Raw genomic sequence first — 72089 nt, forward strand, 5'->3', positions numbered from 1 at the left:
TGATGCCAGCCCCCTTACTCCTCTCCTCCGAGGCCCACCCTCACACATTCCTCCCCCTATTCCTTCTCTCTTTATTCTCACGGGAGGCATCCCATGGGTATCAACCCATCCTGGGACCTCAAGTCACAGCAGGATAAGTGCATCCCGTCCATTTGGGGCCTGACAATACAGTACAGATAGGGGAAAGGGATCCAGACGCTGAGACCAGAGTTGGAAACAGCTCCTACTATATTTTAGGGCGCCCATATGTTGACCAAACAACACATCCGTTACATATGTATAGGGAGCTTAGGTCCAGCCTACTCGTGCTCTTTGGCTGGTGGTTCAGTCTCTGTGAGCCCTCACCGCTTTAGGTTACTTTACACTGTAGATCTTCTTGTGGTGTCCGTGACGCCACAGACTCACTCTTTCTATTTTTTTTCCCCACTCTTCCACAAAACTTTCAAAACTCAGTCTACTGTTTGGATAGGGGTCTATACACCTGCTTCTCAAAAGACAGTTATGCTAGGCTCCTGTCAGCAATTGTAGCAGAGTATCACTAATAGTGCCAAGGGTTGGTTCTCCAGGGGGAGTCTCAAGTTGAGCCAGTCATTGGTTTGCCATTTATTCAATTTTTGCTCCAACTTTATCGTTAAACTTCTTGTAGGCAAGAAAAATTTTAGGTGGAAGATTTTATGGGTGGGTTGGCGTCCCTCTACTTCCAGTTGATGTCCCACCTGGCTGCAGGGGGAGGCAACTTTAGAGTCCTTAACTGCCCGCTGCTAGGAGTCTCTGCTAGGGTACCCCACATAGACTCCTGGGAGCCTCCGAGGGTCAAAGATGCCCCCCAACTGATTTTTGTTCTCTCTCCTGTCCCTCACCCCACACTTCCCTCTCCCCACACCTGGTCTCCAACCTAGTTACTCTCTCCCCACCCAGGTCCCTCCCTCCATCCTCTTCAGATATCTATTTAATTTTCACTTCTGGGTGAGATTCAAACATCCTTGAATAGGAGTAACCTATTTTTATTTCAAGCATTTGAAAGTATATTTCTTCAAATCCTAAGAAAGTATATTTCTTCAACTCCTAATTTCTCAAAAACAAAACCAATGAAAGTGACAAAAGTACTCTTTAATTTAAGTCTAAGTTAAGTCTAAGGTTTGTCATTCTGTTGTTGTCAGTGTTAACCTGTTGCTTAGAAAGCACCTGAGAACATTGCAAAATAGGAGGCAAAGATATGAAAGAAGCAGAAGACAGGGGAAGGGCTGTAAAATAATGTCTACTGGGCATTACATTGTCAAAGCAAAGAACATCTCACAATAGCTGTGGTTACCTGTCAACAGTGGACATGTAAATCATTACTGAGAATAAGTCCAAGGGCCGCCCTATCCTCTACTGATGAGCCAGTGATTACTAATACTTATTCTGGGGAAGGTTCTGACATTATGTTTAGTTATGTACCCACTAACGGGCCAACTCAATGACAGATGGCATTGTTTGAAACAAAGCATTTAGGCGACAATTAACTAGAGCAGAAAAAAAAAAAAGATGATTAGGAAAGAATCCGTCAGGGATCTTAAGGAGTACACTCAGAGCAGCCTGAGAATTTCCCAACAGGTCCAAGCCATTGGAGGTCCATGGCATTTTCCAATACTGCAACTCTAGAAACAAAGATTTGTTATACAGACTATGGGCACAAACAGACCACCTACAAAATAAAATACAATGTACTAGAGATCAAAATAACACCTATAACCAAAGTTAAAATGATGTAAATGTGTTAGGGATCAGGCCACAAAGTTAAGAACCCATACGCATTCCACTTCAAGAATAACACCAACAATATATTTCAGGATGTCATAGATAACATAAGCCAATAAGATGTTGATGACATTAATATTAATACAAAAGTAGCTAGGCACACAATGGAAGAGGCAGCAATCAGGAAACTGTCAAAGTAGCCACTAAATGGTTCTGCTTAAGCATCATTGCACTGGGACTTATTTTTGTGAGTGAGCTAACTTCATTTCCTAGTGAATAATGAGAACCTTGAAGTACAAACAATGTGTTATACACCGTGCCCCCGAGTCTCCAGCTTAGGCCACAGCAGTGGGATACGCATGAAAATATAATCAAATTTCTAATTTTCTTAATAGAGTCAGCACATCAGAATGCCTAATGAGCAATTTATTTTTCCCCTTAATTTTGTAGATACTTTAATTGAGAAAGTATAAATTGTAGGGACAAGCATATGCTTCATTCCGCCTCACACATCTTACATTGAGCCACAAGCACTTCAGCCACTTATAAACCCTTTTTATTTCATGGCCCAGATGCTGAATTTAAATAGACAAGCCAAATAGTTGGCTAGCTGTTGAGAAATTAAATATTCATGGACGCGTGTGCACACAAGTTCACGGGTGTATGTTCTATGCATTTTTCATCTATGCAGGTCCTTAATGAATTATGGAATTTCTCTCTAGCTTACATTTAAAGAGAGGATGGAATCACAAGCACAGGATATTTATTTTTAGTTTTCATTTGCCAAGGCAAATTGCTTTGATTATAACAGTAATACATTTAAATGATTTTCTGTTTTATAATTCTGGTATTTCCTTCCAAGGCTTTAGCTCAGCAATACACTATCTAAAGAAATGGAATGTAAGCCACCAAACTGGAGTTTACTTACCACAAAAAAGTTTCATCATATATATTTTATTTTATAACAGTTCTATCCTTTTCATAGTAACGACTAATTTTTCCTAATATCTGCATTATATACAATTTTAATTGCTTGAATTCATCAGTATAGTCTTTGCCCATCGAAAGCACTTTACAGGATGAACTTATTCACAATTTTGTAATAAAAAATTGTGGAGATACGGTAAACAGTGGCATGTCTTCTCTAAAAGGTCCTGGAAGCTCTTAAAAACACTAAGATGCAATTTTATCATCCCCTAAGAAATTATTATGTTAATTCAGTCCTCAGACTATGAACTAGTCTACTTTTATCACAAGAATATACATTTAAGGTACAGCAGATAGATATGATTCTACAGACAGATAAGGCAGGATAGTTAGATAAGGTCTTCAAAAACCTCAAAGACATGCAGAATATGGCATTTAAAAATGTTTTTATAATTTTAAAGATTCACTGACAGTGAGACATCTTAGCTCCTGACAACACCCAGCCTACCTCAAAGAGGATGATGAGCATCAAAAAGCCGCCTTATGGAGATGGCTTCAAATGTGGCAAAGAAGACAGTGAGCAAAATGTCCTCGTTTCTACCACAGACAGAATTCTGCCTAAGAAAGGGCAAGCTTGGATGCAGGCAGAGTTGATGGCCAAAATCTGCCAAGACAGGGTAAGCAAGTCCTCAACAGTTCTTGCCTCACAAATATGTCTGTCAGATATATTGGGCCAGAAAGCTAAAGAAGATACTCCAACATAATAGAGTTTTGGGTGGCTGTTCAGGAAGAAAATTTTCTCTTTCATCTTCTTATTTGGAAAGCTACTAACCTGCACCCCAGTATACTCAGGTAATCAATTTTATTCCTTCTCAAGTCTCTGATGAAGCTGAAGACTAGGTAGCTTAGTATTACAATGAAGCTTAGTTGTTTAGGGGGTATGATGTTTTTAGGTCTAGATAGATGTTTTAAGTTGAAAATTACAAGATGTGATGGAGATTGATTTACATTCAGAATTTTACATGCACCAAGATAGGAAAGATGTTTTCTTCAAGGCTGTCAAATACAAATAGGCAAAACACTACGAATATAACATTTGTATAATTCCTGATTGTGTCATGGTTCTTCTTGCTATAGGTAGTCACTTGTATATATATATATTAATATAAATGTATATGTAAAAGACAAAAAGTGCTTAATTAATAAAAAAAAGAAAGTAGAGAAGTGTTTCTTATAATGACCAAGTAGTGAGAAGTGCTTAAATCATAAACTGAAGAACATTAATACTTAAACCTTCTTATTTCTCACAATAAATGTTGCAACTTGTTTTGTATTTTTCTACTACCTGTTGATGAGTGTTTCCAAATCAAATATCTCTTGCATGTACCAAAGCATTTCTTAGTGCAAAATTAATTCCTTTTTTTTTTACCTCTCTCTCTCTCTCTATATATATATATATAGAGAGGGGGGGAGGTAATCCCCCTCAGGAACAGTCATAGGGGAGGGGAATAAGGGGAAAATGAGAGGGAGGGAAGAATGGGATACAAGGGATGGGATAACCATGGAGATGTAACAAGAATAAATTAATAAAAAATTTTAAAAAATGAGCCATGAAAAACATGTCTTTCAAAATAAAGAAAATGATATAATATATATATCTGACTTCATCAAATATTTGGACATTAAGTGACAAAAGATTATTAATTAAAAGAATATTTTTAGTAACCATAAAAGTAGTCTTTCTTAACAGTTTACTTCCTAAAATATCTAACAGCCAAAGTGATATAATTACTGTATCTACCAAAAAGATTTAATCTTTGTAGGTAAGAAATATCAATTTCATCTCAATATTTCAATATATAACTGTATTAATACTCTAAATACATTAACTAATTTGTGTTCATGGCTCATATAGTCAAAAAATTAAGATTCTTCCCGTTGTTGGCATATTTAGAATGATTTTTTTTTGAGACAGGGTTTCTCTGTGTAGCCTCGGTTGTCCTGGACTTGTAGACCAGGCTAGCCTTGAACTCACAGCAATCCCACTGCCTCTCCCGGGTGCTGGGATTAAAGGCATGAGCCACACTTTAACTTACACAAGGTTGCATTTAGAGGAGAAATCATGGTCGGCATTCAGAACATTGTACAGACATAGTAATTGCCACAATGGCACCCTTTGTTTCAAGAATGCTAAAATTCACAGGAATAAGATAAGTAGTAGAGAGCAACAGCTTATTCTAAAATTCTAAACCTCTGGAGGCTCTCAGCCCAGAGCCAGCAAAGAACACATTTTGAACTCCAGACCAGGTTGGTTTACATAATAATATATTGCCTCAATTAATTAGTTAATTAATTGAGATTATGTAATAATCATTATTATTAAATGGTTATATTACATTAAGATTATAATAAATTAAGTTATATTAAAATCATTAATATTTTAAATATATTCAACATTATTTTATTATTGCCACAATATTTCTAATTTTCCATTCTTTGGGAACTAGGTATAGTTCTAAATAGCACCAAGTACTTGAAATCTATTTTTAATGGTGCAGGCTGGAGATGAATCATCACTTTAATGTCATGTTTATCTTTAGTGCTCCTCACATTATAGCCCAATCCCAGCCCCCACCACGTCTCCTCCCAGTCCTGCCCTCACTCCTCCACCCCCCTTTTCCTGCATGTGCCACCCCAAGTCCTGGGATCAAAACTGTGCTTTCAGAAGACCTGTTTCACTTCCTTTTTCAATGGTAAGATTTAACATCAATTATGATAAATAGTATAAAGTCCTAAAAAAAATTATCCAGAATCTGGTCCATTTCTTGATCTAGGAAAGTGTATTTCAAAAGGCAGAGAACATGGAAAAAAAATATAAATTCAATGTCATAATCTACTAGTGCCAAAACCTTGACATTTAAAGAATGCATTTATCAAACAAAACAGAATTACCTAATGTTTGGTAGCAAAGTGATTAAACTCTGGAGTCTCTGCATTCTGTAAGGTAAGACCTTTCTTCCTGACCTAAATGTAGGGCAATCAATAAACATGATGCCTAGAGACAGAGATCACTATACTTAAGAACCCTTTCCCATTTATGCTGTCATTTATTCGAGGGAACTTACTCTCATTTGCTAGATGAGCCCAGTTAACTCTATCTTTAAGTAGAGACGAAGAGCCAATTTTCGTAACCATGGGGAAAATCAATTTATATTCATAGAACAAGATCTGCTAATAAAGTATTTTCTGCCTGGTCGATGTCATGAGTTAAGTACTGTGTGGCATGTCCCTCATTAAGTGCCACCACCTCAAATGGCACTGAGGTAAGTAGTGATATTGGAAATTCTCCAGAATGCAAATGAAGGTGTATGCTAGTCATAACCTGAATTCTGTATATGCATACATCATTGCTGAATGTACAAAAAGCTGATCCATATTATCTGATTCTTAAAAACAATGTTGCTCGATGTCTATGGTTCCTAAACACAGTTTTTAAAACAAGGAGTTAATTAAGTTAAGATGAAAATTCAGATATAAGTTTCTCTCAGTTTCAAAATGCTATCCATTGTTATAAATGCACATATATATTATCCTCAGAACGTTATCCTTGCTGGATGATTAATCCTCTATTTCTGAATTATTGTGGTGTATTTATTACATATGTAGTTTGTATTATATGAATATGCATATATATGGCAAGGTCATTGAAGAGAGAGAAAACCTGATATTATTTGTTTCTTAGTGTTTATTTTTTCACATTATTTAGAGCATAGTCTCCTTGTTATCTTCTGGAGGGCCAGGCAAAAAAGAAGAGGCTGTTTGGCATAATAGAAACATTATGCACTTTTTTAATATTATGCACTTTTAAACCTTATAGTCAAAACAAAGTTATTCAAAAATGTTCTACTAAATATGGAAAATGTGCCATTCATGGTGGGACTAAAACAGAACGTATCACACTTCAGCAATTTGACTTGAAAAACAAAACAAGATCCTGAGAACAGAAGAAAAGAACGGAAGGAAGAAAGCATGCCATTTATTAGAACAGAAGAGTTGCATAATTACATTATAAAGGAAGTCTGTCTCTCATACAAAGAAGTTAATGGAATGGCTACTTCAATCAGGTCACAGGGAAAGGCTAACTTTGGAGGTTGACACACACATATGAAAAGACATGTAGAAATGTAAAACAAAACAAAAACAGCAACAACAAAAAATGCAACCAGATTGTTTAGCTAAAAACCATAGTGACATTTAGTCAGTAGTGCCCATGTTAACAGTAGGCTGTCTCTTTGTATCTGCTTTCTATGTATTATTCTAAAGTTTCTATCAGAATAGTATATGACAATGTTCCAGAAACTTAAAAAAATCATCTCAACTACCATAAGTAGACTGATATATCTAATAATACACTCTTGCAGGTCATTAATGCATTCTGCATTAGTTGACTTGTGACTTGATGGATAAGCTAGTACAGATGTTCTAGAAGGAAAGGAACAGATGAGTGGAAGACATGACCTAAGCTTCAGAAGACTGTTTAATTAAATATATAGCATTTACCTTTTCTTTTTTTGAGCCTTTGTTCTACTGAACATATTATTTTTGGTATTAAAATAAATGACAAACCATTTCAATAATAAAAATGTAGAAATTTAAATTTCATTATATTATTTTACTCTTCCTTTCATCCTTCCTATGTTCTCTCCTTCCTTTCTCCCTTTCAAATCTGTGGCCTATTATATTTAATTATTATAATTCTCAACAAAGGAATCCCTAATGAATGAGAAACACTTAATGAAATGCTCAACATTCTTAGCCATCAGGGAAATGCAAATCAAAACACATCTGAGATTCCAACTTATACATGTCAGAATGGCTGATATCAAACACTCAAATAGCAGCACATTCTGTTGAGGATGTAGAGAAAACACCTTCAGTGTTGGGGGTAGAGGGTGGGAATACAAACTTGAACAACCACTTTGGACAACCAATCAGGTGATTTCTCAGAAATTGAGAATAGTTCTACCTCAAGACCCAGCTATACCACTCCTGGGCGTACACCCAAAAGAGAATACCTGCTCAACTATGTTCACAGCAGCTTTATTCATAATATCTAGACACCAGAATAATTCCAGGTGTCCCTCAACCAAAGAATGGATAAAGAAAATGTGGTACATTTACACAATGAACTACTACTTGGCTATTAAAAGCAAGGACATCTTGAAATTTTCAGGCAAATACGAACAACTAGAAAATGCTATCCTGGGGGCTGGAGAGATGGCTCAGTGGTTAAGAGCACCACATACTCTTCCAGAGGTCCTGAGTTCAATTCCTAGCAACCACATGGTGGCTCATAACCATCTATAATGAGATGTGATGCCCTCTTCTGTAAAGTACTCATATGCAATAAATAAATTAAATAAATCTTTTTAAAAAAAGCGCTATCCTGAATGACTTAACCCAGACCCAGAGAGACACACATTATATGTATTCACTTATAAGTGGATATGAGCCATACAGTACAGGATAACCACTCTACAATCCACAGACCCAAAGAAGGTACGTAACAAGGAGGGCCCATGGTTGGATGCCTGAATTTCCTTCAGAAGGGGAAATAAAATAGATGTCAGAAGTGAATGAAGAGACAGAACTGGGTGGGAGAGGAAGTAGGAAGGGGAGTAATGGTGAGGGGGATCAGGTGGGGAGAAAGCAGGGGTGGGAGGAAAAATATCTGGGAGAGAAAAAGGGAACTAAAGTAACGGGCATCTCTGGGACAAGCTGATGACCCTAGCTGAGTCTCCCAGAAACAGGGGGTATGAGACAGAAGTAGCCACCTCATCTAGGCAGGCAGGAATTCCAGTGGAGGTAGTAGGACACCAACCCACCCACAAGACCTTTGACCCAAACGCACCCTGCCAACAAGGTCTGCAGGGATAAATATGGAGCAGAGATTGAGGGAAGAGCCAAACAATGACGCAACTTGAGACTCACCCAATGAGAGCCAACCTGTGGCACTATTAATGGTACTCTACTATGCTTGCAGACAGGAGATTAACATAACTGTCCTCTGAGTGGCTCCACCCATCAGTAGATTGAAACAACTGCAAAGACTCACAGCCAAACATTAGGCAGAGCTCTGAGTGTCTTGTGTAATAGCTGAAGGAAGGATAGAGGGTGTGGAGGGGACAAGAACTCTATAGGAAAACCATGCATTGACTAGACCAAGGTATGCTGCACATATGGAGCAGATGTGCAGCTTGGTCTTCATGAGGGTTCCCTAGAAATTAGAGTGAGGGCTGTTTCTGACATGGACTCTTGAGGGATTTTTCTGGGCAGAAGTATGAATCAGCTCCTCTCTGGAGAAGCAAGTTATACCTCCTCTCGGGAGAAGCCAGTTCTATGTGAACATGGATAAGGGGAAGCAACTACCTCCTATTTCCAGAAAGAAACCATAACATCCCCTTGCGCGGGGAGGGGGGTGGAGAGGGGGGACTGTGGTTATTCTGGTTTCATTTGGACAATTCAAAGCAGCCCTGAATTTACAAGAGACCCCAGAGACAGGTGCCAGGGAGATACCCTGGGGCTGTCCCTTTTACAATCCAGGGACTTAAAAAACACAGAGTCCATTTGAAAATCAAGCTTTAAAGGCCACACTTTTATTTTTGGTGGAAATGAGGTAGTGGACATTGTATATTATGGCATTCATTGTTACTTATGTAAAAGCCCCCGGGTGAAGTGGAGACAAACAAGACAATAAGCAAACAAACAAAAAATTAAATAAACACTTCTAGGAAAAACTTATTCATTTCAAAGGAATACAGTGCCCTTAATCCATGAGCAAGGTAAATACTATTGTTGCTTTCCTCAACCTTTATGCCTTCAGTGAGTTAATTGCAATGTCACTTGTAGATAAGTTTTTCAAGAATAAAGAACCAGAGATGACAGGGATTAAATTTCGGTGAAAACATAGGTGGGAAGAGGATATTCAAGAACAAAATAGGTGGTCCTATACCCATAAATATTATGTGGAACCAATTTATGTACGTATAAACCTCTAGAGGACCCCTGAAGTCCAAAAGGTTGAAGATGAGGTGTGGTGGTAATAATCTCTCTCTCTCTCTCTCTCTCTCTCTCTCTCTCTCTCTCTCTCTCTCTCTCTCTCTGTCCCTGGCAATCTATGAGCATAAATTAGAAAGTTTTAGGATTTAAAGAGTTTTTTATACCTACAGGTTCTTTCTGTTATGTGCATGGTCTGTTTCCTATATAACATAATATAGTTTTTGAACAAGCTCAATGTAGACCCATGGACACTGCCATTCTTTGGGAATGATTTTTCTTCATAAGTTAGCAAGGATCCCTCTCCCACAGTATGTTAGATATGCCTTTAAATATTTTCATTCATGAAAATTCTTCATTATCAGTCCAGTCTCTAAATCTTAACTAACATGTTCCCACTAACTTGTAAATTAGATAATTTTAGATCTTTCATCTGTGAACTCTCCTTGTAATTTGTTTCTTCTTGCTGACTGATTAGTAGCACCCTTGAAGGGCAAAGGTTCCTTAATGAAGGAGATAAATGTATGTATATATATATATATATATATATATATATATATATATGTATATATGTGTGTGTGTATATATATATATATAGTCCATACTTACATATAAGAGACCTACATTTTATGTGAATATATTCATCAAATATCACTCTTTCTTACAAGTATAAATATCTAACATTAATTGTTTTTCCTAGTCAGCATATCTAAGTGAATTTAATTTAAAACTTTCAGTTTCATGTAATAAAGTTTTTTCTGTTTCTTTTCACCATTATTAATATATATATATTCTCATAATATTCAAAGGACACAAATCCCTTCATGGCATAGCATATAGCATATTGTTTTATAGTTATTTCTGACCTTTCCTCATGTCATTTAGTAGATTATAAATTCCATGATAACAATGCCAAGTATTAAATTTGGTTATAATTCTTGGTGCTTCTAAGACAAATGGTTGTGCTATAATGAATCTAAAATGTTCGAGCAAAAGTTAGAAATAACGTAAGTATTTAATTCACAGTAATATTTTTAAACACATCTAAAATATATTAAACTGATATTTCAGTTTCATGCTAAGGATCTTTAAAGTTGGCCACTGGACAATTTGTTAAAACGCATTAAATTACATTGAATCAGCCCCAGATAATGCAGACAAGTAATACATACAGATGTTCCTAAGTCCATGGACAATGTGACAGAATATCACTGCCTTTGATACTTAAAGAGCCCAGGGATGGTCCAAAAACTTATTACTATGTTATGTTATGGTAGAAAACAAACTATACCAGACCTTAAAATAAGGAAATTGTCATTGGTTTGTAGAGGAAGACTAACTACTAACTACAGAAACATGGAATTATGAATCAGAAAAAAAGGTCAGAAAGATTAAAACTATGAAAAAAAACCCTAAAGGTCTGTTGCTTACACTGAGGGTGAGGGATATGGAGCCATGACACTGGAAATATTTCTGGAAGTAGAAACACACCATCAGCTAAAGAACTCTAAAGGAAAGTAGCATAAGTGCTCTAATGAAGAAGATTTTATGAATTTCAAGAAGCCAAGACAATTTTCATACATAGTCTCTTACTCTGAGTTTGACTGTAGCTGAATCATATGAGGAAATCAGGTTAAGATTTTTCCTCTCATCCATAAGATCCCAGAAAAATGACCCATGAAACTCAAAATATATCTACAAATACCTAGGTCATATAGTTGGGCTTTTTTCTAACTAGCTCATAACTTAATATAACCTATTTTGACCAACCTACATTCTGCCATGTGGCTGGTTACCTGTACTCAGGTATCAGGCTACAGTCTTCTTCATATCTTGCTGGCTGAATCTCCTGTGCCTGTCTCAATCCTAGAATCTCTTCTGACTGCTGGATGTTCCACATTCTATACCTGTCTTATAGACCATATCTTTGTTTGTTTGTTTGTTTGTTTGTCTTTGGACAGGTGATGCTTCCATACAGAAGCAAGAGATTCTTTCTATAAGGGTTTTCTATTATAAAGTACTCATGTGGATACTATAATAAGACTAAATCCAAGAGAAAAGAAAAAAAGGCAGCATTCATAAGTAGGCAATTATGTAAAGAATGGTAAATATAGCATTAAGTTGTTGCAGGCAGGAGGTAGTTGGTGAGTGATAAATGGTGAGAGTCTGTCAAGTCTACATCACACTTAAAGGAAGAGAGCATTTGGAGTAGGAGAGAAAGAATTCCACAATGACTGTGAGAAAATGAAAACAAAACAAAATTTTGATAAATGGAAGAAGAGAAGAAACAACCTATTTGATAAGGATCTAGATTTTTGTATGTTGTCTGACTTGACATAGTAGTAAGGTGATATCAATTAGGCTGTGAGATATCTGAGTGACATACCATGGATATGCTTAAGCTTTGGAGATTAATAGTGAATATACAGTGTAGAAATCCACTAGATGTAGTAAAATATCATCAGATCAGGAAAGTATTGAGAATTGGTAGAGGTACTAGTAGACTCTTCCCTAGAGGACTGAGGTTCTAAGGTTAAGGAGAGACCAAAATCTCATGACTATATGGGGCCAAGCAGTGAGACTCAGTAACCCTGCTCCCTATCCTGCTTCCTCTCAAAAACCTACAATTTCAAGAATCCAGGGTAAGTTTGACTTAGAAAATGTTTAATTTCTCGACCGACCTTTTCATTTTGTATACATTGAATTTTAGAAAATCTAATGAAAACCTTCTTACAGTATTTCAAGCTCCATAGATTTGTCTTTTATTAAAACCAAAAATAATTTTGCAGTTGGCATAGCTATTTTTCCTATTTAGAACATTTTGGGTTTTCTGCACCAACTCTCACTTTCTCCTAGGCTCATAGTGTCATTGAGATAGGCAAAAGCCTTAGTTTCTATACTGATAGGAAGCTCTATAGTCACTTGAAGAAACCAGGCCCCCTTCCTTCAGGACCCCAATTAAGGCCAACGTCTGGGGGGAATGTAGAAGCTGGACTACCCAATCCTCCCTTAAGGACCCCCACTAAAGCCAAAGTCTGTAAATCTTCTCTGCTGCAGACTACTTTAACACTTCCCTTCTCTGCCAGTAAAACAATTCTGAGAGGAGCCACAACTGATAACTGACCCTAGCCAAGTGCCTGGGCAGAGTATCCCAAGAGTTAAAGAAATACACTGTTTAGACTAACAACACAGCCAGCTGACCTCAAAAAATGTCCAGACTTACTCTCTACTAGTCAAGCTGACCAGCAAATGATCTAGCACATAACAACAACAAATTAGGGGAAGCCAGGGCAAAGTTCCTAAAGCACCCTGTGACTGTTTCAACCAATCTTTTCCGCAGGTCCACTTGCTCCTCCACTCACCACTACCCAAGCATAAAACACCAAGTCTTGTAACTCCCTGCTTGTAGCTTTTTTCTGCCCAAATGCCTACCAATCACATACTGTAAAATTCATTTCTTTGTCGAAAACCTATAAAAACCCTTCGAATTTGCTGTTCAGGGTCATCTCACTCTGATGTGTCAGTAGACCTCAGTGCACTAGAACAGTAAACCTCTTGGTTTTGCATCGATCCAGTCTCCGTCTCTCACTCGGGGGCTTTCAGGAATAGATTCTCCCGACTAGAGTCTTACACACTGACTAGTCTAGAAGTGACACAGAAAATTATACACAAAGGCCCACTTCCACACAGCATTGATGGGATATCATTTTGGAGGTGCTTCTCATACAAAGGGAACTATGCTGAGAAAAGGAGGGGGTGAAGCCAAATAGCCAAATTCTGTTACTAGGGTATGTCAAGTTGCAGTTTACCAATAATGGAAAGAAGAATCACAGCTTTTATGGCCAGTGATGGTTGCTTAAATCTCATTGAGGGAAACAATGACATTCCATTTGCCAGATATGGTGGAAAAGGCCATACTGCAACTGATATTCCTGCAGTCCACTTTAAATAGCTAATGTGTCCCTTTTGGCTCTTCACAAAGACGAGAAGAAAAGACCAAGATCATAAGCTTTGACGATGGAAACACAGTTATAAATATTCATATTTTGAATAAAAGGAACATTTTGTACATTCAACACTTAAAAATTAGCTCAAACAATACACTATTTGAAGAGTATAAAAATTTTGTTTTACAAAAACTCTATTTCGGATAAAAAATTCTTAGCAAGTATTCACTAAATATTCAGCATCTCTCACATGAGTATTAATACTTAGGAGCACTTCAGGGAATCCTCTAACGTTTGAACTACATTCAAAACTTATTATCAGTTTTGAATCCTGAGAGTCCAATTATAAAGTATTCTGTTTTCTATAAATCAAACAAAGTACCACATGTCATTTATGATGACAATAAAATTGAGGAAATTGTTTAATGCCTTCTTAGTATAGATTAACACATTAAGATTCAATAAATCTTCAAATTATGTTAATTACATTTCTTTTTAATAATTATAAAATATAATAGCCTCCAAATACAAATAATTTACCTACAAAATCAGACACGGACACACACACACAGACACACACACACACACACACACAGTTGAAAGAGGAAGTGAGAGAGATCTATCTATATCTTTATGTATATAAAATAAATAAATATAATGTATGTATGTATGTATGTATGTATGCATGTATGTATAATGAGGTCCTTGTGCTCACAGATAAGCACCAGAGAATTCAACTAAAGAGATGTATAACCCAATTTCTGCTTAGACAACTGGGTTTGGAAACAGCTAATAGTCTATGGACCAGTGCTCTCTATAGGATCAGGCCACACCTGAATACCCCAGACTATAATGGTTATTCAAGACTCTTCATCCTCAGACATTTATCTTGAATATTGTTTCTCAGTCAACAGAAACCATCTTATGAGATAATGTACTTTACAGCAGTCTAGGTGACTACTGAAGGACCAGGCCACACCTGTCTCCAATAGACTTTATATGTTTATGTTACTCATTCATCTATCTTGGGCAGTCTTGAGCATTAATCCTCAGGCAATTTGACCTATTTTTTTGCAAGAGGTTATATGTATTTTGAAATATTTCAATATAATTATGTCTTAAGTTTTGTTGTACACAAGGAATTGAATTATCACCAAGAATAGTTTCCCCAATATTATAATGTGCTTAAATTTGTCTAAAATAAACTGCCAGGTGTTGGAATCTAGAAGTTTGAAAAACCAATACAACACTGGCTACTGAGTAGTATTGAACTGGATTTCCTTCTTGCCTCACATGGGTTCTTTCAGGCCTAGTGTGTGTATGTGTGTGTGTGTGTGTGTGTGTGTGTGTGTGTGTGTGTGTGTGTGAGACAGATCTTTTGAAAAGAAGCAGATCATCTATTCATGATAAACATCTAATATTTTATAGTAAAAGAACACAGGCTTAGAAATATCTACATAGTTTTGCAGACAGTTTTCCTCCATAGATATTACATGTTATAATTTGTTTTTGAAATTATAACTTAAGAATGTGGCCTCATGTGCCTAGTTCTTTTTTATATAAGTTAAGACATTTTAATAAACTCTCACCTATCACATCTTTTTGACAAAGTGACTGAGGTTTCCACTGGTAACTACCTTGTTTATCCATGTCTCTTCACTATACGTTCTATGTGAGTGAGGTTGTTTGTGCCTATCAAATCAACGTATTGAAAACCTTTTCTGATAATTCAAGCTGTTTTCTTTCAATGACTTTTGTGTTAGCCATTGGGATAAAATGGTCATTATTTAATAGAACTCTGCTGAGTCACCACATTTCCACTTAACAATACATAATTTAACACACTTAACTGGTCTTCATTAAGATGCCAGTATTTTGATATATTAAAATACTGAAATCTTAGTTTGCAATTGAAATTTTCTTCAGTTTCTTGAAAAAAAAAAATGCCCTTAAGCTATACCTCCATTGGAAGTTCTGAAGACACCTTCACAACTATAGGACACCTACTTTTGCATTGACAGTATGACTTCATTAAGTGGTAGCTTTGTTAAAGTAAATCAAATGTATGTATAAAAATATTTTATTAACAGAAAAAAATGAAAGCAATAGTGAACCAATAAACATTGTATGACCTTTTGGTGCTGCCCATATTTAGCTCTTTATATCTTTGTTGTATCTCTTGAGATGTTTATTCTCAAGATGTTTTTGGTTTAAGTGACTGCAGGTTATGAATCTATAATCTAGAATATAGTAAGACATATATATATATATATATATATATATATATATATATATATATATATATATATTTCAGACTGAAAAATACTGTATAGGATATCATTACCTGCTTTGGAAAATTTCACCTGTTAAAAGGGAATTTTTTTGAATTTTGAATAAATTTCAAATTAATCATTATATTTCCCTTCAGGTATTGCTCCACCCTCATTAAGTAACTATTATTTGTTTGTTTGTTTTAATTTCAGAAGTGGAATTCTGCCCACACTATGATACAAATCTAAATCCTTCTACATTAATTCAAATTCTTTTGACTCAAATGAAACCCCAATTCAAGACAGGTGTTTGCTTATGAGAATAACAGAAGCTAATTTCACCAAGCATCCCATATTTTGCACTAATATCACAGTGCTTAATCTTGACTGTGACCTCACTTATTTAGAATGCCATAGCAGGTTAACCTTCTGGTATGCTGGTGAGAGCATTCAAACTGAGAAGGTTTAACTGAGATGGAGTGGTCCACTTAGAGGGAAGAAAAAGAAGAAACCTTGCTGATGATGGCCCTCATTCTGTGCTCCTAGACTGTGAATGTCACATGACTAGCAGCCTAGAGTTCCTGCCTGCATTCTTTCTGCACCATAGTAGGCTACACTCAAATGACCAGAGGCAAAATAAACCCTTATTTTCTCCTTTCAGTAGTTTCTGTCATGTATTTGTCATAGCAATAGAAAAATTAACTAATACAGGTATCATGTTTTTATATTTTTTAATTTTGAGAAATGGCCACAGTTTGCTTCTTTTGCAATATAAGTTAGAATGCTTTAAACATGGTGCACCTCATTAATTTGGATTACCAAATTTTCTAAAACAATACTATGTCCAGGATAGTGTTTTTCTCAACTTGACACAGAATATTTTGGGAGGAAGAAATGTAACTGAGAAAATTCCTTCACAAGATCTGTTTGTAATCATGTCTATGGAACAGTACATTCATGATCGATGTGGAAAGACACAGCCCACTGTGGGGTGGTCCATCCCTGGAAAGATGGTACCAAGCTGTATAAGACAACAGGATAGGCAACTATAAAAGTCATGCCAATATGCTGCCCTTCTGCAGGACTTATACAATAGTTCCTGTTTCCAGTTTTTTCCACTTTTGTTCTCACTATAACTGCCCTCAGTGAAGATGTCTTAGTTAAGGTCTATTTTTTTCCTATGAAGAGACACCGTGTCTTATAAAGGACAACATTTAACTGTGGCTAGCTAATAGTTTCAGAGGCTTAGTCCATGTACCAGCTGTTTGTGTGTGTGTGTGTGTGTGTGTGTGTGTGTGTGTGTGTGTGTGTGTGTGTGATCATGACACAAGTTGGAGTTATCAGAGAATAAGGAGTCACAGATAAAAATAATGCTTCCATTAGATGCAGCTGTAAGGCATTTTCTCAATTAGTGATCAATCAGGCAAGGCACAGATCAAGGTGGGCTGGTGTCCAGAGTTACATAAGAAAGTAGACTAATAAGAGCATAAGAAGGAGACCAGTAACCAGTACTCCTCCAAAACTTCTGCATCAGTTCCTGCCTCCAGGATACTGCCCTGTTTGAGTTCCTGTCCTGACTTTCTTTGGTGATGTACAGCAATGTGGAAATGTAAGCTGAATAAGCATTTTTCTTTCTAATTTGCTTTTCTGTAACGGTGTTTTTGTCACAGCAATAGAATCCAAGACTAAGAGAGGCTGTTATCATCACGGCGGCAAGCAAGGCTGCATTAAGACAGGCAATGGTGCTGGAGAAGAAGCTGAGAGTTCTACATCTTGATCCACAGGCAGCAAAGAGGAGACTATGTTTCACACTGGGTGGATCTTAGCACAGGAACCACATAGCTCACCCCCACAGGTACACACTTCCTCCAAAAAGACCACACTTCCTAATAGTGCCACTGCCTATGGTCCAAACATTCAAACATGAGTCTGTGGCTACATTCCACTTCCTGGCCACCATATTCTTGTAGCCATATCATAATGCAAAATACATTTAGTCCAAGTTCAAAAGTCCCCACAATCAATCACATTCTCATCAATGATTAATTCCAAAGTTCAAAGTCTCTTTTGACATTCATGCAATCTCTTCATTGTAATCCTCTATAAACTCAAAGTAAAGATAACAGATCCCATACTTCCAACACCGAATGGCACAGAATATATATTACCATTCCAAATTTATGGAAGGGAGCATAGTGAGGAAATATTAGACCAAAGCTAGACCAAAAGCCTACTGGGAAAATTCCAAACCTTGCATCTCCAAGTCTGATGTCAAAGCGCTCTTCAGATCTCCACTTCCTTTCTGAATGAACATATTTCTTTCTTTTAAGCTTGTTCCACTTCGAGTTAGTAGGTTCCTAGCTGCATTAGTGGTGTAATGGTGAACATAGCTGCCTTCCCGGTCAGTAGCTCTCTTTGTCTGGCATGCCATGGCTCTGGAATCTCCCACATCTTGGGGTCTCCAAGTCAAACCAAGTTTCAAGTTCACAGCTTCACACAATGTTCTCCCTGAGCCTCTATTCAGGAACACTCCTGACACATGCCTTCCCTCAATGCCTTTCCTTAGTCACATAGGGAAGTTCTAGCCTTGATTTTCAAGCTAGAGCCACATTGCTAAAGCTGCCAATTCTACTTCTTTCTGTGACTGGAATATGGCTCAGTTGTCCAATTACATATTTATCAGCTTTCTGTTTTCCATGTTTTCCTTCAATGCCTGGAATTTGCTCTGTAGATCAGTTTGGCCTTGAACTCAGATATCTAAATGCCTCTGTCTCCTGAGTACTAGGATTAAAGGTGTGTACCACCACATCTGCATCTACGCTTTTCTGTAATCCCTTTTTCACAAGATAGAAGCTTAGCTGGGTGGATCTTGATCCAAAGTCACTACACTCTTAATTCCTTGAACACAGAATTTAGCTCCATTCCACTTCCTGGTGCCCATTTAGCCTGGAATATACATTTTGTGGTTTTTTTTCTTGCACAGCTTGCTTCATTTGCAAAACTCTCTTCATAAGAGTGAACCACAGGGCAGATTTTATACTAGGATGTTTTGGGATTTCATTTGCCAATGCCATCTAAATCTCTTGCCCTTAGCCTTAGGCAGACTCTTCATAGAAGGGGAAAAACAAAAACAACAACAACAACAACAACAAACCAGCCATATTCTTCACTAAAATATCACAAGATCAGTCTGTGCAACATACAAAAATTCTTATCCTCTGAAACCTCTTGAGAGTTCAACCACTCTCAGCACCAATGGTTTTGATGTTTGATGCTTCTACTAGTATGTCCCATTAACTCCCACTTAAAATATCCTTCTGCTTTCCACAGTCTCCAAATCCAAAATCTTCCAAAAAAAAAAAAAAAAAGCATGGTTGAATCTATTACAGCAATATTTAAGTCCTTGCTACCAACTCTGCCTTAGGTTGTGTTTTATTCCTGTGGAGAGATACCATAAGCGAGATAAATTTTATAAAGGACAACTTTTAACTGGGGCAGACGTGGTGCTAGAGAAGACACTGAGAGTTTTACATCTTTAGCTGCTAGCAGCAAGGAGGAGACTGTGTTCCACCTTGGGTGTATCTGGAACATAGCAGACCTCAAAGCCCACCCCTGCAATGACACACTTTGTCCAACAATGCCACATTTTCTAATAGCGCCACACCCCATGGGCTAAGCATTCAAATGCATAAATCTATGAGGAGCATATAAATTTAAGCCACCACAGAAAGATTGTTACCTGGAAATATAAAACAAAACAAAACCTTTCCTCCACAAATTACTTTTGGTCATGGTGTTTAATTACAGCAAAAGAAACTCTAATTAAGACATCACACATTCAAACTTTCTATGAGAGACAAATTTAGCAATTGATTTAATGATGCTTAAGACACGGTATCTATTTTTCAGTTATTCTCTTTCAAGTGTCTGATGCAAAATGTCATACTCAAATATAGATAAGATATGCACTGATATTTTTTAAGCAAAAAATACTAGAAGGAAGCTAATTAACTACAGAGATTTCTATATATTAGATATGGATCAAATCTATGCATGCACTTCATAATATGTATGAAGGCAAAGGAATTAAATATTGCAAATAACAGGAACCAAGAACAATGAATAATAATGAACACAAAGTTTGGAGGAATATTATTCTTGTTACTACTTGAAATATTTTAGAGAATGGAACTTTTTCTATTCTGGCATTTTGGAATGATTTGGAGTGGACACTTCTAATGGAAATCATGAAACATGATACTTTTTTCTTTGGGATCCATCCATTTACTGTAATTTCCATTCCTTTAAAGTGCTTTTGCACTGATTTGGTTATTTAACGCTATAAATGTTTCAGAATTTCACAAATATTTTAATACTTTGATGGATTGCAAATTGCCAAATGGATATTGGCCCTGACATAAATAACAGAGAAGTAATTTCACATCACTTATTTCATGTTCTTCATAGCTGCTTCTGTAAGTATGAGAATCTAAATAGTCTCTCCCAAGGCATGTCTCTGATCTTCAGCTTGTAGCTTGAACCTTCTCTCATGGCTTTGATCTGGTGATTATATTTGCTGAGGGTGTAGCCTACATTAATACCATTCTGTAACTTAAATGTACACTCAATAATTATGGGAAAAGTTACAGTCCAATATTTCAGAAGCTTGTTGTCAAATTAAGCTGCAGGTGAATGTTCAGTAAGAAACTAGAAGATGAAACAAAACAAAATTCTTACCATACAATGGCACTCTCCCTGGGTAAGTCAAATTGTTGTTTTTGCTTTCACCTTTACTTACTAACGCAACAATTGAAAGTTGAGGTGCTAGCAGCATACTTTCCCTTTCTTCTGTGAATTTCATCATACTTTACATTTGAAGTAGTATAGTTATATTATTAACATCTCATTACACAATTTTGATTTAACTATTGTCATGACACATAACAAGAAATAATTACCTTACAACACGAAAAAGTGACTTTTCAGTTCAGGAACAATAGGCCAAAGTGATGGATTAGTGAACTTACATATAATATTTCCAGAAAGCAATAGATTCATGAACTATGATTTTGACAAATGTTTCAAAAGTTCTTAATAAGCCCAGAAACTTGTAACATGTGTAAAGATATAAATTAGGACATGAAGCACTACATTAAACAGGTTTCTGTGCTGGGAAGAAACACAGTGGCTGAGAACACCTACTGTTCTTGTGGGGGACCTGGGTTTGGTTTTTATCCTTCATGTCAAGCAGCTAACACACATTGGTCACTCCGGCTTCAGTGATCCGAGTTCACTACAGCAGGAGAAGCATGTCAACAGAAGGTTAAACCAGATGCTCACAGTGCACCTGCCATTTAGAAACTAAGACAGAGCAATAGCAGTGATCAGCTAGTTTTCCCTTTTGTACTCAGTGTAGGACCCTATTCCACAAAAGAATGTAATCCACTATTAGTGTGGTTTCTGTCTATGTATGAATACATCTGCATAGATACAACTAGAGTTGTGTTTTCCTAGTGATTCTAAATGGCAAGTTTACAATTCATATTAACTATTACAGTAACCTAAGTTTAAACAATGTTAAATAAATCACAGATAATGAAAGCACAAATAGAAAAATTGTAAGTAAAGATAAGTTAATATTAGTTAAAAATGAAAGTTTTATCCTGGAAAGAACAGTTTCACAAAACTTAAATAATAACTCCAAACATGAATAAAGTTCTTTGAAATTAATATACCTAATAAGGCAAATTGTCATGAATTTATGAAAAATATTGAAAGTATAATTCAGCAACAATAAAAACAATTTAGGATTTATATATATTTTATCTTTTAACTGATTTTTATTTATTTACACATAATTTAGTTTTAAAGTGTACATATTATTCAATAATTAGGAGTTGGCCCTGAAATCATCTATATATAATAGCCTGTATTTATATATTTTATAATGTAAATGGTTACATATGCATATGTGTAACAACACCTAAACAAATACAGGCATATATTAGAGAGGCATGTTCATGGGAAGAGTTGGTAGGAGAAAAAGAAATAAGTCCAACAATGTAATTTTGCTTTTATTGCTTTTTCATCATAGACAAAAAGGTCTTGAGTGATGGCTCAGTGGCTAACACGCTTATTGTACAATCCTGAGCACTGAAGTTCAGTACCCTAGCATGTAAATAAGATGAAAGGGTGATTGTGATGGTCTGTGTACAATCTAAGTGCTCAGGACACAGACATGTAATTGTTCCTGGGGCAAGTGTTTTTGTTTAGTTTTGGGTTGTTGGTTTGCTTGTTTTGTTTGTTTGTGTGTGTGTGAGTGTGTTTGCATGTTGCTTCTCTTTTTTAAGCTGTCAAAAGGATTTCATAATGCTGGGTGGACAAGATAGGTTAATGGGCAGAGGTCCTAACTACAAACCCTGATGACCTGAGTTCAACACTTGGGACCTACAGAGTAGAAGGAAAAAACAATTCCCACTATGACTCCTCTGATATACACAGAAAGTTGTGGCATGTGAACATATATACAGATATACTCAAATAAATAAGATAGCTTAAAAATTTAATGACTTTGTGTTGGATGGCATTCTCAGGACTTTGCCTATAAATCATGAGATCGACACACTCGGTTTCCCACTCAAACTTCACTAGGAACTAGGGTCAACTTTAAGTTTTAAAGTAGAGTTGTCTAAAATATCACCCACGTAGACAAGCCCTATATGAGGAGGCAAAAGAGGTTTTTATTTTAATGTTACTTTAGGATAACTTTAAACACACAAACATTCACACACACATGCACACACACGTATGCATACACACATAGACACACACACACTCACACACACACACACACACACACACACACACACACACACACAAACACACACACACATACTCCTTGAACACACAATGCTGTTCTATGTTTATACCACAGTGGTTCTCAACCTTCCTAATGCTGCGACACTTTAATACAGTTCCTCATGCTAAGCTTACTCCCAGCAATAAAATGACTTCTTTGATATTTCATGCCCGTAATTTTGCTTTGGTTAAGAATCATTATGTAAATATCTGATATGCAGAATGTGCAATATATGACTTCCCCAAAGTGGTTGTGACTCACAGGTTGAAAACAGTTATAAAGTTTATTGTATTCCTTATGACATCAGTCATTATCCTGCCTTAATCATAATTATATCCAGAAGAATTAATTTATAAATATTAGAATTAAAGGAATCCTACTTTATCTGTTATCACCATATAGCAGAAAATAATTATTTTTATAAGCAGTATTTCAAGATATAATGGTGCTTTCTGTTTTCCTTATTCATAATTCTCAACAAATTTTCTAGTTTTTAATCATTATTTTTATATATGATTATTTTGTATGTCTATATGTTCTGTAACTAGTGCTATGGAGTATTTTGAATAAATGTAGGATAGGTCACACTGAATTTCCAGTCATATTTCCATAGTAACCATTAGCAAATTAGCCATATTGCAGGGGCAGTATATGTACCTAACTTGTATTCAGCATGTATTATTCTTTCTTCACAATTCCAGGCAGCAAAACTATTAAATGCTTGCTGGTGTCTGAATCGCATACTTTAAAAATCTTTTTGTGAGGTTATTTTATGAAAATTTCTCTATCCTAACCTATCAGTCTTTAGTGGCTTTAGATGCTATTAAGACAAAAGTCATCAACTTAGCATTCGTGATGTTGTATGCTGGGAAGCAACAAAAAAATTAATCAGGAAAGAGCACAACACATAAAAATAAAAACTATAAATATTAATCCTCGGAGGCCAGATCCAATTCACTGTATCACAGTAGGAATCTGTGAATTTAAGGGGAAACTAAGTATTTTCTGCATCATTGAGTAAGGACATTTTCTTCATCATGAAAATAATATAGAACTGAAATCTTAGTATATCTCATCTTATTAAAATAGAATATAATCAGTAAAATCCTCTCAGGGATCATTCATTATAAATAGTGTTGCTGCATGGATACTTCCAATTTCAGATAAAAATAATAGAGAAATTATATTCGAATTTGGACCAATACAAACCACCGAACAAAATCTGGACCCTTTGATGAGCTGAAATAAGTAAGCCCCATGTATTCCAGAGGCCAGATTTGTATCATCAGAATAACTCCTTTAAATAAAATGCTGCATAAAAGTTCACCTTATGATGTGGAAAACATATGAAAATATGTCAGACATTAATGTTTTGATGGCTTTTCACATGTTGAATAATAGCAAATGTTACTATGTCATTTGTTGATTAAAATAACACCTCAAGTCTTTTGCCATACATAATTCAAGAAATTTTTGTAGAAATAATACGATTAATCTAATTTACATTAAAAGTTAACATGTAAATATAATGTGACCATATAGAGATTAATTCCTAATTTTCTAGGTGAAAATACTAATTACTCAAATCTAACAATATAGTGAAATGATAGCATACTATTTATACCAGGGGTATTTGACTGTTACTGGTGTTGAGCAAAGTACTTATATATGCTGAGTACATATTCTGGGTTTCAGTCAAGAAGTCAATCCTGACAGCTGAGTTTTTCATAAACTACAATTTTTATACTATTTTATTACTTACTTAGATTGTGGTATCACAGCTTTGCAGACGCCACTGTCTCCTGTTACCTCTTTCTGCAGCCATGACCAATTCCACTATATTCTTTGACATCACAGCCAATGGCGAGCCCTAGGCCACAACTCCTTCGAGCTGTTTGCAGACAAAGTTCCAAAGATGGCAGAAATCTTTTGTGCTTTGGAGAGAAAGGATTTAGATATGAGGGTTCCTCCTTTCACAGAATTATTCCAGGATTCATGTGCCAGGGTGGTGGCGTCACATGCCATAATGGCACTGGCACCAGGTCTGTCTATGGGGAGAATTCTGAGGATGAGAACTTGTTCCTGAAGCACACAGGCCCTGGCATCTTGTCCATGGCCCATGCTGGACTAAACTCAAACAGTACCCAGTTTTTTATCTGCACTGCCAAGACTGAGTGGCTAGATGGCAAGCTTGTGGTCTTTGGGAAGCTGAAAAAAGGCAGGAGCACCGTGGAAGCAATGGAGCGCCTTGAGTACAGGAATGGCAAGACAGGCAAGAAGATCACCATTTCTGACTGTGGGCAACTCTAATTCTTTTGACTTGTGGGCATCTTACGACCAGACCATTCCTTCTGTACATCAAGAGAGCACGCCCACTAGATCTGCTCACAGAACCCTGTAATCTCTCTCACTGAAGTCCTTTGGGTTCCATATTGTCCACATTCCCCTCCAAGTTTCACTGGATTGTAGAGGTAAGTTTATGACTATGAATAAAAAGTAAATAGGAAAAAAAAGTGTTTTATCACATAGGGGGTTTTACAAAGTAAAAGTTATTCTCTCTCCACTAGGTAAAACAACCATCAGTTCATAAAGCGCTGGAAAGCTATCAAAATCATATCTCACAGTCATTCTTCACTTCCCAACGTATGCAGCATCTACTTTGTCCTATGAATACATTTGTGACGTTTCAAAAATATGGCATGCTGCTTTGAGCCACAAACATTTTAGTCACATGATCTGACATATAAAATTAAGGAAAAGGACCTGAAAATTAAGGAAAAGGGCATCCCATCACTTTCTTTTACTATTTAATGCAAATGTTTCTGGGCTTATGATAGACTCCATATCATCATTCATTTAGTCCATAGCAGTTCTGTCTTCTTCGGAAAAATTTGCCAAATACTTTGACATCTTAAAGACAAAGGCATTCATTCATATATCAAGCTGATTTCAAGGTAAAACACTGACAATTTTAATTGATAATAGAGGCAGAGATACTCTAATATAAGAAAATATTATCCAGAAAAATACACCAACAAGTCCACCAAAAATGAAAAAAAAAATATGTGAATAGCAAAACAAGGTAGATTGTCTTTGTGCGTGTGTGTTCTTTCCTTTTGATTTATTGGCACTCTTTTGTATGCTTTGCTTTGAAAATAGATTCTGTTCTCAAACAATATATTCTGATTATAGTTTTTTTCTCTCTATATATGTCCTACTACTTCCCAACCTCCTCTACCATCTGGATACACTCCTGTCTGTCTCTCATTACAAAAGAACAGTCCCCTAAGAGATAGTAACCCATCATGATAAAACAAAACATAATTTTCTGAGCTCTGACATAGGGTATTTGATGATGACTTCCATTAGCCCTATAAAAGACCTTTATAGGGGCATTTCTTTTTGTGTCCTTTTGTGTGCTTAGATGTTGTAATCAATGTATGCTGTCTCAAAGTAATATATAAGTAAGATTTGATAAGGTTACACAAACTAGGAGGTTCAGAAGCTTTACTCAAAGATCCTGTGTATACAGCACATGGCTGGTCACATGCTGAAAGCAGCACATGATGTCACACAATGCTGATGGAATATAAGGATAAAAAGAAAATATTTAAATTTTTTTATAATGTTAAAGCTAAATGAATGCAAAGGAATACACACATATAACGGCATATATACATTCTAAAATATATACATTCTAAGGTGATTATAAACATTGAACCAGGATTTTTGAACAACTGAGATAATATTAAAGATAGCAGAGAAATATTGAAATCAAGAAATTTAGAATAAATTTTTATCAATAAATAACATATATTGAAAAATAACACAATTGCATGACAGCTTTGAAAGATAAAACATGCAGGATGTAAACACAAAGTTTGATTTTTTGAGTTAATTCTTAAAAGTCACACTTTCAGTATTGTTTCATTATTGAATGTTTCATCTTAAATTATACGAATGTGTGTTCTTACAAATATGAACTTTTGGGTGTTCTTGAAATACTTATATGTGACATAATTTACAAATGAACCTTTTGTGCAAGTTAAATGATTTATTTGTAACATACCTGAGTCTGAGTTAAATTTATAGTTTTTTTCTAAGACACAGTTCCTCTAAAATTTATAGGTTTTTTTTCTCAGTACATTTTGAATAAGTTAATATAAATTAAAAGTTGGGAATGGAGAGATGGATCAGAAAATAAAGATGCCTGCCACCAAGTCGATTGGCTTGAGTTGGATTCCTGGAGTTCGTGGAAGGAGAGAGTCAACTTTAATAAAATTTTCTCCATTAATATGCAATAGCCAATATATATGTGTGTGAAGACACATACAAATAATAGATGTATTTAAAATTTTATAACTATCTCAAAATATTTCTAGGACATTTTGGTTCCTTTTATTCCAATATTTCCACTGTGTTTTAAAAATAAAACAAAGTCCTTTAAATGTTTTATGTAAGAATCGAAAAAGAAGGTCTCATAGGGGGACAGAATTATATTCTGTACACTCATATTTCAATGTCCTTCCTTTTAAATCCTCATTTTTAGTCTGTGTTAATTCTACAAAAAGCACTGGATGTATCACAAGATAACATATCAGTATCTCCATGAATTCAGGTTCATGTTTTATTGCATGGAGCTCCTTACTACCTTTACCAGTGTTTACAGTGCATGTGAACATACATTTAATAAAGATAATCCTCGTTTTCTTCTGTAGAATGGTTTACATCTTACCTGCTATTATATTAGTAGATTCAACTTCACAGATAATATGTATAAACTGGCCTGTGTTTTTCCACTTAGAATTGTCCCAAATACTACAATACATAACTAGCACTTTTCTTTTCACTTTCCAATTTCTTTTTCTCTTGTCTTGAACTTGAATTTAGAAATGGCAGAGTCTCTATAGAGGGAAAGGGTAATTTCCCACAAGACCTGGCTAATTTATAGCTTTCAACACACCAATGACCCCTGCAATTTGGCAGTTGCTTCATTAATTCCTCTACACCTGCTCCATTTATCTTGAAAAAAATAAGACAGATAAAAGCCACAGTAGCTTTCACTGCAGCTATTGTGAGAAGCAATTCTTTACCTAGACCTGAAGTAAATTGTACCCAGCATCATGGAGAACAAAAAGACAGCAGTGAGGACAGACATTTCTAGTTTGTCACTAGGATGGAAAAGGCCACATATTTGGGGAGAATTTGTTTATTTTGTTTTTGTTTTATTTCATTTTGTTTTTGTATTCTTGAAAAGTTATGCCTACTTAAGAAACAGTTTATTTTGATTAGAAGTTGATAATCGCTTCCCACATTTCAGGATGTGAACATGAACAAATTAAAATAAGAGTTTTGGATGCAATGAGTTTATGTAGATGCCTTCATAACTTCTGGCATTCCTAGCTGTCTATCATCTACCTGTCGGCTGCTATAGCACATGGCATTTCACATCTGATCACATTACTGATCAGTTTTCTACTTCATCAAATTGCCTAACATCTTCTTTGACTATAAAAGGTATTCATTAGAGAGAAAATTTCCATTTAAATATTATCTGTATTCCTCCTCTTCTTGCAACAGTTGAGCAAATGTTCTCATTGTATGGTGGAACTTTTTTCTGGTATATGCCCAGGAGTAGAATAGCTGGGTTTTTAGGTTTCCTGGTTTTTTTTTTAGAAAGCACCAGATTGATTTCCTAGGTGGTTGTACATGTTTGAATTCCCACCGACAATGAAATAGTGTTCCCCTTTCTCCACTTCTTCTCCAGTCTGTGCTGTCTCTTGAATTTTTTTTATTAATTTATTCTTGTTACATCTCATCCCTTGTATCCTCCCGTTCTTCCCTCCCTCCCTCCCATTTTCCCCTTATTCCCCTCCCCTATGACTGTTCCTGAGGGGGATTACCTCCCCCTGTATATGCTCATAGGGTATCAAGTCTCTTCTTGGTAACCCTCTGTCCTTCCTCTGAGTGCTACCAGGTCTCCCTCTCCAGGGGACATGGTCAAATATGAGGCACCAGAGTACGTGAGAAAGTCATATCCCACTCCTTAACCATTCTGGTGTAATATATGATCTTTTAAAAATTAAAAAGGAGATATCATACATATCATCAACATTTGCTCAACTATTTCCATAGCATCTTATGTGTAATAGACAAAATCTGGAGACAACCTGGATGTCCCTAGTCTAAGAATGGATAAAGAAACTGTGGTACATTTAAACAATGGAATACTACTCACCTATTAAAAACAAGGAAATTATGAAAATTTCAGGCAAATGAATGGAACTGGAAAAGATCATCCTGAGTGAGATAATCTAGACCTAGAGAGATACACATGTTACATATTCACATATAAGTGGATATACGCCCAACATAGATGTCCTCTGAGAGATTCCACTCACAGGGGGGTTGGTATAGATGCTGAGACTCACTGATGGACTCTAGGCAGAACATTCCTAGTGGTATGGAAAAACGAGGGAAAAATGGAGGACCCAAATGTTTCAGTAGCTCCACCAGGAGATCATCAAGGCCACTGGATCTGGATCAAGGAGGGTCTGCATAAACTGTTGCACCAACCTAGGACAATGTATGCAGTGACCCTAGACCCACTGTGCAGATATAGCTTATTTTCTACAGCTGTGGGGGCAATGGGGACTGCCTCTGACATGAACTCTGATGCTCACGATATGATCACCACCCCTTGGCAGGCACACAGATGAAGGGCATACAGGCTATCTGGATGAGACCTGATATGCTGTGGTAGTATGGTGGGGAAGGAGGTCCCCTTCTGTTAGAGGTCTAGTGGAGAGGAACAGGGCAGAAAAGGAAGGGATGATGTGAATGGGAAGATACGAGTGAGGGAATAACAATTGGGATGTAATATGAATAAATTATAATGCATTAAAATTAAACACCATAGTTTAAAAATTATCTTGCAAAATACCTCTTTCTGTATGAGTTCTTTTTAATTTTCATATGGAATCTGAATTTTGCTAGCTTTAATTTCTGAGATAATGTAATGTGAGATCTCACTTCAAGTGGTTTGAGCAATTTCTTGTGTGGTATCAGGTACTGGTAGAGATGGTGGTGGTGGTAGTGGTGGTGGTGGAGGTGGTGGTGGTTGTGATGATGGTGGTGGTGGAGGTAGAGGTCCAGGTTGATGTGGAGATGGTGGTGGTGGTGGTGGCAGTGTGGTGGAGGTGGAGGTGGAGGTGGTAGAGGTGGTAGAGGTGGTGGAGGTGGTGGTGGTGGCAGTGGTGGTGGAGGTGGAGGTGGAGGTGGTAGAGGTGGTAGAGGTGGTAGAGGTGGTAGAGGTGGTAGAGGTGGTGGAGGTGGAGGTGGTGGAGGTGGTGGTGGTGGTGGAGGTAGAGGTATTGGTCCAGGTAGAGGTGGTGGTGGAGGTGGAAGTGTTGGTGGAGGCTGACGTGGTCGATGAATTACAATAAGGAAAATAGAATAAGGAAAATTAGAAATGTTTGCTAAAAAGTGGCACATTTTTTATAGGAGTTGAGATAACATGACTTTAAAATTAGCTCAAATCTATAATGTCACATTCATGTAAACTTTTCTCAGTGATAGCTTAAATTTGTAATGGGCTGAGCTATGTATTACTTACTCATTAGTAGCTTAATGATAAAAATGATGAAAAAATAAGACACATCATAAAATACAGTGTCTCATGGATGTCTTCCAACACATTCACATTATGCTTTTATAAGTTGCAGGGCAATAAATTTGTGAAAACTAGGTGTTATGAAATTATTTCATGGAGGAAATAGAGCTAGTGTTCTGAAATCTATACACCAGTGAAGGATGATTCCAGGTCACAGAATGGCCATCAAGTTCACGAACTTATATAAATTGTTTTGAGTTCAAATAGAGGGTATAAAATGAAGGTGTATGCCAATGTTCATACTTTCTTTAAATATAGGAGCAATTTCGTGAGATAATGTCACAATTTTGCACTTAATTATTGCCACCTAATGCTTATGAAATGTAAGTTCAAAGACATCATTGGTTAATATATATTTGATATATTAATAATTAAAACTAATTTATTTATTAGAATAATGAAAATGTAAGTTTTTAAATAAAAGGAAAAAAAGTAAATTGTCATTTTCTCCTTAGTAGAGAAAGGGCAGGGTTATTTATACAATGCATTTCTGATGCAATGACTAATCGTAATTATTTATATATATATTTATATATTTATTTACTTATTCACTCATTTTACACACTGGTTGCTACCCCATCCCTCCTCAACTCTTGGTCCTGCCCTCCCTCCCTCTACTCCATCACTCTGCCCTATTCCTCAGAAAATGGTAGCCACTATTCCCATCCACATTGGCTAATCAAGTCATATCAGGACTGAGCATGTCCTGTTCCCTTCTGGTCTGGCAAGACAGTACTGCCAGGGGGAAGTAATTAAAAAGCAGGCAAAGTGGGTGGATTTTAAGGAAACAATAGACATAAATTTAAGAATAGCTTGAGAACAAGCCTATTTTATTTCTAGTCTCTAAGTTTCGAGGGAAAAGTAAATAATTATATTTAATAAAATGTTAATCGTATTAATGTTGAAATGAACTCCCAACTCCAGTTTAAAGTGCAAACAACATTGACTCAACAGATCTGCTTTTTTCTATTAATATTGTTGTCAATTTTTTTCACGTATACAATGTATTGTGATCATATTCAACCTCAATATTTTCCCTTATAGCTCTCCTACTCTATTGACCTTCTAACTTTGTGTGTGTTTGTGTGTGTACATGCATATGTGTGTAGACTTACACATGCAAGTACACTCGTGCAAGTCTTATACAAATACATACACCTGATGTTTATTTATCACTTCAGGACAATGAATATTCAGAAAACCGTGTTTAGTTATACTCTTCCACATATCTGGTTGTGGTAGAGTGTCCTCTGGCTGTGCAGTGGGGGCTATATGGACATTTTTGTTAGATTTGTGCATTCAGTATTCACTCATTCTTTTCAAATTGACCAGCTCCAACTGTCAATATCTTTATCAACTAATATGTAGTCATACTGTAGAAAGCAGTTTTTTTCAAGCAAGACTGAAACTTTACTCTAGAGTTATAAACATTTTTAGGCAATTTGGTGTCTCTTTAGCAAAACCTCATACCTTCCTTCTTCCTTATATACTAATTAAATATCATCTTTCAAAAAAGTATGAATTTATATTGACAACCCGTCTACTACAGCTTATTCTCTCATTTGTCAAGTAGCAAACACTAAATTCATGAACATACTCACTAGATAAATATGCCTAATCAGAATTCATACAAACACACACATAACACAAACTTATATCCATAGAAACACACATACAAAGACACAGAAACACAGATAAATACAAATACATCATTAATAGGTTTAGGTTTTAAAAACAAAATTAAATTTTTAGAATATTTTTAAAAAGTGTAATAATACTAGAGAAAATGTAAAACATTCATACTTATATGTTTCTCTATGTTCAGTGCATTCTTGAGAGGTTTTTAGTATTAAATGTAGATATCAGCACAGTCTATGACAGTGCAGCAGCAACATAGTATTCATAATACTGATGTTTTGTGTGTCTTCTTTAGAGAAACATTATTTATTTATTTATTTATTTATTTACCTTTTTATTTGGTTTTTATTTTTCTCTTGAATATTGCATCCTGACTGCAGTTTCTCCTCTCTCTATTACTCCTAGTCTCTCCCACCGCTCCTCTCTCCCAGAAATCACTCCTCCTCAGTTTCCCTTCAGAAAAAATTAAAGCAGCATTAAAAAAACACACAATAAGTCAAAGATTTTTTAAAAAAATATTGCCTGGTGTGGAGGTGTTTTTCCCATTTATTTATTTACTTATTTATTTATTTATTCACTTTACATTCCTATTGTGCTGTCTCAATCCTTCCTCTCTCAAAGTCCTCCTCTCACACAACATCTTCCGCTTTCCCACTTCTTCTCACAGTCACCCAATGTGTAGAAACCCACTGTGATACAACAAGTCATAGCAGGACTAGGCACATCCTCTTCCATTGGGTCCAGATTAGGCAACCCACCTAGCAGAGAGGAATCTAAAGGCAGGCAACAGAGCCAGACACAAGCCCTGCTCCAGTTGTTAAGGGGCCCACATGAAGACCAAGCTACATATCTTCCTCATAGGTGCAGGGACCTAGGTTCAGCCCATCTGTCTCTTTGATTGGTGGATAAGTCTCTACACACCTCCATGGGCCTAGATTAGTTGACTCTGTGGCTCTTCTTGTGGTATCCTTGACCTTTCCAGCTCCCTCAGTCCTGCTCACACTTCTACAAGACTTCCTGGCCTCTACTAGGTTTGCTTGCAGGTCCCTACATCCATTTCATCAACTGCTAGATTAAACCTCCCAGAAGCCAGTAATGCTAGCTTCCTGTCTGCATGTATAGAAGAGTATCATTAATAGTGTCAGGAGACAGCTCTCTTCCATGGGGTGGGTCTCAAGTTTGGCCAGTCACTGGCTGACCATTCTCTCAATTTCTTCCCTATCTTTATCCCTACACATCTTGTAGGAAGGACAAATTTTGGGTCGAAGGTTCTGTGGGTGGGTTGTTATCCCAATCCCGCCACTGGAAGCCCCACCTTGCTACAAGAGGTAACCACTTCAGATTCCATATATTTTACTGCGATGGCTCTCAGGTAAGTTCATTCCCATGGACTCCTAGGAGCCTCTTCCTTCCCAAGTCTCCAGCTAGTCTGTGAGATGCCCTCCAATTGATTTTGTTCTCTATCTCAGCCTTTCCTCTCATTCCCACACTTGATCTCCCCCCCCCCAATGCTGTTGCACTCCTTATTCCCCTCCCACCCATTTCCTCTCCCTCTGTCTACTTCAGATGGTTATTTTTTCCCCTTCTGAATGAGAATCAAGTGTCCTCCTTTGGGCTTTCCTTGTTACTTAGCTTCTATGGGTCTGTGAATTGTAGCATGACTCTCATGTACTTTATGACTATATCCACTTTTAAATGAATACATATCATGTGTGTTTTTCTGGGCCTGGGTTATCTCAATCAGTATGGTATTTTCTAGTTCCATCCATTTGCCTGTAAAGTGCATGACGTTTTTGTTTTTAATAGGTGAGCAGTGTTCTGCTGTGTAAATGTTACACATTTTTTGATCCTTTACTTCAGGGACATCTAGGTTGTTTCCAGATTCTGGTTATCAAAAAATAGAGTGGCTATGAACATAGTTGAGCCAATTTCCTTGTGGTATGGTGGAGCATCTTTTGGGTATATGCCATGAGTTGTACAGCTTAGTCTTCATGTAGAACTGTTCCAAATTTTATGAGAAACTGCCATATTGATTTCCAAAGTTGTACATGTTTTCACTCCCACCAAAAGGAGAACTCCTTTTGTGCTCCTTCCTTTTGCTCCACACCCTTGCCAGCATTGCTGTCACTTGGGTTTTGATTTTAGTCATTCTGATGGGTATAACATGGAATCTCAGAGTTGCTTTGATTTACATTACCCTGATGAACAAGGACACTCAACTTTTCTTTAAGTGCTTCTTAGCCATTAGAGATTCTTCTTTTAAGAATCCTTTGTTCAACTTTGTATCTCATTTTTCTACTGGGTTATTTGTTTCATTGATGCCTAAGGTCATAGTGTTCATTTTTATTTCCATCACCCAAGAGGCAGAAGCTTGCTAATCCTAGTGATTTCAAGGCTAGCCTAGTCTAAAAAGCAGGTTTCAGTCAGGTCAAGGTTTCATAGTAAGAATATGTCTCTAGATAAATGAATAAATGAATAAATAAATAAATAAATAAATAAATAAATAAATAAATAAAAGAAATCAAATTCTTTGAATGCTTTTTGAGATTATATATAATTACAATATTAGCCTTCTCTTACTTTTCCTACCTCCAAACATTCACATGCATGCTCGTTTGCTTACTTTCAAATACATGGCTTCTTTTACATAATTGTAATTATGTGCATCTTTTAAAAGTAAAACTTATGTGTTCTTAAATATAAGTTTGAGTATTTTTTCTTTTTCCAGTATTTGTGTTTTAATGCATTTTTACAAAACTTTCTCCAGGGCATTACTTTCATATTTTAAGTCAGTTTACATTTTAATTACACCAACATATTTTCAAATATATAATGTTTGAACATTTTGACTATCTGATACACTAAATTTTTCTTACTGTAAATTCAAAGATTCCACTTTAGTAACTCATAAGAAAGCAAATAAGAAAAGAAGCTTGTGAGATGAGATGTAACAAAAATGTTTTAGCAGTACCTGAATCTATCAAAAACTCCAGTCCACTGAACCATAAAATGAATGAAAAACTTTTGAGATTAACTTGTGCAACACTCTTATCTACGGAAGTGTCCAACCGGGTTGATTAGAGGATAAACACTAAAAGCTGCACACATTCAGATAAACTCCATGGGGGAAGGAAGTGTGATAACACTGAAGCCTCTACGTTCCCACTTTCATAGAAACATAAAATGTGTGCCTACATGAATGTGATTAGCCAAAAATAAAATGATTTTTAATTCTATTATTTTCCCTCATATATTGGTAGAAACACTCAAAACTTAGTTACTGTTAAGAAGTACAGTTATATGGTAACTAAACAAAATATATTTTCAACTGTATTTAGCAACAGCATAAAGCATGAAATATATGTGACTAAGCTCTGGAAAAGGAAGCAAATTTGCTTTAGAAATAGAAGATATCAAAGTTTTCCATACTGTGCATGAAACTGTGCCTATCCTTCAGCTACCTCAGCCTCCCCGAAGGTCAGGACATCATGCTTACTATAACAATGTATTGTTCTTCCAGTTACTAGTGCATAATTGTTCCTTTCAAGGTGAAATGATACTAATGAAAAAGTGTTTTTGTTCTCCACTCTTCAAAGTTTTCTCAATCATTATTCCTATCATTACTATTTCTTCTGTTAATATTTCTCCATCTCCCTAGAAGCACTTGAGTCTTGAGTCCACTATAAAGAGATAAATAATTCAATTGTCTATCCCTCTGGGTTTATAGTTGTTGAAAATACATATTGATTTTTATATGTTATTGTACATACACACACACACACACACAGTGCACATAGTATGCACATTACACTAATAAGGCCTTATCCATTCAGAACATGAATTTTGAACAAAAGGAACTGCCTGCTTATTATGTCATAATATAAAAAATCAACACTGAATAAACAAACTTGAAAATATTAACAGCACTTATGCAAGAAAAGCAATAACTATATCTAATAAAAACAAAAATAGAATTTGGAGGGAGACACTTAGTAGATTAACATATCAGTATTTCTAAAAGGGTAATAACTCAATCCACTGAGGAAAGAAATTCAGTCTAAACATACTTACCATCCTAGCATGTATATTTATGTGATTACCAATTGAGAGAAGAAACAAAAATTATACTTAACTTACCCTTTTTTTTTAAATTTACACTTTTGTGTTGTTTTAACTTACTCTTTTATAATTTTATTTAATGTAATATATTTTGACCATAATTTTTCTTTCTCAACTCCAGATCCTTTTATACACCTTTTTAATAAAGTATAAACCTAGGATCAACTATGTACATATATATTACACACAAAAATGCCTGATATGAAATAATTCAAATGCTAGGCAAGCTCCAGCAACTACAAGAACAGAATAGCAAAGATTTAAGGGCTATATACGCAAAGCAGTGCTAATTTGGTTGACATTGCTGTAGTATGACAATGAGCAACATAACTTGGAGAGAAAAGTGTTTACTTGGCCTACACTTGATACCCTATGAGCATATACGGGGGAGGAGGTCCCCCTCAGGAACAGTCATAGGGGAGGGGAGTAAGGGGAAAATGGGAGGGAGGGAAGAATGGGAGGATACAAGGGATGGGATAACCATTGAGATGTAACAAGAATAAATTAATAAAAAAAGGAAAAAATATATTTAAAAAAAGAAAAAAAAAGGTCACAGTCCACCTATGGAAGCAAAGGCAAGAACTGAAACAAGAACCATGGAGAAGTGCTGCTTAGTGGCTTGTCCTCCCTGAATTTTTCAGCCTGCTTTCTTATAGCACTCAGGAGCACCTGCCCACAACAAATGCCAAGACCTACATGTGTCTGAACCTTCCAAAAGCAGTCAATTAACCAATCAACCAATCAGTCAAGAAAATACCTTACAGACTTTTCTACATGCAGTCTGATGGAGGATATTTCACAATGGAGGCTCTTCTTCCCAAGTGACTCTTGTTTGTGTCACATTGGCAAAAAAAAAGGACAAGCAGAACAATTGAATCCTTGTCAACTTGACAGACAATTGACCCCTTCTCTTGTCAACTTGACATACAAATACAACACTGATAAGTAATAACCTTTCTTTTCTTATATCCAGGATTATATATTAATATCAAACATTACATTATGAAACATTCCAATTTTTTCAAAATCCAAGACTCTTGAAATACTTCAATACTTAAAAGTTCAAAATCTATTTAAAAGGCCAAGTTTTTCTTCTGAGCTCTTGTAAAATAAGAAGCAAACAACATATTTTCTTACTCTGAGACAGAAGAAGCAGAGCACAGTCCCAAATAAATTAATGCAAATCAAACATTCAGTGTTTGGTGCCAGGCACCTGCTCATGGTCCTTGGGTCTCCATTTCTCCAGATCTGCAGCACAAAATCATGTATCATAAGCTGAGACCAGCTCTCCTCCACAGCTTCTGCTATCCTTGTTCTCCATCCTATGGTTCTATTATTACTAATATGCAGGAATATCTACTGAAAATGAGGCCTCACCTTAATCAGTGGTATCACATTGTCTCTCACAATAACAACCATCAACTGCACCATGACAACGTGAAGCCTCGACCCAGGAGCATTCAGACTTAAGTATTAGCAGGTTTGTATGCACAGCACACAGTGTTGGTCTCCTTTGGACATAGCTTTCGTGTGAGCTGACCCAAAGGAAATAGCCCCAGAATACTTCATCTCAATGATCTCTTAATCACTGTGAACTTCTAGCTTCAACTAACCAGCTTCAGTTGTAGGAGTAAATGAAAACATTCACTTCACTGGTCCTGGTTTGTTTCTTATCTTAGGTAATGCTTCAGCCCTAGCTCACTAGAACAAGAGATTCTTTTTTTTTTTTTTTTTTTTGAGAGAGGGTTTCTCTGTGTAGCCTTGGCCATCTTGGACTCACTTTGTAGACCAGGCTGGCTTCGAACTTACAGTGATCCACCTGCCTCTGCCTCCCGAGTGCTGGGATTAAAGGCGTGTGCCACCACGCCAGGCTTGAACAAGAGATTCTTAACCAAAACAACCCCCCCAAAAAAACCCCCAGCAAATTCTTAATTCAAAGTATCATTTGAACAACCCTAGTATAAGTATAGAAAACTTTGCTTTCTTCTGAAATAACTGAAGATGTCCTACATTGTGTGCATTGCTTTCAACACACTTATTTTCCAAGTTCCCTCAGAATATATTCAAATATTCACAGAATTTTTAGAGAATAAATATCATAAGAGATTTATTCAACTACTTGTGGTTGCAGAGGCAAAATAGAACCTAGAGGAGAGGCTACCACTGCTGGCTTTCTAAACAATTATAATCTCTCTGATTTCCTAAAATTTTCCTCCTATAAGTGTAGTTATCATGCCTCATCAAAGAATATCAGACATTCCTCCTTACTCCCCCACAAGTGTGATTAAGGGGGACTTCCTCCCCCTGTATATGCTCATAGGGAGTAAGGAGGAAACGGGAGGGAGGGAGGAATGGGAGGACACAAGGGATGGGATAATAATTGAGATGTAATATGAATAAATTAATAAAATTTTTAAAAAACTAAAAGAAAGAATATCAGACATTAGACAGATATTACATAAAGCCACAACCAGTTAAAATGGTGAGGTAAACTGACAGTTGAGTGTTTGACCTCAACTAGTGTGTTAATAGTACAATAAAGTCTTGTTGCAATACAGAAAAGGAAGCAGAAATACTGTAATAGCCAAAGGACCAGGACATCTTCTGTATGACAGTATTTATTGCTTATTTTTTAAAAAGTGGACATGAAGTGGGAACAACTGATAGATTTGGGTAGAGTTGGAGGATGGAATGTGGGGTGAAAGTGATTATATAAAATTCTCTAAGAATAAACACATACTGTTTTTAAATAAGGAAAATTTGTTTCCAAAGATTATATTATGAAGCTGCGTTAACAACCTCTACTAATGTTAAAACTTTCTACACGTAGTGAGCAGGGAACTACATTTATGCCTTCCAGAGAATTTTCATTTAGAAAAGATTATATTACCTTAATTGGAAAATGCCTATAAATTTTACACACTGATAAATTGGTGAACAAATAATCATCCTGTTAACATAATACCCTGGTATACAACAAAAGAACTAATCTGGAAACCACATGGATGAATCATACATTATTGATTTTACCAACATGAATAGAATAGGAGTTTGTATTATATGATTCTACTTACTGAAAGGCCAATGTTTGCTTCCACAGTATAATTTCAGTATTTAGTGTGATGAAGAACTACACTTGGGAGGAAAAGGACAATGCCTTTATGGTTCATGGTGGCCTACTTGAGCCTGGGTCACACCATTTGCTCAGTGTTAACTCACTGGCTGTTAAGCAAACATTGCATGATTTTTTCTCTCTGTGGCTTATAACATTAAATATTGATATAAGAGAAATTTTACTCTTATTCCACTTTGTGTCATTTAAGTATGGCTTTGTTATATTCACTAATATATTTGGATGGCCTGAATTATTGGTATTCAAAGATCATATCTATTCCCAACAATGCATGTATACATTGTGCAAATTTCATATGACGTTAAGTAAAATAATCAAACTCTAATTCACTAGTACTTTTCTAGTATAGTTTTTATGTTTTACTTATATTTTCTTTATGTTCATTTTAGTTATATCATTTAAACACCAAATTTAAAGTGTATGCACAGTACTAGAAATTTTTGTCTATTAGCAATTTTATAAGTTTGGTAGATATGAGTTATGAAAATATTTAGATCACTTAATTTTGGACCTTGCTTCTAAGTGTTTTCCATGAGTCTAGGATTCCTACTTCCTGTCATGTGCCTGTATACCCTTGGCTCTGACAACAGCCTCACTCTGAAGCTGTATGTTTGGGGTTGTCTTTGCAGAATGACTCCTGATTTTGGAGCACAGCTGAAGTTCTCACAGCTGTTGTCTGAAGAAAGAAAGAAAGAAAACAAAACCAAGTCTGGAGCTCTGTAAAAGATTACATGAAAGGAATTCTAGCTTTGTTCTGTTCTTTGCTGGGTCATTGTCCTTTTAGATTTTTGTTTTTTAAAAATAAGCTCAGCTCTACATGGCTTTTCCTCATAAGCCTGCACTGGGGATATAGACATAAGACCCTAAACTCAGCTTCTATTTTAATTTTTTTTATTTTTTTGTTATAGTTTGTGTATAGACTTGAAGTTGTGTCCCTTTGTTTTATTTATCTGATAGGTTCAAAACAATTTTTCTTTTCCCATATTTTGAGAAAAAGAATAAATATATTACATTAAGTGCCTAATCTGACAAATATTTGATTAAAATATAGTTGGAACTTGTTTTTAAGAGAGAAAAAACACAGAAGAGAATGGAGAATATATTACCAAGCATGACATCATTTGTTTTATGTCACTGTGTTCTGATTTTAAAACTCTATTAACTATTATTGTGTCTATGTAAATAATAATGTATAATTATACTTTGAAACCATCTATAGCTGAATTTTTCATACAGTTTTGAAATTTTTCTAATATGTTTATTACTTAATTTAAAGATAAGTATTTTCTTTAAAGAAGTGCACACTTTGAAACTTGCTTTTAACAGCTATTATATAACTGCTATCTCTTTCACTCATCTTTAGTGAATGACTCCTTTTGTTTTCCAGACTAAGCATCAACTGTGGAAATAAATTTCAGGACCTTAGGTCTTTGAAAATGTCTGATTTGCAATGCACAGACTTGTGAAAAATTTTAACCTTGACCTCCTGAAACAAAGTCATTACCGCTTTGTGTACTTGAACTTGAAGATCTGCAAATGATCTCGGAAGGGTAAACTGATAATGTCTGCTTATCTTTTCACTCAATTGACTCTCTGACTATTTATCTTCAAGAAGTGATTTTGCTCTGTGCAACTGTGGACTTGTAAGAATAATCATGGGTAAAACTTTTGGGACTGTCACAGTGTATATAGGTGCAGTACAGTGATTACCTTTATCTCACTATGTCTTTTTCAAGAAACTTCATTCATCCTGGCTATGTCTATACTGTGACAGACTACAAACTGTTGTCTTCTTGACATCAGTTCCACTTTTCTTATAGCATCATAAATTTAAAATAACTCTCATGAGTTATTTTAAAGCACCTACTACACCCAGGATATGCACAAACACACGTGCACACAGAGAATCTAAAACTAATAAGTGATTTTAAACTTCAATGTGTGCATTTTCAAAAATTTCTCCTTTAGTGATTACTGTTTATGAAGTTGTTTTCTCACCAAAATGTGTATCCTTTGTCATTGTGTGTGTTTGTATTTGTGTGTGTATGCGTGCGTGCGTACACATTATGGTACAGGTGTACTAATGGAGGTCAAAGTCCTTGTCCATTGTTGCTTCTTTTGCCCTTCACATATTTTTGTATGATAGAATAAGTAAGGTATAAGTTTCATAATAATATTAAAGAAATGGTCCAAACATCACTAATAATAATACTCCTACTAAAAATCTGCCAAGGCGATGGGGTAGGGCTTCAATGGGAGGCAGTTGTGTTTGCCATACTTACATGCTGTTGTGCATTTGACTCTGCAGAACCCATATAAACTGGTTGTGGTAGTTTGCATTATAATGGCCATACTCTGAATGAAAGACAGACCCTAGAGCCAAAAGAACCCATGGTGGCTTAAGGGCTACGGTGTCAGTTATGGTGTACACAGCAGTGAACAACAAAGATGCCTCACCCTAAACAAGGTGACAAGTTAATGCTGCCACCCAAGGTTTTCTGCTTATCTCCAGAATTTCTCTTGGCACACTAATGACTCCACCGACACATAAATAGACAGATAGATAGACAGACAGACAAACAGACAGATACAACTCACATACACAGAAAAAAAGATTTTTTAAAAGCACTATCAATAACACATTAACTATGCCATTAATTAATAAGCTATTTCCCAGAGAAGACACTATCAAAACAATGGCTTTAGCATCAGTCATAAAAACAGTTTTCTTAGAATGAAGTGTTGTCTTATGACGTTTGAAATAAACCAAATTTTGTCCCATGTCATTAGCATTGTTTTTTTTTTCTTTTATAAAACACATGGCACTACTGAGTGAAATTACTGCCTTCTGAATCATATGTTTTAAATTTAATTTAATATTCATTAAATGCAACAGGAGAAATAGACAATAAAGTACCACTTCTATGTCATTTGAAAGTTAATTATAGGCTTTACTTAAAATTTAGACTGTAGTTTGGGGAACTTGGAGTTAAAGAGTAGCAATTTTTCTTCTTTAACAAGAGAGGTGACCTCAGCCTTCAGTAAGTGCTTGGAGGAAACATTTAGCACAGCAAAATTGCAAAGGCGTCCCAGGAGAAAATGAACTGCCATCGATACCAATGCCCTTTATAAAACAGGAACTTCAAAACACATTTTTACCTTAGTGAAAGAATAGAGATAGAACTGATTAACTCCAAACTAATCAAAGACTTGGCCAAAACACTAAGTGCAATAAGCTCAAAGCCTTTTTAAACAAAAGTAATCTTGAAGCTGCACCACACTAATGACTTTTATCTTTATACTGAGATCACAGTACTCTTGGTTAAAGATGTTATTTCAAGATATAGGCTGTCCTTAGTATCTATTGTACTATGTACCTGCTATATATAAGTAATACTGTAGAATTCTAAAGACCTTTATTACACAAAAAATTATAATTTGTAAAACTCAAAAAGGCATTGCATGCTGTAGACATACCATAAAATGCATGCATACACACACACACACACACACACACACACACACCAAAGTAGAAACAGAATAGACACATTTTAGAACTATTTATATTCTCATTTATTTTCTGAATATATCTGTAAACCTCACAATACAGAAAAGCCTCCAATATTCTCAATTTAAAAGATTATCTTCAGCCTTGAGTACTGAAACTCCAACACAGCTTTTGAATATTACCTTTTACCTAATGGCTATAACATAGACACATTCTGATGTGGATGATCCATGAGAACCTCACAAAAATACACAAATTACAGATTAGGTTTTTCTTGAGAAGAAGTGTTATGCGCTTGCCTGAAATTGATGATATCGAATGATTGAAGGCCATTTTTATCCCCTGTAGACTATATAATAAGTAAATAAATAGAGGGTAAAGGACATATTTTATTAATTAAATTATTTTATGATTTTTTATGTCTGTAACACATTTCAATTATTATCACACAACTTGAAATGTCTTTATTATTTGACAGTTTTATACATTGGTTTTAAGAATTTTTGTTACTAGTACAACCACTTTGGAAAGCTATCTGGTGCTTTCTCAGAAAAATGGGAATAGGGCTTCCTCAAGACCCAGCTATTCCACTCCTTGGAATATACCCAGAGGATGCACTACCACACAACAGGGACATGTGCTCAACCATGTTCATAGCTGCCTTATTCATAATAGCCAGAACTTGGAAACAACCTACGTGTCCCTCAATAGAAGAATGGATAAAGAAACTGTGGTACATTTACACTATGGAATACTACTCAGCTATTAAAAACAAGGAATTTCCAAAATTTGTGGACAAATGGATTGAACTAGAAATTGTCATAATGAGTGAGTTCACACAGAAGCAAAAAGAGCTAAATGGTATATACTCACATCGAGACACTAGTCCAAGGTGTACGTCCCCATGAAAAACTGTACCTACCAGGATAGTGGGTAAGAGGAGAGGTCATCCTATTGAGACTTTAAGTGTGAGAAGCCTGGGAGAAAGAGGAAATAGAATGATCCAGAAGGTCCTGGAAAACTACAGGCGAGTCTGGGCCCTGGGGTCCTCTACAAACTGTGGCAACAGCCAAGGAAAAAATAGGCAGTAAACCTCGAACCCCTACCCAGACTAGCCAATGGACAGGACATTTTCCACTGGTGAGTGGAGAAGGAGATCTAACTTTCACATAAACTCTGGTGCCCCATATTTGAACATGTCCCTTGGATGGAGATGCCTGGTGACACTCAGAGGAAAGATAATAGGTCACCAAGGAGAGACTTGATACCCTATGAGCATATACAGGGGGAGGAGGTCCCCCTCAGACACAGACATAGGGGAGCAGAGGGGAGTAGGGGGGAAGTGAGAGGAAGGGAGGAATGGGAGGATACATGGGATGGGCTAACAACTGAGATGTAATATGAATAAATTAATTAAAAAAAATAAAAATTAATAAAAAAGAAGATACTGAAAAAAAAAAGAATTTTTGTTATTTCATCCCCTACTCACCTTTCACAATTCCACAAGAGCTCTTGTTTTCAACAAGTGCCTCACCTATTTAATATTTTAATATCTGTAAGTTACATTGAGTTCAATTATAATGTATTAGTTGAGCATTCATGAGCGGTTATTTATAGGTGCAATAGCAAGTCATCACTGACGGCGTCACTGAGGATAATGGTATAAGCACCATAAGCGACTGCCTCTCAGGAAATGATATAGACATATGGCTCCGACCTCTTCCTGTTGAAAGGTTAATGGGCTAACTTTGTACAGGTCCCATGCAGAACACAGCTTGAGTGTATTCCCAAGGTTCATGCTTATGACTCTTCTTGTTCACATTTCTCAGTCTTTCTTTCTTTCTTTCTTTCTTTCTTTCTTTCTTTCTTTCTTTCTTTCCTTTTCTCTGCTCCCCCTTCTTTGATGTTCACTGAGCCTTCAAAGGGTGAAACAGCTTTCACATATTTATTGTTGCATGATCACTTATTGTTGGCACAGTGGCCAGTTAAGGCTTTCTGTATTAACCTGCACCTTCTCCATTAAGAAGTTCCTTGATAGAAGCTGGACACAGCACTAATCTATGATCGTTTAGCAAACTAATAGTAGTAGGTTCCCCTCTTAGCCCTTTGACCTCTCAGCCACCAGGATTTATCAAGACCACAGAACTTGGCTTGAATTTCTTTCTACTGAAAAAGCCTTAGAAGCAATCAGAATATGATTGGTTGCCTACCCGTAACACTGATACTGCTATTCCACCACAAGGCACATTTTGACTGACAGGTCATTATTTGTAGCTTCAATGAATGAATTTGAACAATTAATGATTGTTAGGGGTAAGGCTATCACCTTTTGCTGTGGTTGTGTACCCACTGATAAGTGATTCATCCTTCAGTAAATAACCTCACACATGCTAATGGAAGTCACAATGAAACAAAGTGAATTTCACACACCAAAAGACGGCCATCAAGCAGAAGAAATACTTGTCACGAAGAAGAAAGGTTTCTGTGTGAGAGGAAAGAGAACGAGGAAAGGCAATGGAGGGTGAAATGACTAAACTTCATTATATAAGTGTATGAAACTGTCAAAGAAGAACACAAAGAAATTATAAACAGGAAATTTCTCAGGTTGGTGAAAATCAGAAAGTTGCAGTCCCTTAGAGAATGAGTCCTATTGGTTAAAATAAAATTATTACTTAAAAGAAAAAACAAAGAACCTCATAATCAGTAACAAATGTTAAGCTGCCTTATAAAGAATACATCTAATACTGTCACTGCTCAATAGAAGAAATGAAAATTATTATTATTTCAAATCATTTCAATAGTTGAATAGATTAGATTTAGTTGTGTCTTGGCTTTTGTTGGGAAACTTGCAGAACCTACTAGCAAAGCCATCATATGCTCTATGTGCACTATGAAGTAACATAGCAAATATGATTATACCAAGTATAAGGGCCCAACATTTAACCCAAATATTACCTTATTCTATCCATATAAAATATATACATGGTGCACATGATGTCTATAGATATAGAAAGTGTGTAGTAGGGCTATGAATGAGAAGATTGGGGAGGTTTGTCGTATGACAGTTTAAGAGAAAATAATTTTTTTTTGTGAGTAATAAAAGGCTTAATAACTAACTGCAATATTACTTTGTCATGGTCTTATTTTCTATGGATTCCTAAAGCCATGTCCAGTGGCATTCTAAAATTTAGAAAGACAAAACATCAGAATATTAATGATACTTAACCCTTCATGATATTCAGCTTGCGTATTCTTCTTAGTGCTAGGATGCAATCCTGCGGTCGGCTGGATCAGCCAGTGGGTGATATGTGACCCATCCTTTCACTCAGATTGCCTGTGGTTCCAGTGCTCTCTGCATTACTCACCTTGTAATCGACTTAGTTCTCACTTCACCTTTCAGACCACATTAGTTCTTTTTTTTTTTTTTTTTAAATAATATTTTTATTGAATTTTAATTTATGTGCATTGGTGTGAGGGTGTCAGATCTTGGCGTTACAGACAGTTGTGAGCTGCCATGTATGTGCTGGGAGTTGAACCTAGGACCTTTGGAAGAGCAGACAGTGCTCTTAACCACTGAGCCAACTCTCCAGCCCTCCACATTAGTTCTTGCTTCAAGTAGTTCTTATTTTACTCAGTAGTGGTCCCAAAGCACAAAGTAAGCACTGGCACATAAAGTATAGAAAGTCGCATTAACTGTGGTGCTCTGTAGCAACACTGTAGAGAGAGCTGTTTAGCTGAGAGAAGAGCAGAGAGGACTCCTGTGGAATGTGGGCCATGCATGTCTTCAAGGATATTTCTGGAGTCTTGGAATAGCCGTATCTCCCTGACCAACAACAGTTACTATTGTATACTAAATATTACCAAGCTGAACATTTAAATGGATGAATGATTCTACGTGAACTTCATCTCAATAAAAAATATTGTCAAAGTTAAATAGTAAATATCTACGTCCTATAAATTGTATATAGAAAACATTTTTTTCACAAGCGAAATAAGAAAAGTGTTTCACCCTAGACTAAATATTAGTTGCCTACTTAGCAATGAGGTTTATTATATGTAGTGAAACGAAATGAAGTTTCAAGGTCATACTTCAAAATAAACAAAAAATTGACACTTAGTTACATTTCATATATCAAGGGAAACAGAAGGTGAAATAATCAGAATTTTTTTAAAAAAGGAAGGGCTTAGTGATGCTTGTGCAACCTACCACATATAAGTAACCATAATAAATTTTCTCTTGGACATGTATTGAGTTACATAAAGGTATTATTTAATTAAACAATATTAAAAGAATATTTTCGGGTATTGTTTTATTTAACTGGAGTTTTTTTTTTATCACATTTCATAATATAAGAAAATTACTTTCCATGATAAAAGATATAAAGATATATCTGGAATCTTGTTGTATTTTGCATTTAAAACATAATTTCATTACAGTTCTTGAAATTCTTGATGTAAAAATATATGCAGTGTACCACTGTACAACCAAAGGAAGAAGACTTATTTTTTCATCATGTTCTCAGAATCTATATTTCAAATTGATGGATCACAACAGAAATATGCTTTCAAATGATGTAAGGAAAACCTGAAGGCAAGTCTGTCATCACCAAAAGGACAAGGGAGTAAAAAACAAAGCACGAATCATAAATGATGGTACACTTTTGAAGTCTAAATGTACAACTAAAAAATCTTAAATGTCAGCTAGAATGAAACAATAAAATTTCTATATTTGAATGTAAAGTTTTTTCCTGTTTAAAATCGACTTAGTTTTTTAATGCCCTAAATTAATTTAAAAAATTAAGTATCCATTACATATATCCAGATGTTATTTAGAAACTTTAATTTGGAGTTTACATAAAGAAAATACCTGATTCATATTTTCAATTTTTATTGTAAAGTCGCTAAATCTGAAATTGGCAAATTAAGTTAAGTTTGATACAATCTTGAAAAACACTGTAAGCAATTTGTAAAAAAAATATTGCTGATAATAGATAACTTTGTGTAGAGCATGATATTGTAAACAGTCTCTTGATTAAAAAAAATGTATTCCAAAACAATATTGGATGACATGTTTTAATAAAATTCAATTCAGGACATGGCAATTTATTTGATGAAAACCTAACTTTATTTTTTTTTTATAATCCTCTATTTCATTACATGGTACTAAGAATTGAGGAGACAAATTCAGAAAATTGTCTCAAGTGCCGATGAGTTCCAAGATCTTCCCCCACTTTTTCTTCTAATAGGTTTAGTGTCTCTGATTTTATGTTGAGGTGTTTAATCCATTTGGATTTGAGTTTTGTACATGGTGATAAATATGAGTCTAATTGCATTTTTCTACATTTAGACATCCGGTTAGACCAACGCCATTTGTTGAAGATATTATCCTTGTTCCATTGAATAGATTTGGCTTCTTTGTCAAAAATCAAGTGACCATATGTGTGTGGATTCATTTCTGGGTCTTCGATTTGATTCCACTGATCAACCAGCCTATACTTATGCCAGAGCGACCACCTACAAACTGGGAAAAGATCTTCACCAACCCTACATCTGACAAAGGTCTAATATTCAAAATATATAAAGAACTCAAGCAATTAAACACCACCAAACCAAATAACCCAATTGAGAAATGTGGCTCAGAACTAAAAGGAGAATTATCAACAGGAATATCGAATGGTTGAGAAACACTTAAAGAACTGTTCAACATCCTTAATCATCAGGGAAATGCAAATCAAAATAGCTCTTAGATTTTATCTTACACCCAACAGAATGGCTAAGATCAAAAACTCAAGTAACACGACATGCTCTCGAGGATGTGGAGAGAGAGGAACACACCTTCATTGCTGATGGGAATGCAAACTAGTACAACAACTTTGGAAATCTATCAGGCGCTATCTCATAAAACTAGGAATAAGACTTCCTCAAGACCCAGCTATTCTACTCCTTGGAATATACCTAGAAGATGCTCCAGCACACAACAAGAACATTTGCTCAACCATGTTCATAGCAGCCATATTCATAATAGCCAGAACCTGGACACAGCCTAAGTGTCCCTCAGTAGAAGAATGGATAAAGAGAATGTGATACATTTACACTATGGAATATTACTCAGCTATTAAAAACAAGGAATTCCCGAAATTTGTGGACAAATGTATTGAACTAGAGATGATCATAATAAGTGAGTTAACCCAGAAGCATAAAGAGTCAAATGGTATATACTCACTTATATCTAAACGCTAGCCCAAGGGGAATGTCTCATGAAAGTCTTCACTTACCAGGAGAGTGGGACAGAGCTCTAGGTGGGAGAAGATTGGGAGAATGGAGAAACAGAAGGATCCAGAAAGTCTTAGAAACCTACAATAAGAACATTATGATGGGTAGATCTTTGCCCAGGGGTCCTGCTCAAACTATGGCACCAGCCAATAACAGTCTGTGCAGTAAACTATGAACCCCTACCCAGATCTAGCCAATTGACAGACATTCTCCACAGTTGAGTGGAGTGTGGGGTCTGACTTTTACACTAACTCTGGTGCCCCATATTTGACCACGTCTCTTGGATGGGGAGGCCTGGTGGCACTCAGAAGAAGGATAGCAGGCTACCAAGAAGAGACTTGATACCTTATGAGCATATACAGGGGGAAGAGGTCCCTCTCAGTCACAGTCATAGGGGATGGGATTAAGGGGAAAATGAGAGGGAGGGAAGAATGGGAGAATAAATGGAATGGGATAACAATTGAGATGTAATATGAATAAATTAATAAAATATATTTAAAAAAGAAGAATTGAGGATTAGACCCAAAACTTCCATGCTGTTAGCCAAGTATTCTACCACCAAGATATAGTTCCAATATTTCAAAGTTAGTATTTTTTCAGGTATATTTAATTTTTCAGAATATCCTTGTTAATTTTTGTGATTTACATACAACCTGTTTTAATATTGATCATTCTTGTAACTCCTCCCATACCTACTATACCACTTTAATATCTAACCAATTTTGTTTCTAATATTCTTTTAGCCTCCTGGAATCCAAATAGTTCTATCTGTATAATGTTGGCTGTGTAGCTATCCACTGGAACATGGTTGACCTACCTAGGATCACACCCTTTAAGAAAATTAACTTCTCCTCACCCAGCACCTACCAATTACTAGTATCTTCTAATTGTGAGACTTTTTTATCTCACACACCCCTCCTTATCCACCCACAATCTGGAATTCTGTTTGGATAGAATTCCCTGTAAATTCTATGATCTAATGACTTAATGTATCTAAAAATATAGTTTCCTTATAGTCATCCAAGCCTTCTGGTTTTTACTAACTTTTCAGAAAGGAATATGATATAGATGTCTCATTTAGGGTTGAACAGTCTATAGCCTATTACTCTCTCCACATTGACTAATTTGGGTCTTTGTATTAATTACTATCTACTTTAAGATAAGCTTCAGGAGAAGTTGGGAAATGTGCATAATGACATCAGGAGACAGCTTAATACTGTTTTCATTTAGCAGAGTAATAGTAGGAGATTCTGCTCCAACGCCTATAAACTGTTGCTAAGATGGAGGAAACTCTAAACTGTCTTGCCCTGCCATAGCTAGGATCAAAAGGAACACACCTCCAAATAACATATAAGCAGTATTTGAGGGTTCCTGTTCATTGTTGCTGCTTCTTGCCATAATATTTCTTTTCTGTTGTTGTTTTGTTTTGTTTTGCCTTGCTGGTCTGGCATTATTTATTATATGTGTTTTCTTGAGTGTAGTTAACCTCTTTCAGTTGGAGCTGTTTTTATGATTTTGGTTAAAATATTTTCAGTGCCTTGGACCTGGGTTTTTTGTTATTCTTCCCGTGTTATTGTTCTTAGATTTTATCTTTTCATAGTGTCCAGGGTTTCCTGGATGTTTTGTAAGGGAGGTTATTTATTTATTTATTTTTCATATTCTATCACATCCTTAGTGCCTGAGCTTCTCTTTCGTCTCTTCTATTTTGTTGGTGAGGCTTGACTGTGAGATTCCTGTTCAAGTTCTTATATCTTATTCATTTTCAGGTTTTCCTCAGATTTTGTAGCCTTTATTGGTTTCCTACCCATTTTCAGGTCTTCAACTGTTTTATTAATTTCCTCACTTTGTATGTTTGTGTTTTCCTAGATTTCATTTAGAGATTTATTCATGTCCTCTTGAAGAAACTGTACTATATTCATAGGGCTTCATCTATGTTGCAATTCACAGTGTCTGCTAAGGTAAGTTTGCCGAGCTCCAGTGGAGACATATTGTCCTTGATTATGTGTTTATGCTGCTGTCTGTGCATCTGTGTTTGGGAAGGTTATAATTCTAGGTGTGGATCTGGTCTTGTCCTTGTTGGGTGGGTGTTTTATTTCTTGTTTTCTTTTGCTACCCAGTTCTTAAGAGAGTGTGGTAGCTATGTGTTGCCTGCTAGGAAATTCTTCCTGGCTTCTCATAGGTGGGACCACTGTGTGTTTTGGGTAACATGTGTTCCCTAGTATTAAGAACTGATGCTTAGATTAGGAGATGGTGAGTGAATCCATAGGAGGAAGGAAAACAGGGTGTTCCTCCAGACTCTCTGTAGTCCCTTGGGAATAGGGTTAGAGAGTGAGGAGAGGCCATGGCAGGTAGTTTGGTACAGAGCAAGCTATGAGACTTGGGGATTGGATACTGAGGCAGAGAGGGAAGGTAAGATGGTTTTTCTTTCTATGGATCTATTTGTGTGAGTTTCCAGAGTGCTCAAGTCCTGACTTCTGTAGAAGGCCATTACGTTTTCAGTTCACTTGGCAAAAGAGGTTGTCATAATTATGTTTGGAGAGTAATTAGAGGAAGCTTTCCGTAATGACAATGGGAAGGCATTTTTGACCTTATAAAATAAAAAATTAAAACTGCCTCAGAGGCTCCATGACCTATAATCAATGAAATTATAACTATCATTTGTTGTGCTAAGATGGCAGAGCTAGAAGAGAAAGGCAATTAGGCAGCTCCAGAGGCATGCTTCTCTGCCTGCTTAAAGGATGCGCTCCTCTAAGAGACGGTAAGATGTTTCATGTTAGAGTTACACTGTGTGATTTTTATTTTGTTATATATTATTGGCCCTTTCTTCCTTTTTCTCAATACTTTCCTTTCAGCCAACAAATGTGCAACTTTTCTTATAGTATTTTACTATTCCTGCCAGCATTTAATATATGATAATGATGAAGTCAACAAAGTTTAAGTGAATAATCTATTTTTAGGCAAGTTGAAGACAAGAACACAAACCTAAATTCATTTCCCTCAATCAATGAGTTTTCAGAATGCTGTGATGATTATATTCATAAAAACTGAACCTAGGTACTTTATTAAATTGAGAGCAATATTTTAATAAACCTTTCTCAGATTATATTTTAACTATTTGTGTAAATATATTTTTCCAAATATATATATTTTAAAAATATATTTAATTTGCATATCTCTAATGGCTAAGGAAGTTGATCATTTTTTTAGTATTTTTTAGCCATTTACATTTCTTCTACTGAGAATTTCCTGTTCAGTTCCACACCCCATATTTTAAAAAATATTTTTATCATTTTTTACATATACATTTATATTATTACACATATATAAAATAAACTATACATAGCAAGAAGACACATGAAACAATTAGGAATTATATTAATGTTACACTCAAAGTTTTTTCACTGTTCGCATTTGACAATCTTGAAGAAAACATCTTTCCTATCTTCATGAGGCTTAAATTGTTAATGTAAATCAATATCTATCATATCTTATCTCTATCTACTTAAAACATATATCAAGACCTAAAAGCATCTTAACTCATAAACAAGTAAGTTTAATTGTAAAACTGAACTATCTGGTCTTCAATACCATCAGAGACTTGAGAAGGAATAAAATTAATTACTTTAGTATACAGAAAGTGCAGTTTAGCAGATTCAAAATTGAAAAACCAATGACAGAGACAGTTTGCTACCTGAATAGTCACCCAAAACTCTCTATAATGTTGGAGCATCATCTTCAGCTTTCTTTCCCGATATAACTGACAGACATATTTGTAAGGCAGGTGCTATTGAGGACTTACTTATCCTGTTTTGGCAGTGTTTGGCTGTTGACTGCCTGCATCTAAGCTTGCCTGTTTTTAGGCAGAATTCTGTCTGTGACAAAAACAAGGACATTTTGCCCGGTGGCTCATTTGCCATATTTGAAGCTGTCTCAATAAGGAGGTCCACTGATGCTCATCATTCTCTTTGAGATAGGCTGAATGCTGCCAGGAGTTAACCTGTCTTGTTAAATAATCATTAAAACAATATAAACATCTGTAAATGCTATATTCTGTAGGACTCTGTTGTCTTTGAAGACCTTATCTAACTATTTTACCTTATCAATCTATAGAATCATATCTATCTTGTGATAAAATAGACTAGAAATTGACATGACCGTGATTTGATGAGCTAACAATTAAGTTGTATAATTTACTATCCTAAACAGCCTTCAATAGCACTTTCCAAGTATTGGAGGGAAACATTGTCTTTTACTTGATTTGTATGGGTATAATATGCATATTAGAGTAGAAATATATATATAAAGTGTGTGAAGAATAACCTTAAATTTGAATTCTATACCAAATATCAAAATTAAGTTTATTTTGCATCAATATACAAAATTCTATACCAATGAATTAAAATAACTTTGTGAGTAACAGTTAAGGCCTTAATTTGAGGAATAGATTCAATAATCTACCTGTTGTTCTATCTTCCCTATATATTTCTATATCCCTCCTCCTTTTTTTCAAGCCCTATCTCCAAACTTAAGAATGAAAGATAAAGGAAAACAGAGACATCCCTGAGTCCAAACTGTTTTCTTTCTGAATAAGACCAATAATAACTTATAACCAATTCCCAGTAAAAATAAAAATCTATAGCCCAAGAAAGCAACCAAAAACCTACCCAAGCTCCCTTAAAGGAAATGGGACATAGTTTTCTTAAGGTTTCTTCCTGCTGATTCTAGGAATAGTATTTGTGGTCCAGTTTCTAAGTGTAGGGAAAGTCCAGGCTTAATTAGAGTCCTGCGTGAGACAGTCTGAAATGCTGGACCAATTGGAATTGGAAGCTTTCTTTCAAAGTGTCCTGAGAGTTGTCTTGTTCTGATAAGGAACAGCAATGGAAGCACTTGGTGCTGAAACATGAAGGATGCAGGATGCTAGCATCCAGCATACTTAGAGGAATAAATCCTGTCAAGTCTGATCCAACGTCAGTGTCTGGTTCTTTTGTGCAGAAAACATAATTTCTCAGAAGCATTATACAGTCCTAAAATTATAAATGTATGAGGTGTGAAGGGTGCGCAGATCAACTAAAGCTAGTACTCTGATCTTTGTACAAGCAGAAGAAATACATTTGTAAGTCTTCGTTCATGCCATAGGAAAAATGGCATCTAATAGTAATTCACAGGGATTCTGTAACCAACAAGAAGCGTTGTTGTTGCATAGGCATCCATGTCTTAGCCAGTCTCAGACCTATTCCCAGGTAGTGGGATCAGCAATGTATGTTACCTGCTTATTCTACAGTTTGAATTGTTCACATTCTGATTGTAGCCCCACCATCCCATTCCCCTCCCTCATCCCCTGTCCCTCACTCCCTTAGTCCTAATAAAGGGGAGCCCTCCTCCCCTACTGTCTGGCCTCAGCCCATCAAGTCTCATCTGTACTGCTTGTATCTTCTTTCTCTGTGGCCTGGCAAACCTGTCCAGCCAAGGTTGTCTGCGTGGCAGGGCAGGGCAGGGTAGGAAGACCTGAACGTCTGACAGGCACCAGGATTTGGTCACTGCCCTTGGCAAGATGTTCCAGTGGGCACACAGAGGAAGGAGATGCAGACTATCCTCATGAGACTTAATAGGCTGTTTCCAGAGGTCTGCAGGATGGGGTTGCTGCAGAGACTGATACATCAACCAAGACCACGCATGGCAGGGACCTAGACACTCTGCTCAGATGTAGTAGATAGGCAGCACATTTTCCTTGTGAGTCCCACAATATGGGGAGATGGAATTACTTCTGACATGGACTCTGTTCCCCTAATGTTGATCACACCCCATATTTTAATTAGGTAATTTAGGTGCTTTTCAAAGTCTTTTCTTTATTTTAATTGTTGTGCTCATGTGTACAAAGAGATATGATCATATCTAACTCTATGTCCCCTTTCAATTACTCTAAATGCCATTTCCAGCACATAGAAATAGTTTATTTAAAATACAGAATTTTAAACAAGCACCTTTATAACAGTTGATAACAAAAATGGCCATTGAACGTAAAGAGATAAATTATTTATTATATACTACAGTTATAGTTCCAGGTTTGCTTAAATATACTAGAATTGATAGATTGCTCCTAAAGAACAAGATGGGAAAGACACTCAAACTAGGTGTACATGATAGTATCACGGAGGTTACAAAGTTATACATGGTATATTACTCACTGCCTATGGGTAAGAATTGATTCCCTACAAAGCCCCATAAACATGTTATAAATTAACTGAATATTTGAAAGAAGAAAATGATTTCTTTTTACATTTTATGAAACTAAAAATGTTAATAAAGTGAATTTAGAAGGAAAATCTCATAAGAATTAGAGATCTAAACAAAATGAATCAACAAGATATATGCACTATGACATTTTAGACATATCTCATTTTCGAGAGCGCATAAATCAAATACTAAAAGGAAGATCAGACTGCTTAGTGGAAGTGCATGCCAGAATGATTATAAATTTGGGATATATGTCAAATAAGAAAGAAAGAAAGACAATTTTACACATAGTTAACTGCATGAAAAGGTCTGCTTCTGAGAAATGATATTAACTTCAGAGCAGTGCTTATCACACTGAAAATGGATCACCCAGAAAGCAAAGGGTTTCTATTAGACTGTTGCTGGCACTCAACTTCCAAGTAAGAGGCAGAAATTACATTTGCAGTATTCCCCAGAGCGTTTCTTACTTCTATCACTTTGGTCTTGGCTGCACTGACAGTGCAGCCTTGCACAGTCCTTTGTTTTATGAAAAGCTCGAAGAGGGTAATTGAGTACAAGGAAAGAAAAGAATTCACTTCAAGGTTATGTTCAAACTATTTAGCATTGAATTCCACCAATAAGAAATGTGCTGATTTGAAGCAAAGTTGAGCTAAGCAAACTAAATGAGCTCTCTGTGGTAAATGGGGAAAGTCAGCTTCATTACAAGAGTTTCAGGAATGTTTGATGCATGCATGTTAGTAACAAGAACTGATTTATTTAGCCTAAACAATACTCAGTAAAGGGAGTGAAGACAGAAAGAGGAAGCAAGGAAAGTTTATACAGCATTGTTGTGAAATGTCCAATTAATTTATTCACCAAATTTTATGTACATCCATCAAGATCAGGAGGTTATTTATCATACTTACAGTGCAATGAGTAGTAACAGAGATTTAGCTGTTATCTTACTTGAAGGTGCACTACTAATGTAAATAGAAATACCAGCTAGTCTCAGAAAGAATACTGAACTTAAAAATCAAGGAAAACAGTAATAGTGTTAGTTTCTTAAGGGCATGAATTTTCTAAGCCTCTAAGCCTATTAATTTTTGGCTTCTATTTTAATCAAATAATTATAAAATGAAATTATTGCATGAACTAAACTCATTTCCAAATTATTAGTAAAATATTTAATGACATTAATTTATATTCTTCTCATTACTGAAAAGTAAATATTTAAAGAATCTAGTAAACAGTAAAATGTAAATAATGTTTAGGCAGTTATTGTTGCAATGCACAATATTATATTTTTAGTACGTAAATAAATCCAAACCTGTTAGTCCTCGAAGTTTCACATATTTTGGAAGCTATTACCCACATAAAATTCCATACGATTTTATTTTTGGAGGAATAAGTAGATGTTACTACTAACGACGTAGAGTGAAGCTTTGCAAGAAATAAATATAGAGGAACTATTATGAGACATTATCAAAGATGTCACCTAGTAAAGATAACCTTGCTGTTACTGGTACTGAACAGAGCAAACTGCAGTACAAATGCTAAAAAAGTAGTATGTCTATTACTTAAAACTAACTAGACTTAATTTAGCACATACTTTAAAATAATTAGACTTTACTTAATATAGAATTGAACTGGAGTTATAATAAAATGAGCATACTTATCATTATGCTAGATCCTCAAAAGGTCTCTCATGTCCCGTATTGCAAAGATTGTGTGTGTGTGTGTGTGTGTGTGTGTGTGTGTGTGTGTGTGTGTGTGTGTGTAGACACATTTTTGTTTGTTTGTGATCCATAGGAAGGTCACAGCTCATGTCAGAAGACAGTGTCAGAAAGTCTTTAATTTCCACTTTGTTTTATGTAGACACTCCTTGAAGCTTTCCCAATTGATAGTCCTACTGAGCTTACCCGTAAGCTCCAGGAATTTTCTTGTTTTTGGAATCTCACTGGATAATTTGGATAGTGGATACTCATTCTCTATGTCCAGACTTTCTGTTCTTCTTGGATTCAAACTCAGTTCCTCACACTTGTGTTGCAAGAAATTTTATCCATTGACCAATCTCCTCACTCATATTTTAACTGATACCTTTTTAGGATAAAGTGCCAGAGCTGTGTCCCCACCATGTGCATTGGAGATGCCAGTGCCATTTTAAAAAATCAAAACCGTTAGTAAAGTTTCAGCAGTCCTGTTTGAGGGATTAATCAGTTTCAAGTGAAGCAAGTTCTTTCACATGGAACATGTGTTGACTACATTTTAGTTTAGGATGGTATTGGGGTGATAATAGAGTATTGAAATCTACTGTATCACTTCAGGCTATATCATATTAGTATCAAACTCTCAACTGCTTGGTATGGTAACCTCTGTATTCATAGATAATAAGAAGGTTTGAATATAAGAATATAATTTGAATTACTATAAGATATATGTTTTATACTAATGAGAGATGGTATTTAGATTAACTGATCTGTTTGATGATACTTGGAGAAACTCACACAAAATCAGAACCCACTACATCACTGAAGCATTGACATTTGTCATCTCATTTAAAGAAAGGTCTACAACATATAGAATAGATTTGTCAAAATTTTGTTTTAGGTTAGAGCTATTTTTGTAGGTAGTGTGAAAGGATGAAAGAAAATATTCCTCCGTTTTTACACATGAAAGAATTTGAGTGTCCTCTTCAACAATGCACACCATGCTCTTAGGAGCATCAATACTGAACTCAGGATGACACTTTCAGATCACCTCCTTAATGATTTTCCTATGTTCCTAACAGTGATTAAAGTTTAAGATAAAGAGACGAAACGGTGATTATTTTAAATTTAAGTCAAATTGCTAAGTTTCTATAAAGTACTGTTTCATTTACACAACCATAAAGAAGAGTTTATAATCTACACGTGGGCCTTTAGTTGCTCATATACTAATTTGTTACTTGTGGATAGAGTGAATTTAGCACAAAAAAAAGTGTCACCTATGTCATTTCAAAAGGCTATGTCATCACTTTTTGAAGGAACTACATAGAAAAGGGAATGATTGGTGGGGCTGTACCATTGAGACCCAGCTCCCACTTACTGGTATTGTCTGATACTGAGAAGACATCCATAAAATAGACAGGTTCTACCTACAAGAATGGTGTCTATAAATGAAATGACAAAGGTTTTAATATTTCAATATGAAAATGAATTGATATTCTGAAGGGTATACTTGTAGCTTTCTTCAGTTTCATTCTAGTGCAACTAACTTGTTTTCCTCTGTGATAGGTTTTTAGCTTATGGAACAATTTATTTCTAATACGCTTTTCATGTTTCTTCTCAGAAAGGGCGTACTGTGCCAAATGGTATAAGCAGAGTGTTTTTAAAAGAAGTAGAGTCTACTGTGTCCTAACAGCCAGTGTGGGCTTGTTGTGCTATTCTTTGCTTTCAACTGGTGAGGGGAGCTGTGTTCAGACTGAGCAGCTTTACACAAGATATTGTTAGGCAATTAAGGGTAGAATGGGCAGACTATTTTTTTCAATTTAGAATGTTGAATTCATGTTGATTTGAAAAATGAAAAACAAGAGAATTCTTCTATTCTGAATGGTAATCTGTAAGTAATTAGAAAAATTCTTTCTTGTAATATCCAATAGCTTACCAAACATTTTAATTGCTGTTGAGTGTCTATAAACATTTTGGGGGGAGGAGTGTTTCCGTGTTTATAATTATAAATAAGATATCTTATTACATGCTACAATGATTCTGAATAATTAACAGTAATCGGATCTGGGACTTTAATAATTGGTGTCAAGAGCTAATGTAGTCCACACTGAGCCTAACCACTCAGCTACTGAAAGATGTAGTCCACAAAATGCACTTCTTGTTTTGCAATTTAAATTAAGCACATTTTATCATGTAGGATTTATTGAACTTCTCCTATGAATAAAAACATAGATTCAATCCTAAGTACTCCAAAAAATTGCAGTGATTGTGGTAACAATATGATACAATTTTCAAAATGCACTGCTGTAACTATTTCATCTTACTGTTTTGGTGTATAAAGCTATTTCTGATACTTTATCATATTGTAACAACTAATACAGGATTTGTGTTGTAATATTTTGTTCCTATATGGACATGATAGAAGTGTTAGTTCAATATATGCAGTTGTAAGATATTCATTAAAGTATTCATACCCTGAATTGTGTATAATAAATTATTTATTTACTTAGGTCCATTTTAGTGACCTATCAGGTTAAATTCTCAAAACTATGCATGTGCATTTAGAGCAACAGTTCTCAAATCTGTGGATAGTAACTCTTTTGGAGGTTGCAGATCAGGTATCCTGCATCTCAGATATTTACATTATGATTTATAACAGTAGCAAAATGAAATTTGTAAAGTAGCAACAAAATAATTTTATGGTTGGAGTCGCTACAACAGAGCTTGAAAGTTCAAAACCACTAATTTAGGGGTTTCCAGGTGCTGTGTGCACTACCCTTGCAGGAAAAAGAAATGTTCCATTTGTAGCTAGCCTCACTGATAAAACACAAATAATTTCATCCATTTCATTGGAGGTGTTTACAGTCTATCTCAGCTGTCTTATCCAAAGTTCTAGGATGGAACTCACACTCACATCACATAAGATTCAACATCTGGTAAAATGAGTCCAAAGAACAAGTATATGATGAAACCTATAGTTATTTTGCTGGAATGTTACTTCTACCTCACGTCCTGGCTTATTCAACAGAAGTTGTCTGTGGTGACTGGATCAGCCTACCATGTTTCCAAATTCCTTTGGGTAGTCGGTTCCATAGAAATGGCTTAGGACCCAAGAGAATTACCTCCTAGCATTATAATGTAATGTGTTGCAGAAAAATAGTCCCATTCATTCAGAATCATGTGACTTGAGTCTGCTTATAGAGTTATAGTATCATAAGAAAAGTTTTCATACAATTATATCTATATTGAAATCTTCAAATGATTCTTTTCTTTTCTTAGTCACTGAATGATGAATAGAAAGTGACATTAGCAGACTCTTTTTTTCTACATTACAAACTTCTTTTTCATTTACTATTGTCATTTACAGAAGGTGGTTTCCTGTTCCTTATCCTAATAAAGATATTCCAAATAAAATATTTGATGGGCTAGAAAGATTTCTCAGCATCCAGAGGACCTACGTTCAATTCCCAGAACCCACATGGGAGCTCACAACTCTTGTTCCAGGGGATCTGACACTCTAATACAGAAGACATACATAGAGGAAAACCACCAATGTACACAAAATAAAAAATACTTAATAAGCAATTTCTTATATGCATAAGAATAAATAGAGGAAGGAGACATCAGTTGTTGACTGAAATCAGATCAATTGATTGATTTTAATAATAATTGAGTATATTGTATTGAAGCAGAGTACTAAAAAGAAAATAAATGAAAATAGGATTATCAAACTGAACTTTCAATTCTATTTAAACAGAAATTGGACTTTCATTTTGTTTTTATGTGAACATATAAGGCATCTCCCTTCTGTTTTATTATAGATCACTTCATCAAAGTGTTCAGATGATTAATACATGACTGTCAACATTAAAAGCAAATTACTGATTCTTCAAAGTCAAGCTAAAAGACATATAAGCCCTACCAATGTCGATGCTTTTCTTTATCTTACCAGTGTAGTGGATTTCAGAAGACAATTTGAAGAAGCCATATCAAACATAATAATAACCTAATCATGTGCTTAATTCAAATAAAAGCATGTGCCCACTTCTATAATTGTCATTTTAGTGTGCATTTAAATATCAGCAGCACCTCCTTCCATATTTCTTAATTGATTCATAAATTTGCTGTGTTTAATTATGTTGGAGGTTGTGGTTTATGACCTCTTTTCTATACTAGGTCTCTCCCTGCATCGATTTACATCTTAAGTTCTGTCCTGAGATATAACTATGCGCCTTTTGCAAGAGAGAACTGAGCTCACCTTTTTAGTAATTTAGATCAGTAAATTAATGTCAGTCATAGAGAAAACATTCCATTTTTTCAGGCTAATTAGCAAAATATACTTATTAGATATTACTAACATCAAAGAAGATGACATTAAACATTAGTGTGCTATCAAAAGCACACTGTAAGTTTGTAGCTTTTAGCTTTAACATGTCATGAACTTAGAAATTATTGCTTCTGTGACTATGTTACACAAATGAAAAATATATTATTGGATTCATCTGACTATCAAAGTCAAAGGGCAAGACACATCTAAAACAGAGGGAGAGGTAAGAGAAAGTGGAATCCAGAATGTCAATTCTTAATAACTCTTAATTTAAGCACAACCACGGTGAGTGCTACATTGGCAGAAACAATGAAACAGAAACCTCACTATCTTGCTGGGGTTGAAATACAAACAAGTATGACATTCAAACACTGAATAACCACAGCTCAGCACCCCTACATATGGACTTTAGCTTCAGGGACTCAATAAGCTCCCAGGAAAGAACTGAGCAAGATGGCTTGTGTACTGATAAGAAGGAAAAGAGTAACCAACATGAATGCTATAGTGCTGCTCACAGCAAAGACCTCTGACTCACCAGAGACACAGCCAAACCTTAACTTGCCTGCAGGTGGCCACATCTTTTTTTCCCCATTTCATTCCATGTAGATTTCCCAACTGAAAACCAATATCGAGCAAGGAATGATTATGAAGCATTTTCAGAGGTCAATGAAAAACAAATATTTGTTTATTACGTCATACCATTTAGTCTGCTGTATAATTTACACATGAAAAAACCTCTAGAATAATCAATAATGAGTTACGGCTAAACAAGCAAGGTGATGGAATTATTCTGTAAATGGTACTTATTTCAAATTCAACATGGAAACAAAACCTCTGAAAAGTACAGAGTCAAAACACTGAGCACATTCCAAGTCAAACACAGAAAGCAAAACCACTATACAGCCTGGACCCCTTAATTCACAGGGGATGATGCTAAGAGACAATAAGTAGTATGGAACCTTGGAAGGGAAGCCCATATTACACATATAAAGTCGTTCTCTCTGTGTTTTTATTTTATTTTATTGAGAGAGACATTCACTACGAAGTCCTGGCTTGCCTGAAACTCTCTATTTAGATCAGATTGGCCTTGAACTCCTAGCAATCATCTACCTTTTATTCTTGAATGCTGGGAATATAAATATGAGCACCATGTCAAGCCACATACATACATGGTGAGATTATGCATGTGAAACCATAACAAAAAGAGTTATACTAAGAGCTAGCTATCTTGGAGGGCACACGTGGTCCTTCACTAAAGGAGCTAAGGTACAAGTCTCATTTGTTCAAAGCCAGCCTCATCTACCTAGCAAGAACTTGTCTCAAAAACATGAAACTCAAAGTAATAAGAAAAAAGATACAATATGTGAAAATTTTAGTCATACCACTACATGGCTTGTCTCCTTCTTTAAAATAATTACCTAAATTGATTCATAGAACACAAATGTTTTACAAGTTCATGAGATAATGAGGCATTTACATGCTTGTGTTTATTCAATCATGCTCTAATGAGATTCAAAATCTATTGCATTAGACATGTACCATTTATTTTTGAAACACTCAAAACCATTTTCCTTTCACTTTTTGTAACACACACACATTATTATGTTACATAGAATTCATTCACAATAGTTGGTAATGGCCAGAGCAAATTTAGCCATAAGAAATTTTTAAAAATGATTAAAATTCAAAAGTATTGCAAAGTTCAATAGATAGAGGTTTTTCTCCTAAAATGTTACCACCACGTATTAAAATATAGAGCCAATAAAAATCTGAAACAGCATGGTTCCAGGAGGGAGCAGAGCAGCCGATAGGGCCAGTAGGACAAAAGCTTCGGGGTTAGTGGGGATTCCATGGTAGAATTTCCCTGCTTGTGTCATGTTTCTTTGTAATCAGGCTAGTTGCCCAAAGGAAACTGCCTTGGCTAATCGCCATGAACCATGTTTAATTTAATAAAGTCACAGCTGCATTGCTTTCTAACAGGGAACTCTCCTGAGTCTGCATTGCTGGAGGAGATAACTATCCATAAGCCACAGCATTCCCTTTCCTGAACATGAACTTGAAGTAGCTAGAGAGCAAACAGTGAGTTTAGGTCCTAGATGCTCTAAGTTTGATTTTGAATGAAAATGTAAAAAACCTTCTGAGATACATCATTTCTTTGTCTTGTAGTAAACATATTTTATATTTGCAAAATAACAAAATATTAATATTGTACAGTGTGGTGTTTACTTAATTCTATCATTTCCATCAGAATATGTGCCTAAAGCTTCACAAATTCCCACTCGCTAGGTGATCCTCTTGAGTCATCCTCATAAGTGCTGAGATTTCAGGCATTTGTCTGCTACATAATTCTCAGCTATGTGAACAAATCTAAGAAATATGAAGAGATCCAAAGCAATACCCACAAGAAAAATTTCACTCTTTCATACTTACTTAATACATGTCACTGAAAATTTGCTTTGAGTGGGGAGAAAGGATGCTATTTAAACATATACTAAACATGATAAATTAAATTGCTGAAAACTACATTTAACTTAAAATATATTAGAATGAATAATGCATAGCCAGCAAAATGGTGGAAAAGACCAGAAGACTTAGTGTATTCTCCTCATGAGTTTTTAGTCAGTGTGATGACATTATATTGCACCTTCCTTATGTAAAAATTGTCAAAGGAATTTGAATAGCAGATACTCTCGAAAACATAGATTTTAAAACTGAGTGTTTTTTACTCACTGCAAATACCATATTATCACTGTATCTAGTCAAAAGCATAACTCTTCCTAAAATAGTGAGATTCAAATCCAGCAACTGTCCCTTATAAGCCTTGATTTCAGCAAAAGCAAAGAAAAATGGTCAGTGAAGCACGGCACAATTGAGAGTGGAGAGTGGAAGAGGAAAGCTAATATAAGAGGACTAGCTGACACTGACTGTGCTTTCTATGTGAAGACTGACTGCAGCAAGACTCAGGTGCTCAGTGAGTAGTGGATAGAGAAGCGAGCAGCCATATGCACAATGTAATGACTGTTGTGTGTTAGAATAGTCAGGGATAACTGTGTGGTCCTTTTGTGTTAATCATGAGTACAGAAAACAAAGGGGGCAACTGGAAAGGCCTGCTTTACTAATTCCCACGAGTTCATAATCTATAGAATAGACACATGACTTAAAGGTATGAATAACAGGAAAGTTATGAATAACAGGAACAAGGGTAGAAAGTATAAACAATATTATATCTCTTGAATAGTGAAATAGAATTGCATTTTAAGTTTGGCATAACTTATTTTTATAGTTACTCTCACTTTGTAGATGCAGGACAGTATTGCACACTAAAGATAACAAAGTGTTTCAGACACATAGTGGTATCAGAGGGTGTCATTGAAGGGCATACGTTTGCATTTTATGATTTTTGGATTCAATCAGATAACTCATGTTTATTATTCACAGAGGAAAGAGGATATGATGAATAATTTCAAGTGTTTACTGAACTATGTCTACATCGCCAAGGTATTTGACTAAGTAAAACAGTTGTTCTCTCAGTGTGGGTAGATAGTGTCCAACCACTGAGAACCTGAAGAAGCAAAGGAGTAAAGAGGAGATAGTTTTTCATGTGTTGGAACTAATTGAGTTCTGCATGATTTTTTCTGTCTGTGATCCCAGCATTTACTATGTGGACGAGACTTCACAACATTCGTATTCTGGTTTTCAGGCCTGTGAACTATGCCTGTAGCTTGAAAAAGCAATTTCACATAACTCATTAGCTCCCAAAAGTATATAAACCAATGTGTCATAAGTACATATATGTGGTATCTATGCACATTCCACCTTTTATATTTTTTCAAACATGACTTCACTAATAATCTCAATATAATTCTGGTGTCAGTATAACCAGAACTTTTCAATTTACAATTGGCAATGGAATAATTTTTCAAGTTTTATTTTATATTTCTATACTATGGTGAGCATTGAATCTAGAAATTCAATTACTCAAATCAATGGATTATCATAAAACTTTATCTATAGTAGTAATATATTATCTTATACATGATTGTTAATCATGGTCATAGTTGGAATCACCATATAAACAAACCTAGGAATATAAATGAGGTTTATATAGGTCACTTGAAGTTAAAGAGACAAAAGTAAAATGCAGGTGATATTATTTTATGAGTAGTATCATAAATTGAATAAAAAGGACAAAGGGAGTTGATCATAGTTTTGCTGCTTGCTTCCTGAGAGTGCATGCAACGTAAACAGCCATCTACTGTTCCTTTTTATCATACCTTCCCCACAGTCAAGTTCATTTTAAAACTGTAGGGCAGAATAAATACTTTCTTTCCCAAGTTGCTTTGTCAGGCAGGTATTTTATAACACCAATAAGATAAATACTATTATAACATGTGTCTGGAAGTAGGGACAAGAAAGGGTTTAATCTAAACCGTGCCTACATAGTTCTACTCTCTCTCTCTCTCTCTCTCTCTCTCTCTCTCTCTCTCTCTCTCTCTTTCTCTCTCTCTCTCTCTTTGTCTTAATATCATGTCTGTCTCTAATGGGATTCTGCATATCACATTCTATTATGTTTTTTCCCTTGAAATAAAGGCAGGAACAATTACACATTGTTGCTCCAGAAGCGCAAATAGATAAATTTCTGTGGCTTAAGCAATAACCTCATAGGCTAAAGTGTGAAGTCAACCACTGAAAACAAGCATATTCAAATCATGAAAAGCAACTGGACCTATAGCTTTGTTTATTTTATAAGGACTAGAAATTCAGAATTATCTGCCAAATTTCACATGGAAGAAAGATGTGGTTTGGAAATCAACTGCCTCCCTAAGTTGTTGTTTGTTTGGTTGGTTAGTTGTTCTTCTTGTTTGTTGTCTTTGTTTTCACTGCTTGTCTAATTAACCAACCTAAACCCAGAGATATGATAAAATACTCAGACAAAGGTGACAGTGAAGAAGGACTTTCTTCTATCTGACAATTCCTGGTAGTGTCATTATGCCAGGGAAGATTGTGGACCAGAGCTTGAAGCTACTGGTCTGTTGTTTCAAATATCAGGGGGAAGAATGAGTGCTAGCACAGAACTATGAAATTGTCTTTCTCCGTTTATACTACCCAAGATCCAGACATGAAATTGTGCCGTGCACTGTGGGCAGATTTTTCTACCTCAATGAACACAATGAAGTTAAGTATCCAATGTATGCCCACAGCCTCATCTTCCAGTTGGTTCTTGATGTTGTTAAGTTGATGTTTAACAGTAACCACTGCACCACTCTTACATCTAACTATGAAATTTGTACAGAAAAAGTGTTTACAATGTAAACTTCACTTCCAGGCCTTATGTTCAGAATTTCCTCTGAAAGCAAAGACCAAACAAGTACAACCTCAATTTTCCATTCCACAATAAGATACCCATAGTTGTGTATTGCAAGTGCATACAAGAAATATTTCATGTTTTCTTACTGATAAAGCTATTTATTTTTACTTCACTTTTTCTTTTAATAATTTTTATATAATTTTCATTAAAGCATTTTATCTAACTTTTTGCTTTGTTACTTAAAATGTGTGGCAAAAGTTTCTACTTTATAAACGAATATCCACACATGCTAAGACATATAAATGAACCAAGTTACTGAAAAACATCAGTATTCTAGATGTTTTAGAATTCAGTTATATATCTTAAAAACAGGTAACAACTCACCCCTTATATATCATAGTTTAAATATTCATCATTTCTCAAGAGAAATGAGAAAAATGAGTATGTGTTAACAAAAAATAGTAAGTTTACTTTGAATATCATCAATGTAAGATAATCCTGCCTTTCTCATTTTTAAAACAATGTTTCCTTTTTGTTTCCTAAATGACTCCTGAGATATTATACCCTTTTCTTTTTTCAAATATATTTTGGCTAAAATATTTTTAATCTTTATGAATATAATTGTCATATTATGTCATATTTTCAAGGTTTCACATGAAATGGAACACTGATAGTCACTGGGATACACAAAAATGCTTTAAAATTTCAACAAACATGGAAACAAGTAGTAAAAATAATAAAAGGATCTCTGGTGTAAATTAGGTGTAAGTCATATTTGAGGTGCGAGCTTCTCTGCCTGTGAGAGCAATGGAATTTTTGTCAAATTATCTGAAATTGAGTCATGAAAATAAGATACTTTTGTCTTAATTTTGTATCACATTATCCCATTTGGAATGCTTTTTCCTCATTAAATATAGAAAACATAGTATGCAGCTTGTACCTTTCTAAACATAGTGAATTCACTTTCCAACACTAGAACATCAATTTGTAAGTACTTGAGTATTACAAACATAAATGGATTCTTTTAGTATTTAGCTTTTCACATAGTCTTCAATATGTTTCACTAGCTAAAGCCATCAACCTAGATATAGCCTATTAAATAATACCAACAGAAATCTTGTATGAATCATACTTTTATGATAGAAAGTGATTTTTTAAAAGACTTATTAAAAATCAAACTTTTCCTAGTTTAATCAACAGTGCCACCAGGTGGTTACATTACTGCAAAAGTAATATTGTTTACATGGTTTAATCTCAAAACTGACTTGGGGGCTTATAATTTACCACACAGTAGCATAATTGTAATATGAGTATTATAACAAATAAAAAGTACCTTAAATTTTCTTGACCTAACAACTGTTGTTTTTATAATATGTAGTTGTTCATTGTCTAGGTTCACAAAGTCTTTCTAACCACACACACACAAAAAATCATTGCATACAATTTCTTCTTTGTTAATGAGCTGAGATCTTAATTTATTCACGTCTGCCATTCAAATAGTAATATCAATTTTAGCTACACTTATATCAGTATTTAAATGTATATATCTTTTCACCTTCATTGAATGTATGTCTTACCATTTCTTTTCTTTTTCCTGTTTGGATGGTGAAGTGGAAGTTTCAGGTTTCTTTGAAGACTCAGTTTGTGTAATGTGATGTTTTTCTTGGATCTGTCTTGTGAGAGGTCGTTTGATGTTTTTCTGGCGGATATGTTGTTAGAAGGCAGTGATGCTTTGCTGGGAGCAGACACCTGAGAGGGTGCTTGATGACTGGAAGGAGTAAAAAGTTACCATAGACAGTGGCATGAGGTGTTTTGCATTGCTGCATGATGGAATCTTTCTCTGGTCTTCATTGATCTTCATTGGTCTACACAGGGTTTTGTTGATGCTAGGATTCTGCTTCAGTCCACCTACCTATGATGCCATTGTTTACCTGCCACAAGTCTTCTTACCTATGATGTCATTGCTTTCCTACCCAGGGCCATAAAAAAGGATAAACCATCCATATGGCACCCTCTTTCTCTCTTCCTCTCTCCTCCCTTTCTCTCTCTCCTCTCTCTTCCTCCTCCTCTTCCTCTCTCCCTTTTCTTCCTCTGTTTCTGTCTCTACTCTTCCTCTTCTTCCTCTATCTGTCTGCTGTCTGTCTCTGTCTGTTTCTGTCTCTGTCTGTCTCTGTCTGTCTGTCTGTCTGTCTGTCTGTCTGTCTGTCTGTCTCTCTCTCTCTCTCTCTCTCTCTCTCTCTCTTTCTGGTGTACCTCTCACCGCTTTCCTTCTCCCCCCATGCTCATTTAATAAACCTCATATAACATAATAACTGGTACCTCGTATCTATCATTATCTTATTTTTATATATAAGCATTGGTCTTCACTTTGCAAGCAGAGAGACTTTCCAGAGAACTTCGTGTGGTATTTTGGCTGATTCTTCCTGCTCCCTCTGAGTTGTGCCAATTCCTGTTGCTGGTTGTTGTTGGATATTGGACAGGATTGCTGGTAACCTGACAATACAGAGTAGAATTGTCCCAGGAAACTACATCTTAATAGGCCCACAACGCCTCTTTCCTAGGTAGATTCTTTCTTCCCATCCTCTGGTCAGTAGAAGTGAGGTTGAAGTGTTTAAGAACCCTAAATTAGGTAGGTCAGAAAAACTAAGCCTACAGAATAGCCTCTGTGCATTAGTGTCATCTCTGTGGAATCTGACAGTCTATTTCTAAGAAAAGACATTGAACTGTTAATTTGTATATTTTACTGAGTATGTAACCGAGTGTGCATATTTCCTTTTCTTACTTTTCTTAATTGGGAAAGTCTTAGCAGAAAGGAACCTTAGAATTTTTTTTTTAATATTCTTGTTTCGAATGAACTAACTTGGTTTATAAATCTGTTCCTTTCCAGTAGTTGATTGCTAAATCATCAAAATGACCTAATTCTAGATAATTTAGGATGCGTACAAAACATGAGTTACAGCCCATCATATATCATTTTCAATAATAATAAAATCTTAATTTCTTTCTATATATTCATTTGTTTACTAATTAGAACATCTCTTCCACCAAAAGGAACAACACATATTCATTAATATAAATGAATTACAATTTCATAAACAGAAATGAATGAATGCATATATTACTATGGAGCTGGTTACAGATAACAATAGTAGTACACTGATACAGGATTAGAGGAAAAGAAATAGTTCTTGTTTTGAGCCACTGAATTCTGGCAAGATCCCTATGAGGGAGCAGGATACAGGTAAAACGAAGGTAAAATGGGTGAAATGGGAAGGAGAGCAAAGGAAGTCAAAAAAGAAGGAGAGAGGGCGACAAACAATAACAAAGATGTTTGGCCAGGCTTTAAGGATAGGTATGACATGGCAATCCCCAGACAGCTCCAAGAGAGAGCAGTTAGTACTGTTTCTAAGACATTAATCAAGTGTGCATTGTTCCCGCCATTTACTCTCTAGCTCATACTCTTTTCACGTCTTTTTATGTTCATTGACATGCTTTCAAATTTTAGCCAAATTTTGACTCAGACACAGTTTTATAGACACACTGTCCATAGTAAATTAATTTTTTATTAAGTTTTTATATGTTCATGAGAATATCTATTTGACTGGCATCTCCGGTTGTCTCCGCACCCGTCCCCCCATCCCCATGATCTGATAAATCCCACTCCTCTCTCCAACTCTGCCCCATCAAGGAAAGCCTCCACACTCCTGGCGTTCTCGAAGACTGACCTAACCCCCTCACCTTGAGCAGCCAGCTCCCCAAGTCCAGCGGGTGGCCAACATGTCACCTTCAATCTTCACCTACAATCCTTAAAAACCCTGCCCACCATAGTGGGGGTGTGACTTCCTATGACCTCTTGCCTTGTCCTCTGAGACTGCTAATGGCTTCATACTTTTAAAAAATATTTAAATTTTTTACTTTATTGTAATTTATGCAGATTTCATCCTGATTGCTATCCTCTCATATGCATCTTCTGGTTTCTATCCTGCCCTATTCCACTGCCCTAGACCTCTCAAAAAATGGGGACTCCTCCACTACCTTATGACGTTAGCCTATCAGGTCTCATTCTGATAGCTGGCTTCTGCTTCTTCTTCCTCTGTGTGCCTCTGCACCAGGGAGAGGTGATCAAGTAGCAATGCCAGCGTTTGTATCAGAGGCAATCCCTGATTTCCCCACAACCATAGAGAATGAGCTGCCCTTTGGCCAGGGCTCTAGGTTTACTGCATGCATCATCCTTGGTTGGTACAACAGTTAGTGCACGGCCTCTTGGGTCCAGATCCGCTGGCCTTTATGGTCTCCTTGTGGGGCTCCTGAACCCTCTGCATCCTTCTATTCCTCCATTCTTCTATATTATTCACAGAGCTCTACCCAGAGTCTAGCAGCAAGTCCCAACATCTGTTCTGATGCCCCGCTGGGTGGAGTCTCTCAGAGAACATCTATGTTGGGCTAATAAATGGGACCACATAAAACTGAACAGCTCTTGTATACGTTTAATCTGCCTTGGATTGGCTTCTTTCATCAGTGGAGCTAACTCATCATTAACAAAGGCTAAATTTAATTCAGTGTATTTGTTACAAAATTATATTTAATTTTTGTTAGCTATAAGCGAGCTACAAGAAGTATGAAAAGTTGGTTGTTTTCTAAGTATTTGAAACATGGTTATCAGAATATAGAATCTTGTGTGGCTTCTCAATAAGGATGATAGGAATTTTTCTTGTATTTCATTTCAAATTTAAGCAATGTAATGTGAAAACTGAGAGCAGACATTAAAACATATCATATACCTGATGGATAATTGCGTCTGAAAATAGACCTAGGATTCTGTGGATATTTTGAGAATGGTGTGTTCAAAACATGATTATGCTAGACCGAATTTAACTAAAGATCATCCCTGAGAAAATACTGAAATCCTTACTTATGTATCACAACTTTAAATTTTTAAAATGATATTGCTCAGCATAGCTCTTCTTTATCTCTAAATACTGTGCTAAGTGATTGTACCCAGCATTAGAAAGACTATATTTTTGAAAAATGTATATCAAGCCTCAACAGCAAAAGCAACCAAACATTTTTTCAGAAAAAATAAACATAATTTCTCCTTAGCAGAAATGTATTGACATAGAATCATGAATGTGTTTTGGTGGTGTACAGATTAGAGAAGAGTTAGAGGTCAATGGGAGAAATGACTGGATAATACCATATTATGCCAGAAATAGCACAGAGTGAATGAATTGCCTATGACCACGGTCTCCAGGTAACACGGAAATATGCCAAATGATACACTGAACCTAATAGGACTGAAGGTAAGGAAATTCTGAAAAAAAATGAAAAAAGAAGTAAGAATTTTGAATGTATGATAGGCTCTTTGAATGTTCTATTCAAGAAATTATTCTATT

The 72089-nt window shown here is 35.7% G+C and overlaps 1 pseudogene across 1 annotated transcript; it reads left to right on the plus strand.

Annotated features, from left to right (window-relative positions):
• The first annotated feature begins 24622 nt into the window (after positions 1 to 24622).
• Positions 24623 to 25109, plus strand: LOC311608333 (peptidyl-prolyl cis-trans isomerase A-like; annotated as a pseudogene). Its single transcript has one exon. The product of its transcript is annotated as a peptidyl-prolyl cis-trans isomerase A-like (transcript).
• The last annotated feature ends 46980 nt before the right edge of the window (positions 25110 to 72089 follow it).

This window comes from Acomys minous, assembly GCF_964271855.1.
Source record: "Acomys minous genome assembly, chromosome: 11".
Taxonomy (NCBI): Eukaryota; Metazoa; Chordata; class Mammalia; order Rodentia; family Muridae; genus Acomys; species Acomys minous.